The sequence below is a fragment of the Cibotium barometz genome, chromosome 52, assembly GCF_041138505.1.
Source record: "Cibotium barometz isolate CiBa-2024 chromosome 52, ASM4113850v1, whole genome shotgun sequence".
Lineage (NCBI taxonomy): Eukaryota > Viridiplantae > Streptophyta > Polypodiopsida > Cyatheales > Cibotiaceae > Cibotium > Cibotium barometz.
Window position 1 is genome coordinate 8006489 of NC_141097.1, and position 72089 is coordinate 8078577.

The following is a 72089-nucleotide window of genomic DNA, read 5'->3' on the forward strand; positions in this document are numbered from 1 at the left end:
AGGTTCAGATTGACCTGATGGGAAAGGGTTACTAGGACTACATAGAAGGTGAGCATGAAGAGGCACTGGAGATACCGGAGATAAATCCGACTGCTGCAGATGTGAAAGAGTTCAAGGATTGGAACCAAGGAGCTAGAAAAGTTATGTATTGGCTCTCTATCAGTATACAGGACACCATGATTGGGCACATACAGGATGCCAAGTCCCCCAAGGAGGTGTGGGATACCTTGGTAAAACTCTATGAAACGAATACCAAGGCACAAAAGATATAGTTGAAGAATGAACTTCATACTGTGGAGAAAAAGAGTATGTCTATGAATGACTATGCACACATTGAAGATCAAGGGTATTGTGAAATCCCTTATATCTATTGGCATTTCAGTAGATGATGATGATAAGGTGGAAGTCTGTCTACGTGGTCTCGGGCGCCACAATACAAGGCATTCAAGACGTCTATTTAGACTCAGGAAAACATTCCCAATTTCACAGATTTGGTGTCTATATTGATTATAGAAGAGAAGAGCTTGGGTGAAGACCAACAGTTTTCTCACAAAACAAAAACAATTCAGAGCAATAGGCCTTCTACACAAGTTCAAGAAGAGGACGAGGTAGAGGAGGCCGTGGACGCGGCCAAGGAGGTGGCCGAGCAGGTAATCAGAATTATGGCCAGTAGCACAGCAACAACAACAGTCCCAGAATTCATAACAACAACAACACGCAGGTGGAAGAGGCCAATTCAGAGGCAGGGGGAGTCAAAGAGGTCGTGGAAATTGGCAAAGGTAGTATAATGATACACGTGGATGCTTTTATTGTGGTAAGCCTGGACATGTGCAGGCAGATTGTTATAAGAAGCAGGCTGACATGCAAAATGGGAAATTGCAGCAAAACAACTATGTATCCTCGAGCAAAAACAATGAGGATAATGAAAGGTTGTTTGTTATGCAACATGTTGTTAATGCCATGTCTGAAAATGTTGAAGCAGCACGTAAAGATGATGTATGGTATGTTGATTCAGGTGCTTCGAACCACATGACAAGTCATGGGGAGTTGTTCAAGGAGATTAAAAACCTTGAAAGACCAGGTTTGTGGAAATAGGGGATGACACTGCTCATCCAATTGCCCATGTTGGAGATGTGCCAATGTCTATGCAGGAGGATGGCAAAGTGAAGTACCTTTTGTAGATGTACTTCATGTTCCGAACATAACAAAGAATCTCTTTTAAGTTGGCCAGATGATTGAGCAGGGTTTGCAGGTTTGGTTTAACCCTGACGGTTGTTATGCTGAAGACTTTAAAGACAAGTGCAGGTTGGTTACAAAAGGCAACAGAGTGGGCAAAATGTTTACATTGAGTGAATGTAAACATCCATGAAGTGAGTGCCGCAATGTTTGCAAATGGTTCACGAATTGTTGCAGACACAGACATTTGGTATAAAAGAATTGGACATGTGAATGTGCAGAGAATGAAGTCTATGCAGATTAAAGGAATTGTGATAGGGCTACCAAAGTTTAAAGTTGAAGGTATGCACAAAATATGTGAAGCATGCCAATTTGGAAAGCAAACAAAACATATATTTCCACGTGATAGAAATGTGAGCAAAAATGAACTAGATGTTGTGCATTCAGATGCATGGGGTCCTATGAAGACCATGTCTATGGGAGGCTGCAGGTGCTTGCCCATAAAATCAACACACACCTAATCACACACATGCATGTGCATGCACACACACACACATGTGTACATGATGCACATACACACACATTCGCACGCTTACACATACACAACACACACACACATACATACACGTGCATGCACACACTTAAACGTGCACACATACACACACGTGCACACGTACACATGCACGTATATATACACACACAAAGCACATGTGCACGTGCACACATGTACACATGCACACCCACATGCTCGTATATACACGCGTGCATCCACACACATATGCACATAAATGCATAGACACTCTCTTGCATATACACACATAGAGACACATACACGTGCATACACATAAGCTCACATACACACAAGCACACACATGGTGTTGTGTGCGCACATGCAATTTTGTCAGCACAAACAATCACATGTATGCACACACAGAGTTAATACACATAGTCTCATTGTGAGGGTAATGTGAGAGCCACCTTCATTAAGGTTTTAATACATAAAGGTACAACAACACAGACATGTGCATGCATACACTATCGACATACACATAGACTTGGCACACGCACACTGAACACACACATACACACATATAAACACACACTTTCACGTGTGTGCACATACATGAACACGCATAATTGACACATGCATAATCACACACACTACGTGCACATAGAATCGACACATACATGTATATGCATGCACACACCCACACCCATGCACATGGTGTGCATACACATAAATGCATACACATGTATACACACACTCACATGCTTGCACGTACACACACACACACACCTTGCACACACATGCACATGTATGTGCATGCACACACTCGTGCTTGCAAACATAGACACAGAGTATGCATGCACACACAAGCGTTTGTGCATGCATACACGTTGTGTGGTAGCTGGGTGATGGCTTGTATACACCCCTAGCAAGCATAGAAGAAGAAATTGTATAAGGATCAGAACTAGGGGACACTAGGATCGCAGCTCAAAAGGCACCAATCGGCTAGAAACCTATCCTTTGACCTCTAAGTTGACGCAAATGGACACCTTAACTCCCTTCAATCCAGCTAAGTTGACACCTTTAACCGTCCTCCCATGCTCGATCTAACTCCCAAAACCTCTAATCTTTAGCCTAAAAGCCTTGACAAGTAGCTGACCTGAATCCTCCCAGAGCTGACACCCAAAATGTCTTCCAACGTCAACAAACTTCAAAAACTTGCCCCAGAACTTCACAGAACCTGTCAACTTTCCTTTGCTACTGCTGCTGCCGACACTAGTCTAACCTAATTGACTGTAAACTAACCTAGAAGACTGACACTGACTCCGATCTGAAATAAGTCCTCCTAGCTCTCTTATTGTCCTCCAGGTCCAACAAACCTCAATTTCTCAACCCTGTAACCATGCTGAACACCTTCCTTATGCTCCATAGACCTTCTGTTGACACTAATTCGACTGATCTTGATAGATACTGATTCATCTGACTAAGATAGGCCCAGCTGACTTAGCTGCCTTGATTGAATCAAAAACTTTCTCTTACTTGCCTATTGACTCTCTCTAACCCTTAGGTTGCTCCAATTTCATAGAGATATGATGCCAAAGACTCTTTGCTATTCGCAAAAACGGACTCACAGGCTGACTGGTCTGATTGAACTGATCTCTGACACAATTGCTGACTTCTGTCAGTGTCAGACTTAACTCAAAACTACAACCCTTATACCTCACCAGATAATCCCCCTAGATGCTCAGCTGACTATAGCTAACTCCTATTTGACTCTATCTGACTCCGAATCCTCTCAACTAATGATAATTCAGCTATAAGTCAACTTTGACTCCCATAACATTAGACATACATTCATAGTTGTTCTATCTCTACAAAATCAATCAAAATAACTCAAACCAAGCTCCATATCACAAATTCTCATCAATCACAACACAGATTCAAGCTTTAAACTCTCAGCTCTCTTCACAAAAACAAATACAAACTTTGTCTCAACACCCTTGAGACATGGGTTCAAACATATCAGAAGAACACACTAAAAACTTAAGGATCCTTCACAGGTAGACCCCAGCAAAACTACCCTCCCAAAGCATCAACTCCACCCACAAATTCACACTGCAATGAATTAACAACTACAAACTGTAAGTCTTTCCAAACATACGCAAATTAGCACTCGGCTGACTACCTGATATAGCAGCTATAATTGAACAAAAATTGGACCAAGTCATGTCTCTAACAGAGTCTCCACACAAAAATCATAGGGAAACCACCTCCTATTTGATTCTCTAGACCAAAGTGCATTCTCTTCGATCGCTTATCCGATTTCACCTTTGATACACTAAATTTCACTTCTTCAACCTTCAAAAATTGTAAGACCTTCGTCTGTTAGGGTAGTCTCTTCACTGTAGTCAATTCATACACTCTCTTGCTTTTCTCTTCTATGCTCTTTCTGCTATCCCCTTTGAAATCTTCTCAATGCCCCTTCATGGGCCCGTCGTCGCCTTGCCACCTTCTGGAATGTTATGTCGCTCGGTTCCCTTGTTCTCCCATACACCTTCTATTTTAATTTTTTTGCACGTGCTCTTATCCACTTGGCCATCATGCCATCTTTGCCACCTAGGATTCATTTCACACCACTCTACATACATTACATGTTCCCATACACCATGTTTGATTTTAGTTCTAGACTTCTCTCACATATTTTTCCAACCTCTTAATGAAACACTTTCAAGTGTTTCACTGTATGTTTCCTGCTTCACATGATTCGGATATGATATGACTGCAACCTCAGGCCATTAACTCTGCTCGCATGCATCTAACCTCCTAGGTCTTGCATCTAACCTCCTAGGTCTTGCAGAGGCAGATAAGTTCCATTAGGAAAAACTTCATGTACAATAAAAGAACCTTCCCATCTGATTTTGAATTTGGTCTGAAAGGTAGTATAAAGAGCATTATTGTACCTCAGGATCCAACATCCCCTTCTTGAGATCCTTACGTCCAAACTTATCACATTAGGTGTCTAAATCCTCTTTTGACTAATCTTTTCATACCATCTGATGGCTTCCTCTTTGTCCAGTAAAGAGTATAAACTGGTCAATCTCTTTCTTTCTTGTTCCTCTTGGGTCATATTAAAAAATCAAGTGAGGGAAGCATTACATTCAATGGCAATGTACATTCTTCTCCATACACAAATGATATGGGGTAAACCCTGTTGCATTCTTCTCAGACACTCTGAAAACCCATACAGCTCTATCCAAGTACATGTCCCCATCATTGGGGTGGTCCTCTACTAGTTTGAGCAATAGTTTCTGCAAAACCCCATTAAAGCTTTCAACCATCCCCATTGCATTAGGGATGGCATGGTGTGGTGAACCTATGTTTAATACCCATTTTTTATGGTCAGATTCTTCACTATATCAGCTCTGAACTCCCTTCCTTGGTCACTAATCATCTCCAAAGGAACACCAAATCTACAACAAATCATCTCATAAACAAACTTGCAAACATGCTGGGCTATGGCACTGCTGGTTGCTCTAGCTTTTGGCCACCTTGTCACGTAGTCCACTACAATGTGATGATATAATATTTTCTACTTTTAGTTCCTAGAAGAGGACCTATAACATCTATTCCCCACTTTCCAAAGGCCCCATAGCTTATAATGTGATGCATGGGTTTAGGAACTAGCACCTTCTTCTAAAATGCTTCACTCATGACAACTTCTGCACTAATGATGGATGTTTTTGTTCATACGTGGCCACATAAGCTTTCATCTTTCTTTTTGTAATGTCAACCCCAAAGTGGTCTCCACATCCTTCTTCATGGCAAGCTTTCAAACAATCTTGAATTTCATCCTGACATAATACCCTTCTCAAAACACCATATGTTCCTTTATGATACAATATGTCACCAATCAAAACATAGCTCATAGCTCTTTTGACAATTGTCCTCCTTTTTGAAGCATCCAATCCTCTTCTTGCAAAACTTGTCATAAAAGGACCTACTCTTCCTCATCACATAAAGGGATTCTCTTTCTTGATACAATGGTCTTTGGATTATCACAACATGTAAATCCTTGGAGAAAACCTGCTATGCTAACTCATATGCTCTCATGTTGTCCTCCTTGGAGCTTCCTCACTCTAAGGAACCAGGTTTTCATCTCATCTTATTAACATTCCAAGTAACTTGTACCTGCCTTATAACAAGAAAAGAATCACCCTTATTAACATTCCAAGTACCTTGTACCTGCCTTATAACAAGCAAAGAATTACCCTTATTAACATTCCAAGTACCCTGTACCTGCCTTATAACAAGCAAAGAATCACCCTTTATAACTAGTCTTTTCACCTTCCTTTGTCTACACTCTTTAAAACCCAAATTGAGGCTACAATACTCATCCTCATTGTTGCTTTTAACATGTATTTCCTAGCTGCTAGACTATAGCTCTTGACCTTGTTTTCTTACAAAAAAAAACCCAGCACCCCCTTTACCAAGACTCCTTTTAAAATCCCCATCAAATGATAGAGTCCCATCCAGCAATTCTTCATGCATCCTATGATCAAGAACCACTTGCTTTTCAATATCCTTAATGGATTTGGGTTTAACATGTACCTATTTATAGGTTAGCATGTCTGCCATATGGGCCCTCACACTATCTTCCTTTTGGATGAAACTCATATCAAACACATGTAATGCCATAATCCATTTATGTACCTTTGGGTTGTCACTAGGATACTTTAGCACATGAGGTATAAGATTACAGGAGGTGAGAACAACAAAAGGTCTATAAATCAAATTAAGGCTTCAACCTTCTTGTAGCATACAAGTGTCCAAAAACCAATCGCTTAACCTCATGCCAAGCCTTTTGAATCTCACCTTTTGCCTTGCTGATATAAAAAACAAGTCTCATATACGATTGCTTTGCTCCTTTCTGCATCAGCATTGCTCCCATTGCATGTTTCCTAACACTGAGGCTCAGATAGAAGGGTTGGCTTCAATCTGGAGGTATCGTTGTTGGCAGGGTAGACAACTTATCTTTGAGACTCTCAAAAGAATCTTCTACTACTTGACTCCACTTAAATGGATCTTGGTGACTAGCTTTTTGCAAAGGGTAAACATACTCAGCCAGCATACAGAAAGATCTAGATAGATACCTAAACTTTTGAAAAAAGCTCATTAACTCCTTGGTTGACTTAGGGCTTTCCATTTATAGTAAGCTCTCTACCTTTTAAGGCTCTGGGGCTATGCCATTCTCACTCACCTCATGTCCCAAGAGCACTACCCTAGCCCTGCTATCTTGCACTTTGCTGGGTTGAGTTGGTCTCCATCATCATCCATCAAGATGTTTAAAGACAATGCCAAACTCTCTACATGTATTAGCTTGCCAATAGAAACACAGAAATCATCCATGAATATTCTAACAAAAGTTCCCAGGTATGGGGCAAGGATCTTATCCACCTAACTCTAGAAACTGGCATAGGCATTAAGCAATCCAAAAGGCATCACTCTATAGCAAAACACTCCCCATGGAGTAATAAAATTAGTCTTTTTTTGATCCTCAGAATCCACTAAAACCATCACAGACTAAATATATCTCATGCCTTTCCACCACCTACTGATCCAAAATTCCATCTTTGAAAGTGAAGAGGTGATGTGCCATTGTCTATGCAGGAGGATGGCAAAGTGAAGTACCTTGCAGATGTACTTCATGTTCCGAACATAACAAAGAATCTGGTTTCAGTTGGCCAGATGATTGAGCAGGATTATGTTGAAGACTTTAAAGACAAGTGCAGGTTGGTTGCAAAAGGCAACAGAGTGGGCAAAATGTTTACATTAAATGTAAACATGCATGAAGTGAGTGCTGCGATGTTTGCAAATGGTTGAGGAATTGTTACAGACACATACATTTGGCATAAAAGAATTGGACATTTGAATGTGTGCAGAGAATAAAGTCTATGCAGATTAAAGGAATTATGACAAGGCTGCCAAAGTTTAAAGTTGAAGGTATGCAGAAAATATGTGAAGCATGCCAATTTGGAAAGCAAACAAAACATGTATTTCCACGTGACAAAAAATGTGAGCAGAAATGCACTAGATGTTGTGCATTCATATGTATGGGGTCCTACGAAGACCATATCTATGGGAGGCTGCAAGTATTATGTGACATTTATTGATGACCACACAAGGAAAGTGTGGGTATACTTCATGAAGGAGAAGAGTGAGGTGTTCACTCATTTTCAGAATTTCAGTTATGGTTGAAAATCAAACAGGGAAATATGCAAAGTGCCTGAGGTCAGATGGAGGGGGAGAGTACTTCCCCAATAAGTTCTCTGAATTTTTGAAGAAGAATGGTATTGGGAGACAGTTTACATGCAGATACACTCTGTAGCAAAATGGAGTTGCTGAGCGAAAAAACAGGCACATTGCTGAGATTGCGCGAGCATGGATGGGAGAGAAGAATATGCCGCATAGCTATTGGGTTGAGGCTATTTCTACAACAGTTTACATCATGAACAGGACTCCAATTGTAGCCATACATGATGTAACTCCAGAGGAGAGGTTTACTGGTGGCAAAAAAACCTGATTTGTCTCATCTGAAAGTCTTTAGATGCATTGCATATGTGCATGTGCAAGATGAGCTGAGAACTAAGCTGGATCCAAAAGCTGAAAAATGTGTGTTTATTGGGTATTCCCTTGAGCAAAAGGGATACAGGTGTTATAACCCTGCTACACATGAGTTGAGGGTAAGCAGGGATGTTTTTGATGAGATGAGCAGCTGGTATGCTACTAAAAAAGAAGCTGTTGGGGCTGATGTGAGTGGAAATGAATTGCTATCAGAGCAAAGGCTTGCTCGAGCCCTGCGCCAACAAACCCTAGGCAATCGTTGGCCTTGCCAGCACCTCCACTTCATAACACACCTCAACCAAGCTAGGAAGTGGCCCAAAGAGGAATCCTTAGGGTACCAGAGATGCCCTTGCTACCCCCTGTACTTTCACCTCAACCCCCATTACACAAGTCACTCATGTTCATTAGCTAACCCTGACGAAAATTCTCAAAGAAGGGGATGAGGGGGAAGTCATGAAGGACCCACTTATGAGCCTCTTGAACCAAACCATCCACCCTTCTAGATTTTAATCCACTATGTCATGGAGGGTGACCAATTGTACCTTGTATACTTAGCCACCCCAACTCCACGGGGATGGGAGATGAATACTGTAGCTAAATGACCACCCATGCAATGTTACCATTACGTAGGACCTCAATGGGTAGCTGAGTGTCCAATAAAAAAAGGGATGGCAAGGACCTCCATAGGTGCTTCCACACTTTATGTGTTGGGTGTGGAATTGACCACATGTATAAGGACTATCCGCGCTGAGAGCAGGCACATTAGGAAAAGCTCGTGAAGCTAATCCCAACACTAGCATTAACAAGAGACGACTTCATCCATATGGTCCCTCTCACACAATGACGAGAATAGACAAAGGGCACCTCACATTGGCTGAGGCATCGACCTCACAGAACCAGAGACATGCAGAAGTTTTATCTCAAAAGAATGTCCTAGAACAAGCGCGTGCGACTAGACACTTGCAAAAAAAAGACCATGAAAATTGACAAAGGGGAAAGCCATGTAGTCATTAAAAGCGGTTCAGAAGCTCGCACAACCACCCATGCATCAACCTCTTTATCAAAAGAGGAACAATTGCTACCTTCATCCACCTATGCCAGAAAGCCAATTAACCCTAACCAGCTTCCCAAAAAGCTAGCGGAATACCCATGCATCAACCTCTTTATCAAAAGAGGAACAATTGCTACCTTCATCCACCTATGCCAGAAAGCCAATTAACCCTAACCAGCTTCCCAAAAAGCTAGCGGAATACCCTAATCCCATTGAGGAAAAAGGAAAGGCTAATGACGGCCCCAAGATTGGGCTGAGACTGCCAAGCTCAGCTAGAGGATGAGCCTCCAACGGCTTACCTAGAGCCATGCCCCTCGGTCTCCAACATGTGACCTACTGAGGAAGCTCAGGTGTGTAACAAAGAGTTCCAAGAACAAGCATTCCCTAATACACCAACACAAGGAGCAACACCCGCTATGACAGCTACCCCCCCACCAAGGAAACCGGGTAGCTGAATATCTAAAAAACCTAGGAGATGACCACCTCAAAAGGACAGACATAGAAGTCCAAATCCCAATACCCTATACGAATAAGAGCTTAAGGACAAGCCAAGGTGACCTTCCTCAAGGAACCACATCTTCTTCCTCCAGAGGCATTGCAGGTCTCTCTTCCTTCCTCTCTTCTCAAATCTAGATCCCCATTGGCACCTTGTTTCAAGGAAACCTAAGCTTATGGAAGGATCTAAAGAATTGGAGGGAGGGATGCCTCGGAGCAAGGATGCATGAATCCACGGAGCTTGATATCTCTAATGAAACTAAGGAGGACGAACTCATTAAACCCCATGGGATCACGGGCACCCCCACGGTTCAAGTCAACAAACTTGGACAATATTTCGAAGGTGATGAACTTAATGCAATGTTACCTATAACCTTTAATGGCCTCCAGGTCACTGCCACCTTGGATGAGGGGGCAAGAGTAAGCATTGTCACCAAACAATGCTGGGAGAAATGGGGGACACCAACCATGGAACTAAGGAGGACGAACTCATTGAACCCCATGGGATCACGGGCACCCCCATAGTCCTGAGTCAACAAACTCGGACAATATTTCAAAGGTGATGAACTTAATGCAATGTTACCAATAACCTTTAATGGCCTCCAGGTCACTACCACCCTGGATGAGGGGGCAGGAGTAACCATTGTCACCAAACAATGCTAGGAGAACTGGGGGGCACCAACCATGGTGGATGACATGACCTTGTTAGTAAAACTCCACTGCTCTGCTGATGGAGCCACCGCTAGGCCCATTGGTCTGTTAAAGGATTTAAAAATCAAGATCCTTAGAACCACCTTCCGCCACACCTTCGTGGTGATGAACTGCATCCTTGGACGACCCTTTATGAGGGAGACAAAAATTATCCATGACTGGGATACCAACCACATCTACATTTGGAGAAAAGACCAAGCAGTCAAGATCAACGTATGCACTTGGAAGGTCCATCTCATGATGAGAAGCAGTCGACCCTTCGCAGAGGACTCAATAACAACCACCCAATCCGCTCTGCAGTCCTTCTGTGGTGCGAAACCAGCTACTACAATCAGTTGAGGGTCAGAAGGAACCGGTAGAGGATATTCAAAGGTTGATTTAATTTCTTCTCGATTGGAGAGAAGAGATTTAGAGTCAGGCCTAACAGTTAGCTATCACTCATAGCAGTTAGGTAGAATTGAGGGAAAAGGTATTCCAAAGTCAGAAGGGTGTCACTGCTATCAGCTGTGAGTGTAGGGAGGTGAGTTTTGGTGGGGTTTGAGTGTTTTGAGGGTTTAAGAGGGTTAGTGGACACATAGGAGAGGAATTATGATCCAATTGGTTTGGCTGGGTCAATTTGGTCTCAGAACAGTCAAAATACAGTTAGTTGGAGTCAGTAGAGAGTCTTTGGTGTGGTATCTCTTTAAGATTGGAGCAGCCTAAGAGTTAGGGGAGGTCAGAGGACACATGAGTGAAGTTTTCTACTCTAGTTAAGTCAACTAGGTCTTGATCAGTCAGGTTCAGTCAGACAAGTGTCAACGAAAGGTTAGTAGAGGGTGAGCAAAGTGTCCAATAATCTAGTGGGGTTGTGAGCTTTAGATTAGCTAATGTTGGAGAAACTCAGAGGAAGCCTAAAGGACTCATTTTTTACTACAGTCATCAGTCTCAGTGTCTGGTTTGAAAGATAGTCAACACCTATGTGAGAGTGTTTCTGATTAGTAATCAACCAAGGTCGGCTGAAAGGTTATAAGGGAAATCCAGGGTCATTGGAGATCGGAGCTAACCTGGGAGGATCATTGGAGTAGTCAGCCGTACAATTGGAAAAGTTTGGAGTGTGCTCACGCATTCGCCTATGTTAGCTGGGTGGATTGGTATTATGCTTTGGTGTTTTTTTCTAGGTTGTGGTGCTAGGTGGTCGTTCCCTCCTCATGATCATGTGTTTCAGATGGGCTATAGAGGCAGGTCTTCCCTCCTCATGATGCTAATCTTGTGGGAAACCATATGCGAGGTATCGAGATATTTTGTCACTCCAATTAGGCATCATGTCTATCTTAAACAAGCACACATACGGGATATCACCCTTGATTCCTGTGGTGGGGGTGAGCTTACCATTAGGAATCCGTGACATATGATCAACAAAAATATGTTGCGTCCCGTTTTTTTATAGTGCCTACGAAGTCAAACTCCAAGTGTAGAAGCAACCATAGTGTAATTCAACCCATGGTGTAAGGCTTAATAACAAGATATAACCATGCTTGGTGACCACAAAGAATATAAATTTGTTGGCCAAAGAATAATGTCTGTATTTCTTCACCACATACATCATGGCTGACCCTTCTCATTCTGTGTTTGTGTAGTTCATCTCACCTAAGTTTATCAATTTATTCTTACACAATGGCCGAATATTTGGGATTCATCTAATACTTCTTTGCCTGGTTGGCCTTGATCCCTCTATCATAGGTATTATGTATCTTCTCATCAAAGGAGAAAAGAGAAGATAGAAAGAAAAGCGAGCTTCATCCAAGGAGCCTGCAATTTTTACAAACCATGTTTAATCTCTCTCTCTCTCTCTCTCTCATGAAATAATTAAACCATGTAAGGAAAACAATAAGAGAACTAATACTCCCTGTAGACGTTTGCCTGTCTTAGCCTGTCTTGGCTCCCTGTATACAAGTACATGCCTGCAAATTGTAGCTGCTGTAGCTCTTTGGTTTTTTGTCAGAATATAGTCGAGTTGGTACTTGAAGTCTACAACTTATTGTGGGCCGTTTCGCTAAATTCAACCATATGTAAAAATTGACCTACTTTTTGGGGATCTTTATCAAAAAAATGCTATTTTTATCATAAATTGATTTTATTTATATTTGTCTAATTGTTTAGAGATATTCATATACTCTCATCTCTAACTATAATTTTTATTGAATAAATATAATTAAATTCTCAAGAAAGTGCACTCACATAATAGAAATAACACCTTTTTGGCTCACTTATGGGATGGATGCCATCACACCATTGGATTGATTCATTCCAACCCTATGGGCCACAAAAGAGCATGGCCTTGATAGCAGTCATGACCTTTTTGAACGGTTAGAGGAATTGGAGAAACTGGATGAGGTTCGCCTCTATGCTGTAGTTGGTATATGGGCCGAAAAGTGCCGATGTAAGCAATGGTTCAATGCAAATCTTCGAATCAAGAAGTTTCGAATAGGTGACTTGGTCTTGATGTACCATGTAAAAAAAAAACCAAAAAGAAGCTAAAGGTTCTAGGACTCGAGCCCTATCTTATTGTGGATTTTTCCAAGAGTGGAGCAGTATGTATTGAGAGCTTGGATGGTTAACAACTGCATGCATTTGTTAATGGGAGTAAACTATGCAAGTGTTAATGGCCTCGAATGGAAGAGTAACTTTGGAGATTGCACGAAACCAAAGCCAAGCATGTAGTCTTGGCTATCAAGGAATGGACAGAGCGTGAGGCCAAATTTAAGAAGCATAGGAGTGCAATCGATTGTAAAACAACTAGAATAATTCATGCACATGAGGAGGAATAAGTCTCTTCTCTCATTTGTGTGTATAACTCTCGTCTCTTGTTGGTGTGTTAGTGGATCAAAGGTAAGAGATGGAATGGGTTGCTAACTTGTGTGGGTGCCTTCATGCTCTTCTCCTCTCTTCTGTGCTCTTCTCAATGCTTTTCTCTTAAGTCTTCTCTCATGTGTGGGTACAACTCTTGCTATGGTAGTGTATCGAGGGCAAGTGTGTACTCTTACTCTCTTGCTAGTGTGGTAGTGTATCGAGAGTAAGAGATGGAATGGGTTGCTAACTTGTGTGGGTGTCAGAAAAACTCAAATTGTCCCTCCTTGCCCAATTTGCATCCATGCGCTAGCAAGAGGTGAAAAGGAGAGGTAGAGAGATAGAAAGGAGTACATAAAGAAAGAACTTTGATTCCTTAGTGTGTGGGTGAGAGAGAGAGAGAGAGAGAGAGAGAGAGTTAAAAGACATAAGGAAATGCCCTTTAGGAAAACTTTGCTTGCACTAAATTTTCACATTCTTATGATTTAAGGGCAAGGAAAAGCTCATTGAGGGAACATATTTTTTTGATGGTGTATTAATTAATGCCCACTATACTTGGGCATTAATTAATACACCTTTGATTCTTACCCTTCACCCTCCTACACTGCTTGCTCTCACCCACCTCCCTTAGTGGTGGCTGAGAGCCTCCTTCGTCAAATTCCCTCTTCTTTCCCACCTGCCCCCCTTGAATTTATAAGCACCAAGAGCTAGGTAATTATAGTATGTTTTTAATTTAGTATGTTAGGTAATTATAGTATGTTTTTAATTTAGTATGTTTTTAAGTTTGGTATCTTTTCTTTTCTAAAAATATACTATAATTAAAACATACTATTTAAATTTTTAAACATACTATTTTTGAGCGTTTTTTTAGTGGATATAGTTTTTATATTCTAATCTATTATTATTATTTAGGGAGTTTAGGGAGGAAGAAGGGTTAGGAGTGCCGCTAGAGCCGTGCCCAAGGGGTTTCGAACCCGCGCACCCACATAGACACACACACACCGGAACCACCCGGCTGTGGCTCTTTTGGCCATACTATTTTTGAACCTTATAATTTACAAGCTTAAAATAATTATTCTAAGGATTCAAAAGTTTATTTAATTAATAACCATTCCAAAAAACGTTTTGGGTGCTTATTGGATAGCAATCTTCTCATCTACCCCACAATACCCACAAAAAATGGTGAAGAGTTAAGATTAATAAACTAGCCAAAAGAGCCGTAGCCGGGTGGTTCCGGTGTGTGTGTGTGTTTGTGTGGGTGCGTGGGTTCGAAACCCCCTGGACACGGCTCTGGCGGCACTCCTAACCCTTCTTCCCTAAACTCCCAAAATAATAATAATAGATTAGAATATAAAAACTATATCCACTAAAAAAAGAAAAAGATTAATAAACTATGCAGGGTGGCAAGCTGGTGTAGCCCAATAGAAGGAAAAGGAAGATAGGGTATTATCACTTGGAAGTTGGCCACGGGGACCCCACCCAGCTTGAATGTGGGCCATTGCTAAAACGACACGTGTTTCTGAGAAGATGGTCTGACGTGAAAAATGGTGACAAGGAGTATAAAGTTGCATGTTACGCACGCACCCTTTTTTAGGGTTAGGGCTTTTGTCTGCGAAGCTTGTTGCTGTGCAACCTGCGAAAAGCTGGGTATGGTTTGTCGAACTGCAATTTGATGTGCTGCAGAGTTTCTCAGATCGGCTACAGTCCGCCATAGCCACGACAACGTGGGTTTTGGCTTTCTCTGAGCTGGCCATATCTATAGTACGCCATAGCCACAGCATGAGGTTTTCTCCCCTAGCCTTAGCCGTAACCTCCGCATCGGGCGTTTTGCCTTGGTATAGCCGTTGGTCATAGCCACAGCGTCGGGCGATTTTGCCGTGCCATGGCTAATCTTCATCTCTAATTGTTGTAGCTCAGGGCCGCCACACCCACAGCATCGATGCGGCTTTCTTTTGTACGTAACATTGTTGCGGCCCGATGTCTCACCTCAGCTGAAGCTTCTCTGCATGGGTGAGCGATGCCGCAGGATCCAGTCCCTCCTCAGAAGCCCGACGTTCACCATGTCAATGGAGCAATAGCAGCGCAGAGGCCGCCTGATGGCTCTCCTGAACACAGCGATGGCAGCAGGCAGGTTCAAGCTGTCCCCAGGCTCTTGAAAACACCCAACTTGGAGCACCTTCCAGACAACTATGACGACTTTAAGGACTTGGAGTACCCGGCCGCCATGTACAGCGCCATGGAGAGATACCTGCCCCCTGAGCTTCTCAGTGCACCTCGCAACAGCAAGCTCGTGGTTTTGCAGCAGATTTTGGCCAAATATAGACCTAATGGAGAGCGTGCGCGGGTAAGGGGAGGGAGAGAGAGAGAGAGAGAGAGCTTTGTTATAGTTTGTTGGAGTTCAAAATGATCTATGACACCATCAATCCAAGAAGTTAAGTTTTCAATAGATGCAGTAATATTCACCGTACATATTTCAGCATTGTGATTTACATTAGGTTAAGTTGAGAGAATAAAGTCTTCTGCTATCATTCTCTTTCCTCGTTTCCTATCGTGCTTCAAAGTAGTTCAAAGAATCACAGTTTTGTTAGCGTTTGTAAAGGTATGAAGGGAGTTGTATCCAAATTTCAGCAACATTTTTATTTCTATTTGGGAAAAATTTAGATTGCTATTCAACCCGAAATACAAAAGTTGAAGACATGGATCTTTCACAGGCTCACGATTCAATGTATAAAGCATAAAGCAATGAAGGCAATGGATGGGGGAGCATGAGTAGTCCGGGGGAAGGAAGCTCATGTCACATCCATCAGCCGTAAGATGCTTTCACCATGGCTTCATAAAGGCATGTACAAGGTAGACATGGGTTTAGGGTTTTGTGAAGGAGCAAATTATGTTGAGCTGAATGCTCAGCACAAAACGCAGGCTAATGCAAGAAGTCAATTGTGCTGAAAGGGGGGGCACCTCTCTTGGTTGTGCCAAACTTTCAAAAACACCTCCCCCAAGGACGTAAATACACAAGTAGTAATCCTCAAGGGGCAATCTCCAAGAGCCAATCTCAGACACTGCTTCCCACTATGAGAAAAGGTGCCTACTGTAGTTCTCCGATGCTCTTCTTTGTGGTGACCTTGTACATGATAGACTCCACCGACCCTCCAAACATAGTTACTAATCCCCAAGGGCCTTCAACCCACTAGTTGTCGCACACTATTGGGGATTGGCTGGGTTGAGTAAATGTCACCAATGCATTCGTGATAGGCAGGATTCGACAAGACACCTCCATGGGTGGAGCCTGATAAGGTCACCTCCTTGGGCGAAGCCCGACAAGATCACCTTCATGGGCAAACCTGTTAGGGGTTTGTTCCAACAAAACTCTCTCCAAGATCCCTTTAACATAAGACACATGCAACGTTAATTCAAATTTGGTTTGATAGGCTTGATCTCAGCACCCAATTGTAGCTCCAGTTTATTCGATCTTCTTCTTGGGTGCCTTGGACGCACACTCTAGCCTTAGTGGACTTTTTACCACTAGAATTGGAGGTTGAAATTTTTCTGTTGCCTTTGCCTTTAGCCACAAAAGCTTGTTCTGAACCACCAGGAGAGGCCAACAGATTTGTCCTTGTTTGCTCCACTTGAAGTAAGAGTCCCACCAACTCATCAAAGGTGATAGGAGTTGCATCTCCTCTCAAAGAGAGAGTTTAGATCGAGTGAGGCTCAAGGCTCACCTCTCAGCCATAGAGTCCTCTGGACTCACCCTGAGCTGGAGGCCATAGCTACATCCTTGGAGTAGCTCCCCGCAAGAAGACCTGGTGTCATACCACTAGGCCACACCCTATAGGTGTTGTCGGGCGGTGAACATCCTTGATGGGTCATGCTCAACGATGTCAGACTAGACGATGTTGAGTTGCTAGACTTTTCAAATATATTGTCCAAATGAAAACAAATACTATGATATCAATGATAAAAAACCTCACAAGAGGCAAGCTGGCAGGCTGATCTACAGATCTTCTCCAAGAGTCAAATTACGTCGTGTTTTCCAAGTCTTCTTTCCTTGTAATCCGGTACACAAGGAGACTACCAGTTGCACTCTGTATTGACCTAATCCCTGAAATATTTGTCTTCTATTGGATGCTGTATAGAGAGGCAGCCAAGCAAACAACATTGCTGCTTGTCAAGGGTCTTTACTTTGCTGTTGCTCATGATGTGCGTGGTGAAACAAAACCTGCCCAACCAGTTGATTAAGGTGTAGCAACCAAATTTTTTACCCCCTATGCGGAGGTGGAACAGGCTGACGTGGACGGCAGCCAGCGGGAGGTGGTGTTGATAGTGGTGGAACTGTGGCCAATAGGGGCAGAACTATGTTAAGAGGGGATGCTCTTCTTCCTTGGCATAGGCTGTGGTTATTGAAGCCCTTAAGTTGGGTGGGGCATCCATGCAACCACCCTCCACCCTGTAGGTGGAAGGATGCCAAGCCATACACAACTATTGAACTGATATAAAGTGTGTGCAGGAGATCTGACAGTCAACTAAGGGTGGAGATAGACTCTGCTCGATAGTGCACGAGGCAAAACAGGGCGGTGGTTATAGCTCTGCAGGTCAACGCATAGGGTGGATCTTGGTGGCAGGTCCACATTATATCTTAAAGTTGAGGGGACTTTACAATTTTCAAGAACTGCAAAAATTTAGATCATGTGCTCACAACAAAAAGAAAAGTCAGAAATGTGCACCTTTCTGAGAGCATCATGGGTGAGCTCAGATGTTTGGATTGGGATCAGCTTGCTTGACTTGTCAAGCAGATCAGTCCTGAAAGAGATTATCTTTTGAAAAAAGTTATGGCATGTGTATGCTGGCTGCATGAAGCTTTGGGAAAGGGGGTCTGATAAGCTTCATTTTTTTCTGTTTCTCCAGCTGCAGAAGCATCGGGAGTATAGAGAAAGAATCCGTAGCAGCTACAAGGTATACATTATATAAGTAAAGAACAGTGTATGTCATAGGAACATCTCATTTGTATGTTGGCTGCCTGATGTAGAAAACGTTTTTCTGCAATAGTTTGCATGCTTGTGTGTGACAACCTTTGAAATTTTGAAGTCTTATTATTATCTATTTTAGAGCACGAAGGTGGTGCTTAATGATGCCTCTCTCTACGTAAGGGATCAGTTTCCCTTGTGTGTGAGCTCGTGCCCTTACAACATGCTAGCAGGTGTTATGCTACTAGCATCATCTTCTGTTGTGACAATGTTTGCCCTCTGCAGCCTCTCCACGAAGAACTTTATTGCTTGGATCCAGAAAAATACTTCATTCAGACTTTCACAGACGCAATAAAAGATGGAACTTTAGAAGGTATCAGAAGTATTATGACGGAGCTGTCTCCAGGAATTTTTACATTCAACATGCTTCAGCCCTCAATTTGCTCCAAGTTGTTGGATGAGGTAAGTGCGTGATTCTGAGAGGTAATGCAAAAAGACTACAAATGGATGAATAGCCTTAGCGTCTTTACAGACAGATTCTCTGTCCTTCAAATGGTCGGGGAGGTGACCATGGGTGAGATCTCCCCTTTTTACTAGTGGGGGTAGGATGGGAGAGATCCCCTGCCCATGAAGGATGGGCGGGTTTGATCTCCTGCTTTTCAAGTGCCGGGGATCTGTCTGTGAAGCCCCTTAGTTAAAATCTGCTTTCTGTTAAATGTACTAGCTTTGGCAATTGAGTTGCAGGTGTTTTTGTCTGTCCCTTGCAGGTAGAGCATTTTGAAAGATGGGCTGCAGAAGCCAGAATTAAAATTATGAGACCAAACACCATGAACAAGTATGGGGCTGTGCTGGATGATATTGGCATGGAGAACATGCTGGCTCATTTAATGTCCAACTTTATTAGTCCAGTGGCTTCATGTATGTTGCAACAGTAATAGATAACCTTGTCTCCCTATTTCAGCAATTTACTTGAGGATTTTCTTCTTGGGAGTACAACAGGGCTGATAATTAGATGTATCTGGTTTGTAGTGTTGTTTATGGAAGTGGGTGGTTCGTCTCTTGATAGTCACCATGGATTTGTTGTGGAGTACAGTATGGACGGAGATCTTGAACTAGGTTAGTTTTCATTGCTATGAGTGGTTATGCAATGCTGATTTGCTTTTCAATCACCATCTTCTCTCTCTCACATAGTACATGGGTCATGTTCTTTGAGTAGCTAGTTTTTTTTTTCCTTTCATGTTTTGCTGGCATACAGTTATCCAGAGATTACATGTATTGCTTTTGGTCTCATAGACCCTTTGGGTGTTTTGCAGACATAGCAGAATCTCTCTCTCTCTCTCTCTCACACACACACACACAAACACACACACACATCCAGCTGTCACCTCATCTTCATAGGAGATCCTGGTCATATCCTATGTATGCCTGGGATTTACATTCCCTGGCCTGATTTTTACCATGCGTCTAGCAGCTTGGGCCAGGTTGATGAGGGGCTATGTAGTTCTTGTCCTCCTGTAGAGAATGTCCTTCCAGGCACACTTTCAGGAACCCAGTACTAAGAAATAGCTTTTGACACCTTAGGACTGTAATGGCGTTATATGGAGTTGCTTTTTGGGGGATATGGCCTCGGGGAGGTGGATTGGAGGAGAATGGAGAGGGTGTTCTCCGGCATTATCCGGAGTAAACCATCGGCACCACCCCATCTCAATCTTTACAGAGTTTGTAGCAGCCCCATTGATGGTAGATGTACTTTTCCAAATGGTGACGTACATATATTACCACACTTTGGACAGAGAGACTACCGAGGCTTGCTTGGGAGTCATCAAAGCCGGGCCATGATAGGGTATGGTATGCTAGAGTCACGTGTTTGTTTGTTGTGTGCACAAATTTTCAAACAGTGCCCTGCCCTCTTCAAAAGGCTAGTGGTCTTGAGATCTATATTCTCCACTTTGGACTTCGACATGCCATGATGTTTGAACACCTTTGACATAGAAGACGAATTGTGTGTTCGGATTTGTTGGTCCTCTTGACTGACAAGAAATCTCCCAAGGTTGATTTGATATAGGTAATAGGCTGAAGCAAATTTGGGGCCTTTTGCTTATCAAATTTCAACTTTTGGCATATCATGCTTTGGCGTACATACGCATCAATATCCCATTGCATGCTTGACCAATAGAAGTATCTTTCATCATTTGACTAGACAAAAAAATTGCCCTTCATAAGATAACCATCTTTGATAGCAAAAGATAACCATGTGCTGTTTTGGATTACAAATCAGTCATGTGAGGCTTTGGAGACAAAGCATCCGTAACTAGAGTCTTCTTTCACGGTGTGTACCATCTGAAAATGAAATCTGGAAAGAAGTGAGAGATGTGACAAATTGAAATGAGAGAGGAACGATGATTGCACAACTCAAAGATCCTTTGATTAAAGTACTATGCTTTTATAGGCTTTTAGAGCCTTATCTTTTGACACCCCACACATTGGGGCAATGACACATGGCAAGTGCTCATGACATCATTGCTTATCACATACACAAATGGCTGCAAGAGGTGGTTCACATGCACTTACATACATACTCACATAAGTGAATGTTTACACCTTAGAGACTTCGAATATCCAACAACCACCCCTTCGGAGTGAAGGTGGTGAGACCCTTACGCAAGAAAAGATGCTACCACCTACCTCATCCATGCTGCCGCAGAGCAAGATTCGCCATGCGTCACCTCCCATGCCATGGTCATAGAGTCTCTGGTCAGGGTTTTGGATCGAGATAGGGAGGTCGACACTTAAAGAAGTGCTACCTTCTAACTCCATCATATGTTGCAAGGGAGTGATCTAGCCATGCACATCTCCCGTGCCATGCTACTCCTCCAATCAACAAGTGACCGAAGTAGCAAGGCCAGCTCTTCGTCACCCCCCCTCAACTCCTAACAAGGATAAGAGAAAACACAAAGCCTTTTATAAGTGAAGGCGATACAAACATATAAAGGAGAGAGCACACACATGGAGTATTTTACTTGGATTTTAGAGGACTTCCTAGGGAGAGAACCCATGGCTCACACATAAATGCAAAATTAAATTCTTTTGGAAGTTTTAACGACTTCCCGAGTGTTTGTTGATGAAGACTGGTCTCTTCCGGAGACGTTTCCATGCTATTGCTCCTTGGGTCCCAAGCTTGATGAAGACAAAGAAGGAAACAACCGAGACTTCGAAAGTGCTAGCAATGTCTGGGATCTCCTTTGCATAATCCATCAGCAAGTCATGTGTAGGTATAGGAGCAATTAGGTAGAAGCAATCAGGCCTTACACATGTGCGAGTATGCTAAGTGCTACCACACGGCCGCCAACACAATGTAAGAGGTGCCATGGATGAGGCTGAGAAGTTGTAGGCATAGCCTTGACAGTCGGGCAGATGGGGAGAACCGGGGCTGGGCAGCATAAGAGGCACAGGTTGAACAAGCTCCCCGAGGAAACATTGGCAAGCAACACTGGCTGCGGGCGACGGAGTTCATAGACCCAAGTGAATGGCTGAGAGGCTAGGCGGTGTTGCCGCTACGATGGTGTATACGATTGATGAGGAGCGATGTGCACTAACGTCACCACATGGGCTAGGCGGAGCAAGCCTGACTGGAGATGATCTTAGAGGTTGGGCGGCGATGAAACGATAGAATGACGGTAGAGCAGCTAGGTGTGCAGGAAGTGGAAGCGGTGGCAAGGTGGGCTAATCAGACGGGCGAAGCAAACCAGGTGGTGAAGGGTAGAGCATCTGGGCTGAGTCGGCTGAACAATCAGTGGGCGGTGGAGCGCTCGGCACTAGTGCCGCAAGGAAAATGGGCAGCGCTGTTGACCACCGCCCAGCACTAGTGCTCTTGATTTTTGCGGTGGAAATAGTGGCGGGCAGCGCTGGAGCCATGGCAGTGCTCAGGTGGCAGACGGCTCTGAGGTGGCATTCAACAACCCGGTGGATAGTGTGGCTCAGATACCAACTGTGGGTTGTTAGGGTTACCAGACCAGCAGCTGTGGAGGCTTAAACAAGTACATGGTGATGAGTGTAGTAAAGAGAGAGTGAGAGATTTGACAAATTGAAATGAGAGGAACAATGATTGCACATTTGAAAAGCTCCAAAGAGTACAATGATTTTAATGGCTTCTAGAGCCTTATCTTTTGACACAACAGACACTGGGGCAATGACACATGGCAAATGCCTGTGACATCACTGCATATCCTATACACACATAAATGGCTACAAGAGGTTGTTCACATGTAGTATGTACTTACACACATACTCATATAAGGGCTTTTCACACAGACACAAGGTGTCATGTGCAAGACATGTGCAGGGTTGATCTCAGAGCTAGTCCTGAAGGGCAATACCAGATAAGAACCTGAATTTGGAGCATGTGGTGCTTGAGTGGGTAGGGGAAGGACTTGTTGTGGACACCAGAGGACTGTTGGCCCCAGCGTTGGAAAGAGACACCTGTCGGCCCCAGTATATTTGGGGAATTTGTGTCCAGGACCTGGCCGACCAGCAATAGGCCAATCCACTAGGACTTCCCAAAGCCTATAAAAGGCTCTAGTTGCTCATCGTTTAGACTATTCAGTCCAGCATTGGGCTGGATCATTAGACTAGGTTTTAGATTAGGTTACACACCTTTTCATGAAGGCAGCCATGGGCAAGATTTGTATGTACCTTTTTGTACTATGGAATATACTGAATAAGCTCTCTCTCTCTCTCTCTCTCTCTCTCTCTCTCTCTCTCTCTCTCTTTTGCACGCGTTTTGCATCAACATGTTCTAGGTTGGTGTTTAGGGCTGAAAGAATGCTCCCAGAGCTTCCGCATGCAACATTGATATTAGAGCATCAGGCTTAGCAAGGCTAAACACTGATTCAGTCCCAGATGAAGGTGCACATGACCAAGGCACAGGAAATTGCACAGGTACGAGGCCAAGGCAAGGAACACAAGACATGGAAGAATTCCCAGGAGGTTGGTTGGTGGTGTTCCACAAAACCCAAGGGAATGGCAGTCCTGTGAGTCGGGTGCCACTTGGGGCACACCAAGAAAGGCTTTCGGGCAACGGTTCTAGGGGAGGTTGATCCTCCAAGGGGTGGAGTGAGAGTGCCAGACTCAATACTTAGGAAAGACGACTAGAGACAGTGTTCAGGGATAGGGCAGGAATGGAAAGGGGACAGGATGGAATAGATGCATAATCTTCATCACAGTTGGATTTGGAGACCGGGCCGGGTTTTCAGTGAAAAGGTTGCCAGAGAGGGAAGAATGACAGGGGACTCCGTGAATAGACAATGGGATGATGATAGTCATCCAAGAACAGAAGTTGGAATCCCGTTATCAAGTTTAGCAAAGGGGGATGTCATGTGCAAGACATGTGCAGGGTCGATCTTAGAGCTAGTCCTAAAGGGCAAAAGATAAAAGAACCAGATAAGAACCTGATTTTGGAGCATGTGGTGCTTGAGTGGGCAGGGGAAGGACTTGTGGAGGACACCAGAGGACCGTTGGCCAGTGCTAGAAAGAGACACCTGTCGGCTGTAGTATATTTGGGGAATTTGTGTCCAAGACCTTGGTTGACCAGCTGTTGGCCAATCCACTAGGACTTCGCAAAGCCTATAAAAGGCACTAGTTGCTATTTAGTCCAGCATTGGGCTGGATCATTAGACTAGGTTTTAGATTAGGTTACACACCTTTCATGAAGGCAGTCTATGGCTGCAAGATTTGTATGTACCTTTTTGTACTATGGAATATACTGAATACTCAGCTCTCTCTCTCTCTCTGTCTCTCTCTTCTCCCTCTTCTGCATGCGTTTTGCATCAACATGTTCCAGGTCAGTGTTTAGGGCTGAAAGAATACACCCAGAGCTTCCACATGTAACAAGCAGGTACACAAACAGGGGTACATGTATATAATCTATACACACAGAGAGACTCTGATAACTTAACACGACTTGTGTCCAGATTTGTGTCTCGTTCACTTGAGGCCAGGCCGGTGTCTCATGTGAAGAGGCCAATATTTTTTGCTTGACATGGACGGGAGCCAGACTGGTGCCACCCGTGTGTTAGCAGGATGGTGTCATATGGACAGGAGCCAGACTGGTGCCACCCGTGTATGACCTGGACTGTGTTCTATCCATGGGATTGTCACGCCATGGAAGAGCCAGTATTCGTGCCGTGTCTTGCCTATGGGACTGTCACTCCATAGTAAGGCTCGTGCCTGGAACTGTGTTTTACCTATGGGACTGTCACTCCATAGGAAGACCAGGATCTATGTTTTATGTCGTGCCATTTTTGTGCGCGACAGATATTTTGTACTTGTTCCATGAACGGGAGATATGTCCATGATACTATTTGCACATGCACTTATGTTTTTGCATGTTTGAAACTGTTTTCGCATGACTTGTATTTTTGTGTTTGCCTGTTTGACGTCACTTACTGAGCGGGGACGCCTGCCAGTGAGTCGTGAAGTTTGCTCTGTCTTCTGACGAGTTTTGTTGCGTGTGAATAGGTGGTAAGTGTATTGTACTTGTTGGTTTAATAGTTTATTTCTAACCTTTCATTTTATAAGGTTCTAAGTTCACATTCACTTAAAAGTGGGCACCCATTATGGGCACCCACTTATGGGCCAAGGTGGGGAGCCACACTTAGCCCCTCAAGTGTGTGTGTGGGGTGGGTGCATGGTCACCTACCCACACCACACTTTGAAGTTGGCCACCCCCATGCAAACGTGGGGAGCCGGCCAGCTGTGGTGGTTTAACTCCTCTCCAACCTCTACAAAAGGAAGCACCACGACCACCCCAAGAAGACACATGATCGTGCGCCTGTTCTCCAGCCAGCTGTGCTTCTGCTCCTCTCAAGCGATTGCACCACCAGGCGGCTGGCTGCCACCTCCAGCATACAGGCTGCGCTGCTTTCTCCACAGGCGACTGTGTATCCAACACTAGGAGGCTGCGCTGCCTCTTGCAGGCGGCTGTGTGCCCACCTCCAGTAGACGACTGCACCTGCTCCACCTTCATAACAAGGCTACGCTGCCTCCCCTTTGCAGGCGGCTGTGTGACCAACTCCAGCGGCTGCTTCTGTCCTGCAGACGGCTGAGCCACCCTAGAGGCGGCTGCAGCCAGGCGACTACCTCTAATCCCTCGGCGGCTGTGCTCTGCATACAGGCGGCTCCTTCTCCATCTCCAACAGCTGCGTTTCACCTCCTGCAGGCTCTTGCAGGCTGCGCTCCATCTTCAGCAGGCAGTGCCTCCCACAGCAGGCTGCCTCCTCTGTATAGTGGCTGCTCCTCCACGACTCTTTAGGCTGCGCCACTTTCTCCTCTTCAGACTGGTGGCTGTGCTCTGCAGCCAGGCGGCTCCACCTCCAGTGGACGGCTGCGCCTACTCAGGCGGCTGTGCTCCTCTGCAGGCGGTTACACCTTCCATCCATAGGCGGTTACGGCTTTGCACCTCCTAGGTGGCTACACCTTCAACACAGGCAGCTCCTCCTCCTCTTCGACAGGCTGCTGTGTCTTGGTGTCCACCACTAGTAGCTGCACACAGACACCTCGGGTATTGGTCTTCCATCTGCAAGCTACAAGTAAGTGAATTCAGATTTAAGTAAAGAACTTTGTTGTAAATCTGATAAAGGATTCTCTCTACGGCTAAACACCCGTTCAGTGCCGGGTAGTCCAAGCTTTTGGAGAACCACGGTCCAAAGGTGCCGAGATCGGGAGAGCCAGGCGTTAGTACGGGAGCGCTTGTTTGTGCGTGGTCCTGGAACACCAGTGGGGCGCTCTCCGCGGAGTCCAGTGAAGGCACAGGACCGTAGAGACTGGACCACTCAAGTGGTCGCTCTCCTTCGAACATCTACTTCGAGCCTTTTGTTTGGTACTGTATTCATTTGTACATGGACATCATCTGGTTCATTGAACCTATGGAGCATTGTATTTGTTAAATACTCCCAATAATATATCATATATTGAGGGGGGGGGGTCGTTCCGGCCCCAGTGCTGGTGTCCATCTATTTCATTTCAAATTTCAGTTGTTGTTAAGTTGTCCATTTCAAATTGTGATATTAAGTTGTGCTATTACGTGTGTGGGTGTCCAACGGAGTCTATTCCCACTTGACGGGATCGGTTTCAATTTCCTCTTGTTGACTAGCACTAAACCTTGTATGCTACCTTGCTAGGAGGTGAAGTGCCAAGCACAAGATTATTGTGGTGATCCTTGGGTCTCTTTTGACTCCGGAGGAAACTCACTTGGCTCGTCCTTTCAAGTCCTTTTTCCAAGAGTAAGTTCACTTGCATGATTATTTGTTCTTGTTGACTAGCACTAGCTTGGTATGCTAGTGCCACGCACAAGATTATTGTGGGGTCTCTTTTGACTCCAAAGGATACTCACCTGATAAAGCCTTGGCAAAGTAATTTTTAAGCGTTTGTGAGAGCCATTTCTGGCCTGTTGTGCTCCGCACTCTAGGGGGTCAGCCTGTTCCACATGTTCAAGGCTTTAGTTCTAGCCTGCTCCACATGTTCAAGGCTTCATGATGGTGGACTCTTCAAGGCTACCAATGGGTAGTTACAAAAGCCTATACAAAGACATGTCTAGACTCTATGTTCGTTGTTAAATGACAAAACCTCCTACTTCCTCCCCTCTTCCTTTTTCCCTTGCTAACGTTTCCGTTTCCGTTTCCGTTTCCGTTTCCATTTCCTAGTTTCCCACAGCTATTGTCCCCATGCCTTGCACACCATACATGACCCGGGTTCCCTTGCATATCGGAATTACATAAACTCGAATCTTCTTGTCATGTGCATCACAGATGCCATGGACATTCTCAGGGCTAGAACCAGAAGAGGCAGCCAGATAAAGAGTAGAATCAGGATGATAGAGCACAGATCACCTTGGGCAGTGAAGACTGGAGACAGGCATGGAGAGCAAACTGAAGACCAGATGGTTGTCGGCTGCAGGAAAGGGTGTTGCTGGCTGCACACAGGGCTGTCGGCTGCACATTGGAGTGGTCGGCTGTACCAGAAGACAAGGTTGATTTAGGACAGCCCGAATGCCTACTTCTAGATGCATCACACTCCACACAAAAAGGTTTCTGCAAGTCTAGAAAACACAGGCCCACTTATAATAGCATCCTTGAGGCGAAAGAAAGCCTCTTTCTCATCAAATGTCCATTTGAAGACCGCCTTCTTCTTAGTGAACTCATGCAATGGCGAAGCAATCCATGCAAAGTGCCTAATAAAATGTTTGTGATATGAGCATAAACCCAAAAAGCTTCGTACTTCAGTACAAAAGATAGCTTAGGCCAATTTCGAATGGCTTCTATCTTTGCAGAATCTATCCTGACACCATCGTTTCTCCCATATAATGAATCTTTGAGAGGAAAAATTCACTCCGCATCGATATAGGAGCTAGCTCGTGCTTACGAAGCTCTTCAAACACAATAGCCTCGTGTTGGCGGTGTTTTTTCTCATTCTTGGAGAATACCAAGATGTCATCAAAAAATACACCTCTGAATTTTCGATGCCCATGGAAAATGTGACCCATTATTCCGTTAAACGTAGTTGGGGCATTCGTGAATCCAAACAGCATAACCAACAACTCATACAAACCAAATGATGTCTCGAATGCTGTTTTGTGTACATCTTGTGGTGCCACACATACTTAGTGATGCTCACTCTTAAGGTCAATGCGGTTGATTGAAACATGCAGACCCATCAAGTTTATTGAGGATGTCATCTATCCGTGGGATTGGAGACCGGTTCTTAATAGTAAGCTTGTTTAGAGCACGGAAGGAACCATCCTTCTTCTGCATTAGTAAGACAGGTGAACAATTGGTGGTATAGTCCACAGGCTAGGGAGGCTCATAGACTACAGCCATGGCTATGGTGTTGAAGCAATTGTCAGGGATATAGAGAAAGAGAGTGAAAGCTAGAGAGGGAGTGAAAGTACACACCTTAAATTATGTAAGTTGCTTGATAAAAACCATGAAGTACAAGTATCTTTTATAAGTACAAAGGTTGCCTCAGTGACATCACTATTGTCAAATCCCCATAGGATCACCTTGTAGAATGCTCCTGGTACAAGACTCGAAACCTGCAAAACAAACCAAGCAACGTGTAGGGGATGTAGGCCTGACTCACCTCCCAATCTTGACAACCGTGGGCAAGCCCACAAGTCTTGGCTATCCCCACCGAGCCACGAGCTGAGCTAACGAGTTGGACGTGCCGACCGATCTCTACCTCGTGATGTCCCATACCACCACGAAGCTACCCTTGCGGGCCTCGAGACTGCTGCCAGCCTTGGCTGCATAAAGCAGTCGAAACTTGCAAAACAAACCAAGGAACGTGTAGGGGGTGCAAGCCTGACTCACCTCCCAACCTTGATAGCGGTGGGCAAGCCCATAAGTCTTGGCTGTCCCCACCGAGCCACGAGCTGAGCTAACTAGTTGTTGGGGTAAAGGCACTATGCCCACCCTTATAGTGTGTACAAGCCCATAAGTTATAGTACATAGTACACTTAGTACATTAAAAGTACTAAGTGCACTATGTGTACTAGTGCAATATACATGTGTGATAGGGGAGTCACACACTCATGCCTCATGAGTTGACTTATCCCCACAACTCTCTCTCTCTCTCTCTCTCCCTTGTTTCTCTGTGTATGTCTCCCACATGACCTAACCCTAATTTCTTCTCCCACACAACTGGTATCAGAGCCTCTGGTTTTAGGGTTTTGTTCTCAAGTGCTGCATCGCTGGAATTCAACTGGAATTCATTTGCTGCGTGTGTTGAACTATTCGCAGGCAGGTGGGCGGAAAGAGATGGAGTCGTGGGCGTGGAGCTGGTGAACCGGGAGACTAGGCAGTCGGTAGAGTCAAGCGTTGAGCAAAGGCCTAGCGCTGGGCGTCGGCTGGCGCTAGGCGAAACATAAGCGGAGGCGTCGAGCGTGAGCAGCGAGCCGAAACGCTGGGCGTGTCAGGCGCCACCCGAGTCGTCGACTGCAAGTGTAGGCGCTAGGCGAATACGTCAACAAGCAGGCGGGCGTGAAGCGAAGGCTACCACGTCATCTGAAGTTCAGCACCACTAGGCGAAGGCAGGCGTTGGCGAACAGCGTGGAGCGAACCAGGCGAAGCAGGTCCATCCGACTCGCCGCCCCCTCTCTGCCGCCTTCCTTCTCCCATTCCCAGCAGTCACGCTGGTCTTCTGTCGTTGTGCGTGCTGCCTCCGACAAGCCTGTGAAAGCCGACAGGCAGCTATGGGTCAGGGAGCTTCATAGCAGCCAGCCATCTGAGCATCACCAACAGCTTGTGTCTCCATCAAATCTGCAGCAAGAATTGCCCCCCTCTCCTGCAACAGCCTCTGCAATCAAAATTCAGCCTGCAAATTGAAGAAAAATCAGAAATTACAAGGTATTTTCCTCAAATTTTTTTTTTGGGATTTGCAATTGAGCAAGTACAATCAACAATTGAGCAGGTACAGGTGCCCAATTGCTCAATTTTTTAGCAAAATTGGCAAAATTGGGTGACATTGGTCACAATCAGGATCAATTTGCAGGAAATTGGATGTCGAAATTTGGGGCTTTTGATGTAACTGTGCAATTAAGCACTCATACATGCTGTATGATGTGAGAAATCGCACATTTGGGCAAAAATTGCAGCAAAATTGCAGCAAATTGCAGTGCAAATCAAGGGGCTTTTGTGCCAATTTGGTTGATTTGCATGCAGGCACTCGCAGTTGATGCTGTGGATAATGTGTTGATGCCTTACAAGCACTCAATGTGCCTGTAAATCAAGGGGCTTTCATGTATTTGATGTATATGTGGCCAGGGGGAAGCATCGTGAACACTCTGGATGCCTTCATGTGCGTCAATGTACCATGTATGATCAAAAATTGATCTTAAATCAAGGGGCTTTTCAAGTTTGTATGCTTGTTAAGCTTGGCAAAGCAGCAGGCAAGACATTTATGCCTTGAATCCTCAAAAATCAGCTTGCAGTCAAGGGGCTTTTGCCCAATTTCTGTTTGGGACTGTTGTATGCAGTGTACAGGACTGTAAAAGTCTGATTTTCACTCATTTGGACAGCCAGGGGAGCATTTGTTGCTATTGTACCTGCTGGTACAGATTTGGCATAGCTTTGTGCATGTTTTGGCATGGCTGTACACTGTTTTGAGTGACCAAAAGGTTCAATTTCAGCTGCTGAACTTGCCGGTACAGGTTTGGTACATCATTGGTGAGCACTTAGTACTGCTGTACAGTACTTTGGAAGGGCAACAGAGCACATTTAAGGTGCTGTCCAAAATTTGCAGCAACCAGATTTTGTTGATTTCATCACATAAAGTGGGAGAAAAGTTGCATTCTTGCTTCCGCAGTGGGAGATAAAGCTTGGGAGAAAAAACTGTGAGCACTTTGTGTGCTTTTGGTGCAGTGTTTGCACATTTTGCAGGGAGTCAGGCATTGACAGGTTGCATTTTGCTATGGCAACCACAGGTGAGAGCTCTTCATTGCTTCACATCAAGAAGCTTGAAGGCTCGCATAATTATGATATTTGGCAAACCCAGTGCTACAATGTGTTGCTCCAGAAAAAGCAGCACAAGCCTATCAAAGAAAGGGGTGTAATGCCCGCTTCTCTTACTGCTGAAGAGTGGGAAGATATGGATGAGCTGGCAAGATCTACTATCATGTTGTCTGTGTCAGACTCATTAAGCATTCGTGAAGAGAAGACAGCTTGGGGAATGTGGCAAAGATTGCAGGACTTGTATGCCCAACAAAGTGCCTCAAGCAAAGTGTATTGGTTGAAGAAACTCATAGGTCTTCAGATGAAGGAAGGGGCGTCTATGACAGCCCATCTAAATGAGTTTAATGGTATTGTCAGCCAGGTCATTAATCAAAAGTTGGCGATGGACGATGAGTTCAAAGCCACTTTTCTGTTATGCACTTTGCCAGAGAGTTGGGACACGTTCAGGACAGCCACTAGCAATTCGCATGCTATGCTGTCATATGCAGATGTTGAGGGTGCTCTTCTTCAAGAAGAGATGAACAGGAAAAACAACTCTGTTGGAAAGTCCAATGCAATGAATGCACGTGGGAGATCCCAGCAAAGGGGGAAAAGCCAAGAAAGGGGAAGGAGCAAGTCTCGCTCCAAAAAGGATTTGGAATGCCATTATTGTGGCAAGAAGGGACACATTAAAAAGCAATGCTACAAATGGAAAAATGATCAAAAGGAAAAGGGAAAAGGCAAAGACAAAGAGAAAGATGAAGCCAAAGATGTAAAGCCAAAGGGCAAAAGTGGAGTCAAGATTGAAGAAATCAATGTGTCACATGCAGGTGGCAGTGAGGATGAGGTCCTATTTACTTCTTCACTTGATGTCCATTCACTTCTTACAAGTGGTCATGGTATGCACTCATGGATCATTGATTCAGGTGCCTCCTTTCATGTCACAGGTTGCAGAGACTTGTTTGTCAGGTACATTGCTGGTAATGAAGGAGTGGTTTATTTGGGTGATAACCATGCATGCAAGATTCTTGGCAGAGGTGATGTGAGGCTTGTATTTTCAGATGGCTCACAGCTTATGCTCCATGATGTCAGGCATGTACCTGAGATCAAGAAGAATTTGCTTTCTACTGGACAGCTTGATGATGCTGATTATGTTACCACATTTGGTAGTGGAAAGTGGAAAATTAGTAAGGGCTCACTGGTTGTTGCCAGAGGCTCTAAGGTGGACACTCTTTATTTCATGCATGCAGGTGTTTGTCACCATGCTAATGTAAATGCAACCGAGCTGCCAGAAATCTCTATGTGGCATAGTCGGTTGGGACACATGAGTGTCAAAGGAATGGAGCAATTGTCTCGTTTGGGTTACTTGCCTTCTCTAAAGTTTTCAAGTTTTCAGTTTTGTGAGCATTGTATATATGGTAGGCAACTACAGTGCCCCCACAAGAAAGCTCTTGGACAGAAAGATGCTCAGTTAGAGCTTGTGCATACAGATGTATGTGAGATGCCTCAGCTTTCTTTGGGAGGGGCAAAATATTTTGTGTCTTTTATAGATGATGCCACACGCAAGGTGTGGGTTTATCCTCTTCGTTTGAAGAGTGATACATTCTCAGTGTTTCAAAAGTTTGTTGCTCTTGTTGAGAATCAAACTGGCAAAACACTGAAGGCTTTGCGTTCCGACAATGGTGGAGAGTACATGTCCAAACAGTTTCAGGACTTTTGTGATGCTAAAGGCATCAAGAGGGAGCTCTCTACTCCTTATGATCCTCCACAAAACGGGACAGCAGAGAGGATGAACAGGACCATTCAGGAGAAGGTCCGTTCTATGTTGTCACATGCTGCATTACCTCATGGTTTTTGGGCTGAAGCTGTTATGACAGCCGTTCACCTTATAAACAGGTCACCTAACACGAGGCTTGGTGGGAAAGTGCCAGAAGAAGTATGGACAGGGAAGCCTCCGTCATACAAGCACTTGAGAGTGTTTGGTTGCGTTGCGTACGTGCACATACGCAGGGAAATGCGCACCAAACTTGATCCTAAGTCTCACAAATGCATATTCCTAGGATATGGTGACAGAGGTGAAATGGGGTATAGACTTTGGGATCCCATGAATAGAAAGATCATACGCAGCAATGATGTCATTTTTGATGAAACATGTATGTATAAGGAGCCTGCAAGGCAACAGGAGCCTAGCAGAGTCATCTTTGATGATGATGGACATCATGGACAACAACAAAGGGCTGTAAATCAGCCATTACAGCAGGAAAACCAGCCCTTAAATGGTGCTGAAAATGGTCCAAATGGACAGCCAGAGATTGCAGAAGATATCCCTATGGATATACCACAGTTAGAGGATATACCGGGCATGATTTTTCAGCCTTATGGCATGGAATAGGAGCCACCAATGGGTGATATGCAGGCTGGACAGCAACCTGCAAATGATGGTCATTGGGTACGGAGGTCCACTAGACCCTCCAGAGCCCCTGACAGGTTTGTTCCAGGGGTTGACTACTTGATGCTCACTGACTGTGGGGAGCCCTCATGTTATAAGGAGGCTTTACAGAGGGCAGACAAAGCTCTATGGGAGCGTGCCATGAAGTCAGAGATGGATTCTCTGCACAAAAATGGAACATGGAAGTTGGTGCATTTGCCTGCAGGCAAGAAGGTTTTGCCATGCAAGTGGGTTTATAGGCTCAAAGTTGCATCTGATGCAAAGCCAAGATACAAAGCCAGGTTAGTGGCTAAGGGCTTCAAGCAGGAATATGGTGTGGACTTTGATGAGATCTTCTCTCCAGTGGTCAAAATGACCACACTTAGAGCTGTGTTAGCCTTGGTTGCACATGATGATCTGGACTTGATTCAGATGGATGTGAAGACAGCTTTTCTTCACGGTGATCTCCATGAGGAGATATATATGCAGCAGCCAGAGGGTTATGCAGTGAGTGGAAAGGAGAAGCTTGTATGCAAGCTGAAAAAGAGTCTTTATGGGCTCAAACAGGCACCAAGAGAATGGTATCATAAATTTGATACATTCATGAAATCTCAGAAATTCAGGAGAAGTGACATAGATCACTGCTTGTACACCAAGAAAGCTTTGGATGGCAGTCTATTGATCCTCATCTTGTATGTTGATGATATGTTGATTGCCGGGAAATCTCGTAAGGAGATGGATACCTTGAAGCAGAGGCTGCATCAAACCTTTGATATGAAGGATTTGGGTGATGCAAATCACATCTTGGGTATGCGGATACTTCGGGACAGAAATCAGCATGTGTTGTATTTGTCTCAGAAGGAATACATTGGCAAAGTCTTGCAGAGGTTCAATATGGACGGGGGGAAGAAGACTAGTACTCCTTTGCCTCCATATGTGAAACTCAGTGCTATGGACAGCCCACAGTCAGATAGAGACAGGGCTGATATGGCCAAGATTCCGTATGCTTCAGCTTGTGGCAGTCTCATGTATGCCATGGTTGCTACTAGGCCGGACATTGCATTTGCAATGGGAGTGGTTTCTAGATACATGGCCAACCCTGGCAAGAAGCATTGGGAAGCAGTGAAAGGTGTCATGAGATACTTGAAGGGCACACAGGATATGTGCATTTGCTTTGGCAAACAGGATGCATTAGTGCATGGTTACACGGACTCGGATTATGCCGGTCATCCAGATAACCGGAAGTCTACTACCGGTTATGTGTTTACATTCACAGGAGGTGCTGTGTCATGGATATCCAGGATGCAGAAGTGTACTGCCTTATCTACTACAGAGGCCGAGTATATTGCAGCCACAGAGGCTTGCAAGGAGGCATTATGGCTATCTCGGTTAGTGGTTGATTTGGGGATATTCCATTGTTGCATTGTGATAGTCAGAGTGCCATCCAGTTGGCAAAGAACCCTGAAAGGTGTCACTTCATCAGAGAGGTGATAGAGAACAAGCAAATTCAGCTTGTTAAGATTTATACGGATGACAACCCGGCTGATCTGTTGACGAAGAGTTTGCCTTCGGAGCGATTTGCTCATTGCAGACACTTGATGGGCATTGGATGAGGCCAGTTTCAGCCTTGATTTGGCCTTGTATATTATCATGTACATGCTGATTTTTCTTTTCCTTTACTTAAGGGCACTTTGCCTTTAAGTGGGAGGTTGTTGGGGTAAAGGCACTATGCCCACCCTTATAGTGTGTACAAGCCCATAAGTTATAGTACATAGTACACTTAGTACATTAAAAGTACTAAGTGCACTATGTGTACTAGTGCAATATACATGTGTGATAGGGGAGTCACACACTCATGCCTCATGAGTTGACTTATCCCCACAACTCTCTCTCTCTCTCTCCCTTGTTTCTCTGTGTATGTCTCCCACATGACCTAACCCTAATTTCTTCTCCCACACACTAGTTGGACGTGCCGACCAATCTCAACCTTGTGACGTCCCATACTGCCACGAAGCTACCCTTGCGGGCCTCGAGACTGCTGCAGGCCTTGGCTGCAAAAAGCAGGTGTACGTCTACACTAGATCCAGGCTCCTGACCATAGAGCACTCACAAAGACACGCGAGACTCTATCCCTATTGACTAACCTTGGCCACCCTTTTATAGGCTCTTGGCCGGTCATCGGGCGTCCACACTTGGGCACCCGCCCGTCCATACTTGGGTGCCCGCTCGTTAGTCTATCCCTAGCCTGGCTCGCCAATCAGCCCGCCTAGCTCCAAGCTTCCCCAAGCCTCGAAGCTAGTCTTGTGTGCGTGTAGCACACGGTAGATACACACTATGCACATGACAACTGCTTAGGTCAACTACTCACAAATATCTAGATATTATTCACCCCCCCCCCCCCCCCCCCAAGAGGTGGTTCACACTCACACACAGTTTCTCACTCTAAGAGTGGATTCACACACAAACTCACTGGTAAGACCTTGATTCCCAACAATCCCCCCCTCAAGGGATTACCTCATATTGTGTCAAGGATAAATCTAGGCACATGGTTTCTTCTGCTAGTCTTCTTGGTCAAGGATACATCACATGACTCTAGTATCACAGGCCAGTTATGGGATCCGTACGGTAGAGTATACATAGGATCAGGTTACAAACTCAAAAAACAAAACACAACACAATACATAACTCAACTATAAACAAACAGACATGCACTGGGACTTTAGAATATTGCTTCCTCTATGGAAAGCTCTTTCTCCTCAATAATGTTTGCATTGGTATTCGAAAAAGCCATGCAAACATTGTGGTAAAAATAACCAGAGTGAGAATACTGCCCCCACACGACACAAAGGGAAGTTTTGAATGAATTATCAATGAAGGGATTGAAGGATTCCACATTAGATTAAGTTTGGGCACATGGGCAGGGACAGCATACAATTCTGTTCCAAGACTACAAGTCAGTTACCCGGATGTCCTCTATTTCTTGATTTTACAAGGCATCATGCTTTAATCTTATTATGGAACTCTTCTCTGTTTTGGTTTCTGCTAATACTTGTGTGGTGTTTGGGTAATTTTTACTAACTTTTCATACATTGCAGGATTTCATGTTGATGACTCTGAAGTCACACTAAATGTATGCTTGGGAAAGGAGTTCAATGGTGGGGATCTGTTCTTTCGCGGTGTTCGTTGTGATAAGCATGTCAATGGAGAAGTGCATCCAGAAGTGAGTACCTGCTCTGCAGAGGACAGAACAAAAGCTTTTGAGTGTGCCGTCTGCACGATCAATGTAGTCTTGACCTTATTTACTTTTGGTCTGATGCAGGAAGCGCTTGAATATTCCCATGTCCCAGGGAAAGCAATTTTACATGCAGGACGCCATCGCCATGGAGCCAAGGCCATCACTTCTGGACAAAGAACTAACTTAATCCTTTGGTGTAGAAGGTATGATTTTTTTGAAATAAACATCTTATAACTTTAGGTTGCATTCTTAAATTTTCCTCCTCGCTAATGCTCATCTATCATTGTGCTCCTTTGTAGTTCCGAGTTCCGAGAGTTGAAGAAGTACCAGAGTGATTTTTCCAGCTGGTGCGGCGAATGCCATTGCCGCAAAAAGGATCGCAGGCGGCGCCTCCCAGATCAAAAATGGCAGGTGGCATTGTAGCTTTGCCAACAAACTTGTCATGGCAGCAGGCTTTCTATGAGGTCATCTTCTATCATGTCACATGCTCTGGTGTACAGTATTGTAATTCTATGGCTTCTGTACTCTTGCCTTTAGGTTGGCACAAGGTCAGTGTCAAACAATGCTAGTGATCAGGTGGTGTTAATCATAGGCAGGAATTCCTGTTAAGTTAGAACTTTCTAGTTGGGATAGGCCACTAAAGCTGAACTGAGTCATTGCGAATAATTTTCACGTGTAAGAACTTTCTAGTTGGGATAGGCCACTAAAGCTGAACTGAGTCATTGCGAATAATTTCCACGTGTAAGAAAGCGGGATTATGCTTTATTCACGCCTTGGCTACCCTGTTAAGATATGCATTTTGGTCATGTCACAGTTCTTGAACTCATTGCGCTTAAGGCAGTTGAGATTGGTTGTACTTCAAAGTTATTAAGATGGGATAGTTATGGTAATTAACCGTGAAGGAAGGCATACAGGGCATTTTTTCCCGCAGGCGTAATCAAGTCAGCTGTTTTGGTGGCAAATGACCATGTGGTAATTTTGTATTCAAGTCAGCTGTTAATTGTGCCATGTTGCAGCGTACGTTTGCATCGTTGATGAATCTGCTGCTCTTGCTTGTTGGATAGACAACATGCAGGTATGCATCATGTCCCTTGTGGCAGCTGATGTCAACATGTGGAGTGGTAGTTCTAGGTTGGTAAAAGCGCTTGTGGTTGGTTTGGGGCATCGTACCTGCTCAAACGGGTACATAACTTCTTTAAGATGACGTTGGAACATGTAAAGTAGCCTTACCATGCGCTTAATGTTAAATAGGAAAAGTCTATGGACTCCGTGTACTTAGTTGCTTAAGACTAGTACTAGAGGCTAGACCATCTTTAAGTTTGGTAGACCTCCTGTGAAAACTAGTCATTTATATGTAAAGTCATTTTTGACAATAAGCAATACACATTGATTTCTTTGTAATAGTTTTCTTGTGAGCTCTCTTCCCTCTTCTTGCTTGCTAGCGTGCCGTTGCTTGGTGGATGCATATGCTATAAATAGGTTTGATTGTAGGTTTTCTTCTTGCATTAGCTTCTTTCTTGCCTCTCCTTTTGTGAGAGAGTACCACCGCAAAATCGGATCTCTTGTTGCCTTCATGGAGGCATAGAGAGCTCTCTCTTTATCTCTTTGATAAGGAGCAGCCCAAGTGTGACAATAGAGTGAGGATGCGACGGACGAGCTTGCACAATGGGAAGTTGTATTTGCGGCTCGAAGGCAAGATGCAACGATACATGCTTCGGCAAGGCTAAGGCTAGCTCTTGACTTGAACATAATTGGTGCCGCTATTGGAGATTAGCCTAGGGCTTAGCTCCATTCTTTCATCCATTCCAAGCTATAATATTCCTTGTGTTTGATTAGAAGATCACACTCCGAAAAACTTACGATTTTGGAGCTATTGGATGTGTTTATTTAAATGTTGGCTAACACATCCAAATGTTGGTTGAGGTCCGCTCGAGGAGGGGCTTACGTTTGATTAGCTAGTTGGTGGGGTAGTGGCTTATCAAAGCGACGTGAGTTTGATTTGAAGTTTATTGTGCATGAGTATTTTATTTTTTATCTATTGCTAGGATAAAACTTTGGTTTTTTGGTGATTTGTTCGAAATTAATGTCCAAGAGGCTTAGATTTCATTGGTTTAAGCTAAGGATTAGCTTAGCAATTGTGATTAAGAGTGAAATCCACTCTAAAAACATGAACATTGAGCTCCATTAGGTTGAAGTAGAGTAGGATTGTCAATTTTTGTTCATGTATTTCATATTTTTTAAATAATTTAATCATGCATTGTTGGAATTGATAGATTAGAAGTATGCTAAACCATCAAAAAATAATAAAAACAGTTAATTAGTTGTATCATAATTATTAATTAAGATGAGGATCATTAATCACACTTTAACAAGATTAAAATCTCTTAAAATTCACCAAAGCCAAGTCAAACCAGTTCTAAGGTAGGAGACGTGAGCCCATAGTCCCATGCTAAAAGGGGAGTCTGGACATGTGAACTTACAGACATGAGTTTAGAGGTAGGGGAACCTAATATAGTACGAATTAATTGTTAATCACTTTGTTGGTTAACATGGTTTTTGCCACTTGACCTACCGTAAGGCGCAGTCTTGCCATGTGCTTAATGTCAAATAGGAAACGTTTACGGACTTAGTGTACATACTTGCTTAAGACTAGTAACAGAGGTTCGATCATTTTTAAGTTTGGTTGGCCTAGTGTGAAAATTAATCACTTGTATATGAGACATTTTTGACAATAAGCAATGGGTAATCATTTTCGTACAATAGTTTTCTTGTGAGCTCTTCTTCTTTCCTCTTCTTGCTTGCTTGTATGCATTTGAATTCATGCTTGCTAGATTGATGTATGCTTGAATAGGTTTGCTTAGCTTCTTCTTCCCTTGCTTTTTGTGAGAGAAAACCACCATGAAGGACCATCTCTTCTTGCCTCCATCTAGGCATTGAGAGCTCTCTCTTCATCCCTTTAGCAAGGAGAATTTCGGGGTGACAACGGAGTGAGGATGTGATGGACAAGCTAGCACACACGCAATTAGAAGTTACATTTGCAACTTGAAGATGAGACTTGACGATGGATGCTTTGGAAAGGCTAAGGTAAGATTTTGACTTAACATATTTGATGCCACTGTTGGGACCTAGTCTAGGACTTAGCTTCATTTTCCTTTCCATTCCAAGCTATTGGGACTACCCGATATTGTCCAGTGTTGATTAGGAGGTCACACTCCGAAAAACATCTGATTTTGGAACCATTGGATATGTTTGTTTGTATTGTTGATTTTGATTTGAAGTCTATTTTACATTAGGACATTCTATTTCTATCTATTGTTAGGGCAAAACCTTGGTTTTTTGGCAAATTGCATGAAATTGGAGCCCAAGAGGCTTATATTTCATTGCTTTGATCTAAGGATTGGCTTAGTAATTATATAAGTAAGAGTGAAATCCACTTCAAAAATATGAGCATTGCAATTCATTAGATTGACTTAGAGTAGGATTGTCAATTTGTGTTATTATTAAAAACGATAGACTAGAAGCATGCTAAACCATAAAAAAAATAATTAAATAAATACTTAATTAGTTACATTACAATTGTTAATTAAGATAAGGACAACTAATCACATTTCATCAAGTCCAAAAATCTCAAAAACCATTATAAATTAGGTTAAACTAGCTCAATCTCAAAAACCATCATAAATCAGGCCAAATTAGCTCTCGGGTAGGAGACATACGTTCACAACCCCGCATTAAAAGACGTGAGAAGCTTGGACATGTGAGTGTAGACGTGAGCCTATAGATGCAAGTTTGGAGACGTGAGCCATGAGTTTGAACACTTGAGCCATGACCTTGGATACGTAAACTTGAAGATGTGAGCTTGGAGGTAGGTATACCTAATATAGTACGGATCAATTATTACTACCATAAAGACTCGTATAAACATAGCTATCCCTATGTCCTTGGAAGATTTTCTTGTCATATAATATGTAGCAACTACACATTATATTGTACGGATTAATTATCACTACCATAAAGATTCGTGTACAGACACATCTACCCCCATGTCCTTGGAAGATTTTCTTGTCATATAATCTGTATTAGCTATAAATTTCAAGGAAAATTCTTATCCTTCGTCATTATTAGGGAATTAAGTACACTTATTATCCAATAGATCTAGTTCCTAGAATTTCATGCTCCCAAATAGGCTCCTAGAATTTAATTAAGTACACTTATTACCCCTTGTGATGATAGATCTAGTTCCTAGAATTTCATGCTCCCAAATAGGCTCATTTCATACAAGGGAAGCACGTGAGTCAAGTTCATAAAAAAAAGGCGTGAGCTTGCAGATATGAGTCTACAGGTGTGAACTTGTGTACGTTAACCTGGGCGCATGAACGTGCATACGTGAGCCTAGAGACGTGAACCCAAACACGTGAACCTAGAGATGTGACCCTGGACAAGTGAAGCTCAAGACGTGAACCTTGACATGTGAGCTTAGCAGCAATAACGAAAAAAAATTGTCTGAAACCATTCTCACATCTAATTGAGAAGCACTAGGGACCTTTAATGCGAACTCGATCTGGACAAATTGTTGGAAACGATAGTACAATCACTTGCAATGCATCAAACCACACTTCCTAAAACTGTTTGAAACCATTCTCACATCTAATTGAGAAGCACTAGGGAACTTTAATGCCTGGACAAATTGTTGGAAACGATAGTACAATCACTTGCAATGCATCAAACCACACTTCCTAAAACCCACCAACCCTTAAATCCAACCACAACAGAGTGCTCCCTGTTAAGAAGGTTAGACTTCTTCAAATCCAACTTCATCAGTGAGGATCTTTCAGAAGAAATGAGACAACGAAACATAGATGTGAGTGAAGGAACAACAAAACCCTTGGAAACAGGAGCCGCCACATAGGCCTTCAAGCTTCGGATTCCATAATACAAACTATGTGCAAGCCCTAAAAACATGAAAAACCACAATAACAACAAAAATAACAAATTACGCTAAAAATTAAGCAAAAAACATTCTTTACAAAAACAAAAAAGAGAGCTATTCTACACCAAATCTCACACAAATCACCATCAAATCCACATCTTTTTCAGGGGAAACCATTAATCAAGATAATGGACAATGGGTTATACATAGATTAGAGAAAAAAAGATGGAAAAAGCCAAGGGATGGCTCCACAGTTAGTCTAGTAGAGGATCAAGCCAAGAAACAAAAGATTTGACCAAACATTGAATGCTTAATCTCTGTTTACCACGCCAAAAATGTTATCGCTCACCCTAACTCTTCTTGAAACACATCCAATAAGAGATTACCTAGTGAACCGCAATTGTCGTGATGAGGATCTTTCCAATGACCGATCTCGTAACCCTTGAGGTCTCCAAGCTCTACAACTCCTTGAGAAGAAATTCCACCACACCTCCCGCGAGCGTTGTCACACCGTTGCGTTACACTACGGGTACTCGTCCCTCCTTTCACCTCACTTCACTCTCACTAGCATGCATTAAAGGAGAGAGATTAGCAAGAGCAAGACTCATTTGCATAATGGGAGAGTATATTGTATTATGAGAGATATTCACTTATATACATGGCCATAAGTGTTCACACTCACTTAAACTCCTTGAGGTCTCCAAGCTCTACAACTCCTTGTTTGAGAAGCAATTCCACCACGCCTCCTGTGAGCGTTCACACTGTCGCGTTACACTACGGGTACTCGTCCCTCCTTTCACCTCACTTTACTCACACACACTCATTAGCATGCATTAGGGAGAGATTAACAAGAAGATTAGGAAGAGCAAGACTCAATTGCATAATGGGAGAGTATGTTGTATTATGAGAGATATTCACTTATATACATGGGCATAAGTATTCACACTCACTTAAACTGTGGCCGGCCGGGCACTTTAGGCTCATAAGAGGCCTAATACTATTACAATGACTACTCACATAATATATCCATGAAGTACATCACTTAGGACTTCATTCTAACTTGCTACCACACGCTCTTGAAACGGGAATCGCCATAAATACTCCGTCACACCATTATGGGCGCCCATCCAAGTTGTAGCTTTGGACACTACTGCTTCATATCTTGAATGTATGACCCTTTGGTGTATCTATCGTGACTCCTTGATGTAAGATAATGGCGGTAGTTCTTGTTAACCCTAGAATTGGGTTAACAAGAATGTATATTACAAAACAATGACAAACTATATGTTCCATTCAGTAAACCAGACCATATATAACATACTGTCCCATACACAAGCAAAGTGGTCTGTCCCATATATAACATAACATTTTGGTGGTCTGTCCCATACACAAGCAAAGTCACATGAACATTTTTTTAAAGCTTCCTAACCTTTACACCTATGGGAAAAACAAACATTCTAGAGTTCAATATTTAAAACTTAACAAAGAGTGAGAAATACCTAAGCGTTGTAACGTCAGAAAAGAAAATATCATCCAAGTCAGAAGCCTCTGCCAAGTGTGGCATTCCATCACTTTCTAAATCGCGTTTACATGCTTTCTGTGCATGCCCTGTCTGACTTTTAGAATTACCCATGAAGTAGCGGGATAATATTTTCATGTTTGTAACATCTTCAATAAAGTTAAATCAAGATTTGCACCGAACTTTTGACAATGTAGTTGTCCATATACACATCATCTATCAAAAAGATCCAGCATTGTCAAGCACACCTTGTTTTTCAAATCTGCTTGTCCATATAAAGCAGTGAGCTCCTCAACTGTAATATTATGCGTGAAAAACCTAAAATGTAGCTTATGCAGATCTTTCATACAGTACCCCAACATACCTTTGAAAGTGTGCATATGAACTTGTTTCAAACCATGACACAACCAAACCACCAGGCGGTTTCTCCACATGCCAACCCATGTATCTCTTAATCATTTTGCGACCGATATAAGAGAGAGAGCCATAAGCCTCACCACCATTTGGAAATGAAAATGATTCAATGTGCCGTCTTTTTCAAGAGAAAATAAACCTTTCATGCATTCAACACGCACAAATTCTTTGAGTGGCTCCCAAAAAGACAAGTCTATATCACCACTGCCAAACTGCGACAATCACAGAAACTTCTAGCATCTTTGCTCTTTTCTCAGTAGACAATCTTGGACATGTAGGCATCAAAACAGTATAATCTTGTACTATTTACTCTAAAAATCTACGACCATTCCTTGACGAGCCTACAAAAATATGAACACATGAGCCTTTGTAGAAGCGCATAGGCAAGTGCACCAACTGGAAATGTCGAAATAAAATACATATCGGACGAGCGGGCTAACTTCTTCACAGCACCTAGATTGTGATCCCTGAGGTGTCACAATACAAGGTTTTGCATTTTGGCAAGCTAGACCGGCATCATCTCTTGAACTCCTATCACCAAGAGGGGAATTGGAAATGTCAACAAGCACGTTTCTCCTACAGGTTGACGCAACTACGAGTCTCCTCTTTGAAGCCACTGGAATTCAGACACAAGAAAATAGCACAAACAACACAGGTTGGCAAGACTCGATTAAATAGACACAAATGCATGCCTAGATTTCAGACCTGTACAGCCGCCAACCAAAAAGAAAGAGGAAGCCGAACAATGCATGGAGAGCCACCACATGTTGCATCAAGAAATCGAAAAAAAAATAATCTAAATAAATTGATCCCAAAACCTTTGCAAAAAAACAAACATTAAAACTCTTTAAATAAATGCAGCCCCAAACTCGATTTTGGTGGCCTATCCGATAAGGAATTTGTGCTCTATTAGAAATTGTGTGCTTATTGATTCGACGAGAAATCACATGTGATTCGAGTAATTTTGTGTCTTTTGTCTTTCAATGATTTTTTTAAAATGTGTTTTTTAAGGATGGAAATACGTTTTGAGTGATGACCTATCGTGTCTCCATGAGGAATACATGTGTGTAAGTCATTCAGTTTGGTGAGCTCAGGGAAAGTGCGTGCAAAACGGTTTAGACATTGCATGCAAAATAGCTCAGACATTGAGTTGCTAATCATGCCATAATTTTACAACTATGATAAATCAAGTGTATCCCATCATTGTACATCATTTAACATGCAAATGACTATATCGTAGATCACATACATGGGTTAATTGATAGCCATGCATAAAGATGGAGTTGTTGATACTTAGCATCATGGCGTTAGTCACCTGCTAATCATGCCATAGTTTTACACCTATGACAAATTAAGTGTATCCCATCATTGTACATGGGTTAATTGGTAGCCATGCGCAAATCAAGGCTGCAGGCTGGCTAAATTGATGTACCTAAAAGTCCCAAATGACCATGAAAATCACAAGAAATTGTATGCTATAGAAGACTTTCTAAGGATGCTTTGTTTTGCATCCTGGTAAAATTGACACTAAGCCAAGTATAATCGTAAGATAAATTAGGAGTAAGAACTAGCCTCAAGATACAAGAGCTAAGAATAACACAAGAGGTTAGTCCAAAAAACTAGAGCTCCCTTGAGGGACAAAGAAAAAAACAGACATTGGCTTAAATAGCCCCAAGACAGACTATTCAAATTTCACGTACTAAAAATCAATTACAAAGTTGATCCATCGTCTCATGCTCTGTCCTTCGCTGGAGAGAATGTTCTTTCCTGCTTGTAAAACAAGGTATTCCTAAAGTGGAGCTGTGGTTGCACAATGTGCATCCTGAGACTTCTGAAGAGGCCCCTAGCTGACTTGCACATTACAAATGATTTATGTGACCCACCTACATCGTGCGGTCAGACTGGGCACCAACAGCCAGTCCAGAAAGACAGCCGGGCAAGCCAGATAGGCTGTACAGACAGGTTGGCGGGCAGGGCGAATTCAGGTTGAGCAGTAGTGGTGGGCCGTATCGGGCAGGCACACTCTAGAAGGGCCCTAAAAATAGCTCCTCATTCAATCATCAACCAATCAAGTCTCCTCCTTTGGCAGTCAAGGAGCCAAAGAGGGCCTACACACCATAGTCACATGGATCGGGAGACTGTTCTGGAACGGGAACGGGAACGGGAACCAGAAAGAAAATGGGAATGATACGTCATCACCATATGGATACCATTTGCAAGCTAAGGAGATGCAAGGGCATATATTGCCAAGCCTTTTAGATGCAAAGGTCATACACCACTCTCATATGATATGATATGATCATACAAAAATACAAAAATTCTCATTTACTCAAAAATTAGACTCAGAATGCCTTTAGCCAAGGATGCACGTTTGCGGAACGACAACGGGAACAACACAGGTTATGGAACACATTCCCTCATTCCCAAGGCTCTGGAGCGGTGTTCCACATTACTATGCTACACACGGGAATAGCAGCATTTTCTGCCAACTGGGACATCTTCAATATGAGCATGGATCATTTTGTAACTTCTAGAGAGCCATTGTACTTCTTCCTGTTGCATAATTGAGCTTGGATTCTTGGAATTAATACAAAATTAAAGTACAATGCTACTGTACTATAGCGTTTGTGCAAGTTTTCTTCTGTTCATCTTTCTGTGTTAAGACTCTCATCGCAACAATTTAGAAGTATGTGTCAATCACGGATCCACAACAAGTTCCCAAGTCTCATGGGACGTGGGCTGGGTGAAGAATGTTAGTCACCTTTCAGTCTAGCACCCATTCTGCCTAGTTTTCTCAATCTTACCTTGTATGTGACTCTGAACCCCTTGAGACTGTTGCCTCCTGTTACTTCAAGCTTAAGTCATGCCCTAGTCCTTTGGTGAGAAAACCTCGTGTACTCACAATCCAAGATTCCTAAACTCATAAGTTCAGGCAAATCAGTTGAAAATCACAAGCACCTATAAATGACACCCAAGGTTATTTAAAGAGAGATTCCCCAACCATCAGATGGGCGGGGGTTGGACAGGCGAGATCTCCCACCCATGAGAGACAAGGGGATGTGATCTCCCCTTTCCGTGGGTGAAAAACCCTTAAATACAAAAGAAGCTAGCTCTACACATGAAGAGTGAAATACAGATAATCATATATACGAGAACTAATGAGCTTGTAGCAATCCCATTAAAAAATGATATACATGGCCTTCATTGTTGAAGCAAAAGGACCTTCAGTACACAAACACAGCTTCATAGCTTTATACCTGGAAACCTCCGGGTGAATACCTCGTCCTTGGGAGAAAACATATATGACAATGAGTGTTGCTTCTGTATGTTATTCTCTGACCTCCACCGGACAAGAGCTTCATGCCGCGGCTGTATCCTCCTTTTCAAACTGATGAGTAGGAATACAGGGCACTTCAAGACATCACTTGGTGACCTGCCCATCTCCTCTACCAGGTACTTGATCTTATTGCAGATATCTGTTGGACTTTTGGAAATCAGCAGAGGTGTCTCCTGAACCAGGATGGCCACTTGCTCCTGTGAGAACCCTGAGTCGAGGAGATTTTGAACGGCAGACCTAATTGATTGGTGATTTCTAGTGGCAATGCTGACAAAAGCTCTGGAGAAGGGCAGGGTTCCACTTTGAAACCCTAATTCTTGCAAAAAAGCCACTGTAGCTTGGAGCTTATCGAGGGGCCTGGCAAACACTCTGGGGAATGTCAAGACAAGTCTGGTCACATCTTTGTGTGTAATTCCTAAGCTCCTGAAAAAATCAACTTTTGGTTGAAGGTATCGCTTGGCGCCCAACCGAAACACCATCGGGCATTGTCTGATGACCTTCTGGAGATCTTCTTCGGCAAGGGGGAGATCCTTGAGGAATTGTATCTGAGCCTGGATGTCTTCCATGGCAGGGTAAAGGGAGTAAGGGTATTTGAGAACAAGGACATGCATTTCTTTTCTATGGACACCAAGGGTTTCAAGGTACTGAATTTTGGGCTCAAGGTGTCGAACCGGGTTTCGGTGGTACATGAAAGGGGCTTTTCTAACAAGGGCTGGGACCTTATCTGTGTTGACATCCATGGTTTGAAGGAAACGGACGAGAGAGAGGATATGCTGAGAGCTTACCTGGGTGGTATCGGCACGCTTGGGAGGTGGGAGGGCCTGCATGATGGACATGGCATGGGCCAAGGGAAGGCCATGGTCCAGCAGACGGGCAGCGAGATCCTTGTCATCGAAGGTCTCCAAACTGATGATGTTGCTGGAGGCTGATGCTGATGATGCTTCTGCTGATGAAGATGATGGTGCTGTTGCTGAAGATGGTGATGATGATGATGTCGGTGGTGGTGATGGAAATGATGAAGATGATGATGGGGCTACTGATGATGATTGCAGTGGTGAAGATGATGATGATGACAACGGCGGCGGCGGCCCATGATGGCAGGAACGCACAAGCCCTACCTGCAGCCGGGCGCTGCTGGTGTTGCTACCACAGGTACCCCTGTAGCCTTGTTTGATGTGCTGTGTTACACTGATACAGATAAAGAGCTTGTTCGTAAGTATCTGCATTTGGACGCTCGCTCGCACACCCCCCTCGAAGAGATAAGGCCAAGCCCTTGCCATGGACTTCTTCATGATGATGTTTTTACGAATGGAAAGTGTTTGCTAATGTTGCCCTTTGCTACTCTGACATCTGATGTTAAAACTCATAGATGCAACAAGCAACAACTACTTGGATGCTTCTATCATATTGTTGTTGAACTTTTGAAGTCGTAGATCTATGGACCTCATGAGGCTGGTGTGAAGGACTCTGGATGATGCTCCTTCTACATCTACACTTTGGTGTTATACTGTTGCTTACTTGAAGTACCATAGGTTTTGCTGCTAAAGTCACTGGGCCTTAGGATGTTGACTTTATGGTTCTCTAAAGAGCCATAGATGTAGATGTATTGATTTATGAGAATGTGGTTCCTGTCTTTTTACATGTCTAATGATGCCATGAGTGGAATTAGTTTTTGATATTAGATATGTTCGGGGCTTTAGTTACATCCTTTGTGTTAGCCTTTTGCCTCCAAGAAGTTCAAATGTGAACTGAGCTAATCACGGGCACTTTTTACCCTGTGCTGGTGGCAGGGTTTTTTCCCCTAAGAACACACCTTTAGTGTGTTAGTAGCCACATCAGCCCTAGTGCTAGGGCTACTAGAGTTGTACTCCACTCACTCATTACCTCATTCGAGTACATTCCAGCTATCGCCATCATCTCTATCGCTCTCTGAGCTCGTGTGCATGTTTTTTCTGTGAGTCTATGCAAAACATCTTCTTTCACATCCAACATTGGTATCAGAGCATTGTTGTTCTATTGCCGCTCTTGCTGATCTTCATCTCATTGGCGTTGCTGCTTGTTCTAGGTAAGATCTTGCTCTACGCACTTTCAATCTGATCTAGGGTTTTGTCTTCTTTTGTACATTGGCGTTATTTTTGTTAATGCAGTCATACATTCAAGGCTAACCCCCACACTAGCTAGCTCTTCACTTAGCTTTCAATAGAGGTTTTCAGGTACTACTTTTGTCATTCAACTTTCTTTTGACATTGGACTTCTACGTCTGTTAGCTTTCAATTGTCAGCCTCATAGCATTCCTCTTGAGCATTTTGCATTAGTTGATTTTGCTTGGTCAGCTCATTTAACAACGTCAATCAGTATTGCCTTATTTGTAGCTCAGTCCTTCAATTTCTACATTCAGTGTCTAGCTTTCAGTCTTCAGCATTCACAACGCTTTTCTCTAAGCTTTCAGCGCGTGGCTCTCAACTTTTACCATTCCGCACTTTGCTCTACATTCAAAAGTCTATTTTTCTATGTATGATTTCCTATCTTCAGTAGTCAATGCTTCGCATTCCGAATTCAACAATTGGTTGAGTTTACTTTTATGAGGACCAGGTTTACTTTCAGTAGAGTCAGATTACACGTCTATCGACTCTGATCTACTGTCAACAAGTCAACACATCAAACCTGGTGATGACACATCAGCTTTGGATCTGCTGATGATATGTCCACTTCAGAATTGTTGACTCCACATCAGCACATCAGACCTGCTGAACGACACGTTAGCTTTGAAATATTGACTCCACGGCAATATCTAAATTGCTAATGCCACATCAACATCAGAATTGCTAACACCATGTTAGCATCAGATCTGTTGACTCCATGTCACCTTTGGAACTGCTAAGTGCATGTCAGCATCAAACCTATTGACTCCATGTTAACTTCAGATCTACTGATGTCACGTCACCTTCGAAGAACTACTGACTCAACATTAGCATCAGACCTACTGACTCCACGTCAACTTCGAATCTTCTAATGCCATGTCACCTTTGGACTTGTTGACTCCACATTAGCATCAAACCTATTGATTCTACATTAGCTTCCGTCTTGCTGATTCCTCGTGAACTGATTCTGTCTCTACGTCAGCATCGGGCTTGCTGTCTCCACGTCAGCATCATCAAACCTATTGATTCCACCTTTACTTTTGTCTTGCTAATTCCATTCAACTTTCGATCAGCTGATTCTGACTTGGTGCTTCCCCATCTGACTCTGCACTGTCGATTCCACAACCTGCTTTTGGTAAGTTTGCACATCCCTCTACAAACATTTAAAGCACTTTGACTCCCTTTTGTAGGTAATCCCTGTGTCAAATACACTTCAGTTTGTATATTCCTTTACTGTGCAACATGTCCGAAAACACCAATGAATTGTTCAGCATGTCACTCGTTGAGGACAAGTTGAAATGGAGCCAACCATCCCATGCGGGTATATATGTTGTGTCATATTCTCGTGGCAAAGAACCTATGGGTATAAGTATCTAGTGCTGACACCCGGCCTACTGGGCCCGTATCTACTGTGAGCACGTCCTCTAGATCCACTGTTGGAACCACTGAATCCGGTTCTAGTGTGTCAATGTATAGCTTACACATGTTCCTCCTACACCGAAACAACTCAGATGGGATGCCAAAGATGCACAGGCACATACACTTATTGCTCTCTCTTGTTAAACGACAAGTTATTCCTCACATCCGATCATGTTCATCTGCTAAGCGTGCATGGGATGTCCTTGCCTCTCGATATCAGATCCATAATGCCCAAGTTGCCTATCTTTGGAAAAATATTGACTTGGAGCATATGACGAAGGGTGAATCTATGGATGCATTTCTGACCCGTGTGTTAAGGATCTGCAGGAACATCTGATCAATATTGATGAGGTTATTCCGGATAGTTCTCTTGTCTCTACCATTCTCAAAGGCTTGCCTGAATCATATCAAGGATTTGCTCCCACAGTCCGTCTCCTAAACAAAGAGAAATTCAAAGTCATAAACCTTTGATGAGTTGGTGGCTCTCCTGCTTTAGGAAGAGCAGTCTCGTTTCCAATAAGAGCAATATGCTGACTTCCGATCATGCATTCGCTCTACCTCTCATCATGGAAAAGGCACATCTGGGGCTCCTGTTAAAATTACACCAATGTGATGAGCTATGGTGGATCAAATGCTCGAATCAACATCATTAACAAAGAGATTATATGATAATTAAGACGTGATTAGTGAGCAAATAACTGATAGCTTAATGTAGGCATGGATAATTAAGACGTGATTAGTGAGCAATTAACTGATAGCTTAATGTAGGCATGGATAATAAAAAAACCAGCAATTTTCCCTCTCACCTTTGGGCATTCATCTCTTCCCTCAACTAGCCCCCACATATTTTTCCTCATGAGCAGATACATGGTTTTTGTCTGCCACGTGTAAAACTGTTCCCCATTAAATTTGGCTATTTCTTGTGCCGTACTCATGATAATGTGAAGGGGTTCTTACCTCTTGATCCAATTTCAAGATTCAAGGGCAGTGTCTACCCTTTTACAACTCAATCTGGTGTTTAGGAATCAGCATAAAATCACCAAAAATTACATTAAATCAAGGGTAACCAATTTGTACGGAATGGTTGGTTGGAGTATCAAACCATCTCCGAATTGCAATATGAGGTTATAGGGATCTGTATCAAATACCTAATGGTTAATTTGAACCCTCAATTGCACCAAAAATAGTGATTAGTACTGATTAATCACTCATTAGCAAATTAATCCTCTATTTTGTGTGCAAAAAATAGAGTATGCGGGGAGCCCAGATCTGAGCCCTTAGAGTTCAAATGAGCTCAAATGCTTTCAAAGCCATCAATAGCAATTAGTCTAGTAGAGGATTAAGCCAAGAAACATAAGATTTGACCAAACATTGAATGCTTAATCTCTGTTTTACCAAAGTCACATGCAGATTTGATGAGATGAAGAGCTTAGATCTCACTGTAGACTTGATCAAATCAAATTCTGACTTCACCAGCTTGTAGAGCACCCTTGAAAACCCTAGGGCCAAGAGGAATTAGACCCATTGCAATTGGAGAAGAAGAGATATCATTTTTCCTCAAAAAAATGGCACCTGCAAATTAGCAAAAATCGTGAGCTTTCATAGGCGGTTTGCTACGCTGATTCGCTTGGCTAGAGCAGAGGTGAGATAGCTATGTATGGCTACAAGGGCTTGAGCTAATGTTGCTCCTAGAGGGAGATCAAGCCTCTCCACTGGCTGGGGGTACAAAAGGCTACTTGAAAATAACTAAAAAAGTGATTATTTCTTAATCATCTACTAATCCTAATTAGTCAAATAATGGGCTCATAAACTTGATGGATTCTAGGCTAGGCTCTGATACCATGTTAAAATTACAGCAATGTGATGAGCTATGGTGGATCAAATGCTAGAATCAACATCATTAACAAAGAGATTAGATGATAATTAAGATGTGATTAGTGAGCAATTAAGATGAGCAATTAGATGATAATTAAGATGTGATTAGTGAGCAATTAAGATGAGCAATTAGATGATAATTAAGATGTGATTAGTGAGCAATTAATTGATAGCTTAATGTAGGCATGGATAATAAAAAACCAGCAAATTCTCATTAGGCCAATGCCTCAATTTATAGAGTTTACATCCAAGCATCCAATCCCACTGATTTCTCCTTGATTCACTCCACCTCTTTTGCTTGATTCTCTCCACCTCTCCTAGAATATCTCCACACCTCCTAAATCTCCTCACGCTACCCTTTATTCTCTCCCAGTAGATTCTTCTCACCTTTTCACAGGTTCTCTCACATTTACAGATTCTCTTTTACAGCCTCTAGCCAAGGGCTTATTCCTGCACACACCCTATCAACTTGTATATTTCAACAGCTCCCTCTCGTGCTAAGCCTAAGGAAAAAGCACCAGCCCAGGCAGATAACCCTAAGCCCAAAGAGGAGCCATCTGAGAAGAAGAAGAGATGCAATTACTATCGAAAACCTCGCCATGTTTTAGAGGACTGTCGGAAGAGGAAGGAGAGTGAGAAGAAGAAGAAGCAGCAAGAACTTGCTACCACTACAAGTGACAATGCGGAGGAAGCAAATTTTGCACATGATGGCTATGCACTGACAGTAACATGTAGTGATCTGACTTTGCCTCTTGTATGTCCTTGTTGTCAGAATGCTGACTGGTACTTTGATTCCAGTGCCACTAAGCACATTGCTTAATGCAAGTAGTTGTTTTCTACCTTAAGAGATGTTCCGTCATGTGGAACAGTTTTGTGTGCTATCCTATGCCATCAAAGACATTTGCAAAGTGGAATTGACTTCATGCTATGGGGATCCGTATACTCTTGTAGACACCTTGTATGTGCTCAGAATCTATAAGAATCTCATTTCTATCTCAGCACTTGCCAAAGCTGGCTTAAAAATTCAGTTTTCTAATCATTGATGTTCCATTATTGATAAAATTGATTCTAATGTGCTTCTCTTATCTAGTACATTGTGCAATGGCCTATACAAGCTTGAGATGTATGACAGGAGTGCTGATCCTCATGTAGATGCCTTGACTATTTCCTCGCCCACATATTCAGCATGACACTGAGCTTTGGCATGCTCGATTTGGTCACTTGAATTATCCATCTCTTCTGCGACGAGCGATTACAACATCAAGCTATGGTTCATGAGTTGTCGCCTATGCAGCTCTCCCACAAGCATGTGTGTGAGGGATGTATACTCGGAAATATGCATCATTAATCCTTTCCGAAAGATGGCATTGTCCAGGCTACTCACCCATTGCAACTAGTACACAATGATCTCTATGGTCCTATGTGGGCTCCCTCTTTTGGTGGGGACATCTGAACTTCATGACTTTTATTGATGACTACACACGCTTCTGTTGGGTGTATGGTTTGAAAGTCAAGTTGGATGCCTTCTCAGCTTTCCATCAATTTCTTCCTCTTGCTAAAAATGCTTGTAATCATAAATTGTTGACATAGCATGCCGACAGAGGGGGGGGATATTTGTGAAATGAGTTTGCTATTTTCATGTTGTCCCATGGCATTTCTCATCAGTGTACTACCTTATACACCACAACAAAATGGTGTGCTTGAACGTCGGAATCAGACACTCATGGAAATGGCCAGGTGTATGCTCAAAAGCAAGGATCTACCTTCTAAATTTTAGCTTGAAGCGCTCATGTGTGCCAATTATGTACTGAACTGCTGTCCAATTAAAGCCTTGAAATCTATGATAGCTTATGAAGCTTGTAGTCATATGCATGTATTCGGCTTATGTGCATGTACCAGCACAATATAGACATAAGCTTGAAGCAAAGGCTTCGAAATGTATCTTTATGCGATATAACAGTGAAAGTAAAGGATGTCAGGTGTATGTTTCATCCAATCAAAAGCTGATTATATCTAGAGATGTCATCTTTAATGAATATGCATCTCAACCCATGCTTTCCTATCGCGGCTACAACCATCCATTGATGCTCTGGATGTATTTGATACATTGTTGCCTCTGTTTGGCAGTGGTGGTGACTCCTCTAAGTCTACCTTGGCTCTAACTCATCCACTTGCTGGCCCATCAGTAGATTCAACAGTTCAACAATATCCCTATTGCTCTGGATCAACAACCCTTTAATCTGGATGCCTTGGGTGATGTATTAATTGAAGAGGATGCAGATATTCACAATTCTCAACAGATTCCACGCCAGCTGTGGGCTACTTTGCGTGACAGCAAGTTGCATGAACCTTTGGCACGCAGGAAGGACACAAGCCACCTCTAGACATGCATCTTATTTTGTAGACACAACCCTTGTCGCTAGTACTGCACTCAATGAGGAACCGCTTTCTCACTTTAATGCCTTGGAGGATGACAATTGTGGGTTTCAGCCATGTGTTTGAAGTTGGGCTCCATTGCTAGAAATGATACATGGGAGTTATGTGATCTGCTTGCCACAACAAGCGTGCTATAGGCACCAAGTGGGTGTTGAAGCTAAAACAAAAGCCTGATGACTCTGTTGATCGATATAAGGCTCGTTTAGTCGCCAAGGGCTATGCCCAGAGGGAAGGCATTGACTATGATGAGACTTTTGCACCTACATCACATATGACGCCACTCAGACTCTAGTTGCATTGGCTGCACATAAAGGATGGAACATGCATCAGTTGGATGTCAAAACTACATTTCTAAATGGTGATCTACATGAAGAGGTTTATGTCACACAATCTCCTGGCTTTGTTCAATAGGGTGCAGAGCATCAGGTATGTGAATTGCGCAAAGCACTATATGGCCTCAAACAAGCTCCTCGTCCTAAGTATTAAAAGATACATGCCTACCTGCTCTCTTGCCTGTTTCAAAATAGCCCCACTGGAAAGCACTCTTTATGTATGCAAAGATAGGGATCATCTCCTTATCCTCAATCTTTATGTGGACAATCTGCTCGTGTGACAGGCCCTGATGAGGGGCACATTGTAGCTTTCATTGGGTGACCTATAGAATACATTTGATGTTTCTGACATGGGTCTTCTCCATTATTATCTGGGTATCCAATTTGTTCCAACTAAGGGGGGCATCATGTTATCTCAAACGAAGATACATTCAACAACTCTTGGAACGCTTTCAAATGACAGACTCCTGTGGAACCCGGTCTCCGACTGTCAATTGAGGATTCTTATGAGCCCTTTGATGTAGCCACCTACTATCAGTATGTTGTGGATGCCTCATATATTTGTGCAATACCCATCTAGATATTCAGTATACATTTTCACAATTAAGCAGGTTATGCATTGTCTCGACATTCAACATTGGCAAGCAGTGAAGCGTGTCTTCTGCTACCTTCAAGGAACTTAGCACTATGCATCACTTTACAATAGTGCATCTTCTTTATGCTTGTCTGCCTACATTGACAATGACTAGGTAGGATGGTTTGACACAAGAGTGTCAACTAGTGGATAATGTTTCCTTCTTGACAGCTCATGCATCTCATGGCTCACAACAAGAATTCACCGCCCGATAGTAGCCACATCCAGTTGTGAAGCTAAATATAGGGCAGCATTCACAACTACTATGGAGTGTGTCTGGCTCCGCTGTCTTTTGGTTGATCTTGGTATCGGACATCAATATTCTAGCACCCTTTATATTGATAGTTAGAATGCATTAGCAGTAGCGTGGAATCTAGTTTTCCATTCACGAACAAAGCACATTGAGGTGCATTATCCACTATCTCAGGAAGCGGCTCCATGCTGGAGAGATAGCCTTGACCTATGTGCTGACTTAGGCCAATGTGGTAGATGGGTTTACCAATCCCCTTTCCAAGGAGAAGTTTGAATCTTTCCGACAAGATCTAAACTTATTACCTCTACCAAGATAGTCTACTACACCACCCTGTATCCATTCATGCCATTCACTTTAGGGGGGTTCATTAGCCTTCTGCATCCAAGAAGTTCGGGTGTGAACTGAGCTGATCACTTACCCTATGCTGGTAGGGTACTTTTTACCCTTCTGCTTCTTCCAAGAAGTTTAGGTGTGAATTGAGCTGATCACGAGTACTTTTTACCCTATGCTAGGAGGGTTTTTTTCCTGTGAGAACACACCCTTAGTGTGTTAGCGTCAGCCCTAGTGCTAGGGCTACTAGAGTTGTACTCCACTCACTCATTAACTCATTCAAGTACATAAACTCACTCATTAACTCATTCGAGTACATTCCAGCTATTGCCATCGTCTCTATCTCTCTCTAAGCTCATGTGTGTGTTTTGTCTGTGAGTCTATGCAGAGCATCTTCTTTCACATCAAACACTTTTTACTACTATTCTTATCATGGACCTTTGTGTAACCAGGATTCTAGCAAATATATAAATCTCCAGAAAAGAAATTCTAATGTGTTGTGTATAGACTAATGTCTTTAAAAAAAATATTCATTTAAGCAAAATTAGTTTAAAGGTTAAAAAACATCTTAAACTGCCCATGTAGGAAGTCCATAAGTATCCTCTAAATTTGGGAAAAGGGACAAGTGTCCAACTACACACACAACTACACGTAATCATGCCCCCATCTCACATCCCTCTCTCTATAGATCATAGAAATGGTGGCATAGAAGCCTTTTACACAAACCTTAATTGGCTGGATTGCTATAGACAACAAGCATACGTAGGGGATAGAGTTGTGGGGGGGGGGGGAAGGGGGAGTGGTCTCGCAAGGGGTGTGTCTTAAAAAGTTATAGAGATCCCTCTCTCTTTCTCTCTGTGTGTGTGTGTGCACACACATGAATGCACACATGCACATGCACATGTACATGTGTGTGCACACATGTATGTGTGTGTGTCACGTTGCATGTGCACACACACACACACACACACACACACACATGGCTCATATAAATGATCGCACAAAATCCCACCTTTACACTCCTCTAGATTGCAAATGGAAGTAGTCCAACTTATGGGCAAGTTGAATGGATGCCTTCTTAGTCTCCTACGGCACATGATGGCTCAAAACTCAGACGGCATCGACATTGTTTCTTTTCCACTGGTCACACTAGTGCAAATGGCAATATTTATTCTTTGATAATGTAAAAGCCTTAAGTGATGATGACACTTAGATCAAGAAATGGCATAGAGTTTTGGAAGTTTTGTAATTGTTTTTTGCCTACTTATAATCATGTTAGGGCAAGGGAAAAACCTTTAGCTTTTTCTTTACAAGTTTCTCAAAGAGCTTTGTAAAAAACTTGGCAGTATGTAAACATAGTGATATTTTGGCCCTAAAAGCTGCATATATTTATGGCTTGGTGGAGATGACAAATAGTCTAGCTTCTAGGGGTTCTAAGTTGCCACATTACCTTGTTTTAGAAATTTAGGCATGGCTTATTGCCATGCTTAATTTTAGGTGTTCTAAGTTAGGTGGTGGCCACATTAGCTATTTAGAAAACTAAGCATGGCATTTGCCATGCTTAATTTTAGGTGTTCTAAGTTAGGTGGCCACATTAGGTGGTAATTTTAACTTGTTTAGAAAATTCAACATGGCCTATTGCCATTGCCAACTTGATGATAAGGTGTACATGGTTTTACACATCATAAATATATGGCTAAAACCCATCATCTAAGGACACAAGAGATTGCTCAAAAGTGGGAGTTTTAAGATCAAATTTTACTTTTCATCCTACTTGGCATTTTTGGTAAGTACCCATGCCTTATATTAATTAAATATATATATAACAAGTCACTCCTTTGAACATAAATTGTCCCTTTATTTATTTTAGAAATTCAAGACTTGTTGTGTCTTCTAACATAAAGAAAATAATCTTTTACCTCTCGTTTATGAATAATAGTTTCTTAAGTAAACAATTTATACATGTCTTAGATAATTTAAGATGTATAATGTCCTTGACTTGTTGTGTCTTTTAACATAAAGAAAATAGTCTTTTGCCTCTCATTTATGAATAATAGTTTCTTAAGTAACCAATTTATACATGTCTTAGATAATATAAGATGTATAATGCACTTGAATTAGACATGTTCTTCTATACATGTCTTAGATAATATAAGATGTATAATGCACTTGAATTAGACATGTTCTTCTATACATGTCTAATTCACTTGAATTAGACATGTTCTTCTATACATGTCTTAGATAATATAAGATGTATAATGCACTAGAATGAGACATGTGCTTTTATATATTCTCCTACTCTTTCTAGAAAGATTTTAGCTCAGTGTGACTAGAATACCTCATGGTACTAGATTTGTTCTAGATTTGAGCATATTTTTTTTATCCAGGAAATCTTCTTGAAATATCTTAATTGAATGCCTTTCCTCCAAGTATGTGATTAATTTAGAGCATGATAAAGGATTAAGGTAAGTAAAAGCAAGAAAAGAGGAAGATGCCTCAAGTAGAGGGCCCATGACTGATTGATCCAGCAATACCTAGGTTTTAGGAAGGTGGCAACTTAGAGGCAGGGAAAAGGATTTAATCGCTATGTGGAAGATGGAAATTATTGTGCCAAAAATTCCCTATGGACTCAAAATTAAAAATAATTAGAAGAAGAAACAGAGAAAGGTAGAGAAGAATGAATAAGATGCAGAGGCCTTAAAGAGGCTAAGAGCAATTGTGAACATTTAGCCAATGTATGAAGCATAGTCAGATAAGGACATTAGATGGCTAGGTTAGCTAATTGTGAACATTTAGATAGGCCGAATTACCCGATGTATGAAGGGTAGTTACATGAAGACATTAGATGGCTAGGTAGCCACAAGGATTCAGACTAGATAAGCCTCAGTCTGATGGGGGGAATGTGCATTACTAGCTAGAAGGTGAGATCACAGGTGACACAAAGGGTGAACATTGAGCCAATGTATGAAGGGTAGTTAGATAAGGACATTAGATGGCTAGGTGAGCTAATTGTGAACATTTAGATAGGCCAAATCAGCCAATGTATGAAGGGTAGTTAGATAAGGACATTAGATGGCTAGGTTAGCCCACAAAGAGTTAGACTAGATAAACCTCATAGTCAACTGGTGAATGTGCATTTCTAGAAGGTGAGATTGCAGGTGACAAAGAGTAAGTCATAAAGTTTAGATTCAGAGGGGATAAGATAGATCCGATAAAGAGTCCATAAATGAGGGGAAAAACTTTTTGGTGAGCGGTTTAAGGCAAGCATTTTGTAACCAAGGTAATATTTTTTTTCAAATAAAATTTATTGAGTTGTAGGGTTGTTTTAAATAATCGTTAGTGATATTTTTTTCCCATCTTCTTAAAGCCTTCCTTTTTAGGGAAACATCTTGATTCTTGGTAATTTTAACAAATAAAAAGAATCAAACTTTTTAGATACTTGAGTTGCTTATAGATTTGCACACAAAAGCATAGAATACTTAAAACCATTAAATCTATCAAACTTGCTAATAATGTTTATAAAGATAATTTATAATATTATATTATCTTCCCTTATCCTGATACAACTGAGATATTAATTTGTGGGTGCATATTTCTAGTGAGAGAATGTGAAATTCTAATAAGATGGGCACTTTAATAAGAAACTTGAAAGATACTTAAGTTGCTTATAGATTTGCACACAAAAGCATAGAATACTTAGTTAAAGCTATCAAAGTTGCCAATATAAAGATAATTTATAATATTATATTATGTATGTAAGATCCATCTTCCCTTATCCTGATACAACTAAGATATTAATTTGTGGGTGTATATTTATGGTGAGAGAATGTGAAATTCTAATAAGATGAGCATTTTAATAAGTGTGATTAGAGTTAAGAGAAACTTGAGGGAAAAGTCTAATGATATGAGGAAAAGAAAATTTTTAAACTAGCTAGGTTTTGATGCGTGAGAATCTTAGAGATTCTTACCTCAAAGATTTTGTGATGATGAGATTTTCTCGTTCTAACATTTCCCATTTAGTTTTGAGCTTTAGGTCATGAAAATCATGGGGTCTCCCTTCAGTTCCATTTTTTCATACACGTGAGAATCGGGGTTCTATCATGGGGCTAAGGGATTTTCATGTACATGAGAATCTCTCACGGACAATGGATTTTCATGTACATGAGAATCATGTGGCTAAGGGGTTTTTAGATACATGAGAATTATAATTCTCATGATTTAGGGTTTTGGAGTTTTCCACTTTTTGGAGTTTTCAATGTTTTTGGTGATCCTCGGTTAATTTGGCTCTTTTTTTATTGTCACAATATGAGAATCATAGATTCTTTTTCTCACAATGGAGCTTCATAAATCTGTAGGGCATCATAATTACTGGATTATGTATCCTTTTCCATGCTTTTATTCATGGCAGGAGATGTTATTGTTGTCATAGTTCTCCACTACTTTCTTTTTGGTCAAGGAGTACCACAATCAGCTTCATAAATCTACAAGACACCATAAGTACTAGATCGAGTGCTCTTCTATTCTTTTATCCATAGTAGGAGATGTAACCATTACTTCTCTATGTTATAAAATCTAGCTTGCTCAAATAGTGAGAAATTGTAGTAGATATGTGAATCCTTCTTTTTCTCTGTTGTAAATTTTGATGGAGTGTACCTTCTTTTCATGGAGTGTACCTTCTTTTCATGGACATGTAGAGTGGGTCCACCCTAAGTGTCGATGACACCCATTCATGGAGTGTACCTTCTTTTCATGGAGTGTACCTTCTTTTCATGGACATGTAGAGTGGGTCCACCCTAAGTGTCGATGACACCCATTTATATAGTGGAAAATTGTAGCAAACATGTGAATCCTTGTTTTTCTCAACACTATTGTGCTGGAAATTCTATTGGGGTGTATATTCTTTTCATGGGCATGTAGAGTGGGTCCACCCTATATATCGACGACGACACCCATTTATAAGTTTGGATATACTCTTAGATCATACAAAATTCCTTTCTTCATTTTGGTTGGATTCCAAAATCTTCTATTCTAGGGTTGTCATTTGGTTGCTTTTTTTTAATGTATCCTCCTTGTGTATAGATTGGGTAGTACTTCTTCCATCTGTCACTAGCTCTGTAAGCTATTATCAATGTGACCATGCTAATTTTTAGCAAGTCATGCAGTTGTGGATTGGCCAGCTTTGTGCTTACTACTACATTTCTCCATAATTAGCCCTCTCTTACCATTATCATGAGTTCTTCCCATTCTGGCATTTGGGCCCCGATTGGATATGGCATATACGGTACCTTTTGAGGTGTTTCACTGTAAGCCATTGGAAAGATCCTTGTTGTAGGGTTGAATGGCATTATTCACATCAAGAATTTAAAGAACAATTTGGCCTGCTTTAGTGGATTACCTACTCTGATCATATCTTCGTAATCTATAATAAGAATATCTTCTAGACATCTTTGTCAAAGTAATACATTGGTAATGAAACATTTGAGGGTGTTGTTACCTCCGTTGGATATGCTCATTGATGTCCTTACTTTCGATAGTATACCATAGGGATGATATGGGGTACTTTCATGTAAAATGAGATACTTATGATTATTATACCATAGGGATGATATAGGGTACTTTCATGTAAAATGAGATACTTATTGGAGGGGAGGTTAGGTAGTGTGACACAAAGTTGGGGTTTTGACTTTGGTCACTTCTTAGAATCAAAACACACTTGTATGAAACCTCACAGCCTCCTCACCTCCCTTTCTCTCCCTAAGATAAGATAAAGATAAACACATCAAAGGTGAGATCATAATTCATGGAAGGAAAGATGAAAGGCTCAGGAGAAGCAAGAATTTCTGCCAGTCTTGCAGCTCCAAACAAGAGGGAAATTCTTTGTTGGAAGAAAATCTTCCGACTCAGGATTATGTGAACGAAAACATACGGGGAATGTTGGTAAGGTTCATCCGTTCAAATTGGACGATTTGGATGGAATATCTTAAAGTAAAAGAATATAGCAATCACTTACAAAAGGATAAGATAGATGTGATTTGCTTTTTGATAAGATATTAAGAGGAATTAATCATTATTAAGAAGAAATAATGGCCAAAAGTCTATAAAAACAGAGATACACAGAGAATTGTAGTTTTAAATCCATATAGACTCTACAAAAGAGGATTATATAGGTAAGTAGAGCTTGAAGAGAGCTTCGTGTCTATATAAAAACTTTCAAAAACGGGCAACCGAGCGAAAAGTTACGAGCATTTTACTACAAGACTATAAAACTGCCAAAATTTGCCTAAAAGTTAGCAACTTTGGGAGAAATTCTGATCATCAATGAAGTAAAGGATTAAGAAATTAGTTACATGAGTGGAAAGAGCATATAAAGAGCTTCCTAGCCATATGATCAATTTTAGAAACCAATACCCGAGTGATGAGTAATTACTGATTGAAATTTAGGTATTAGACCACAAAAACTGGACTTCCCTCTCTTTGCACGAAACCCCAATTTTCACATAGCCTCTTGCCTTTCATCTCCTTCATGATTCAAGCTAGAGGGTAAGGGTTAACATTGCTCAGTGGACAATCGTAAAGATTTACCTATGGTCCCCCAAAATCTTTCTACATGCTCATTACCGCTAAAACCATTGGTACCTCCAAAGGAGGGCGCAATAAGGCAAGGGCTACCTTGAGAAGTCACAGGCCCACCAAGATAATAACTCCTTATCCCACTTATCATGAATCACCAAAGAGGTCCAAAATTGGATTAAGCATGAGGAGCTAATGCTAAATGAGACATTCACATGTAAAGAGAGTGTTTGAATAAGAGTTTGGAGATAAGAGGATGGCAATGACACAAAATGCTCAATTGAGGGGGCTTCATTCCTTTATTTGAAAGGGAGAGGAGGGCTCCTTTTATAGGTGGAGAATCACCCTATCTTCCATTGTTACAAATTTTAACATAAAAATCTTCAACACTTTAGTGACATAAGGGTAGATGTCACCATCAATTGTCCTCTTAGGCTAAGTCTTCTATTGATTATTAAATTGAAGATTTTTTCGACTTTAAAAGTGTGATGAGATAATAGCCAAGTCTAAGTGGCATGTAGGTGGAGATCCCACTTACACATGGTAGAATTCTCCTCTTCCATGTAGGCATTCTAGAAGAATCTTTCCCAATTATGCACTTACACACACTCCTCCACATGCCTTCCACACTCCCCAACTTGTAGCCTTACGGCGGTGAATACTATATTAATAATACAACTAAAATCCATGTGAACATGAAGGCTCACTTTTATTTTCCACATCACTAGCCTATCTACCATACCAAAGTATTTATCAAGAATACTTGTGGCATTTACAATGTGTGCACCCTAATCAAGTAAAACCATTATATTTGAAGATAGAATGCTGTTATCAGGGTAGCCGCCAAGCCGCGCATCACCACGCCGTTATTCCATTGTGGGGGCGCCGCAATCTTCTTGGTGGACAAGCTTCCACCTTATTACCATTGAGAAACCATCAAAATATGTACAAAATTGAAAATGAAAGATATCAATTTTTCATGTCACATCTTTCCCCCCCAGCAGATCCTCCATGTTTGTCTTGGGGATTTGCTGGCCATGGTGCTCGAAGGTAAAATATCTTTAGCCGATAGTACTGATTGGCACGTCCGGGAACCTCCTAGCCACTTGCATCCTCTAGAAGATAGGTGTTATTTTTGAACTTTTGCTTTATCCTGAAGGGGCCTTCCCAGCGGCGTCGAAGAAGCTTCTTATGTAGCCGTTTCTCCACACGGCCATCATACCTCATGACTAAGCTTCCTTGCTTGAGTTCTGGCTTCTTCTTCTTCTTCTTCATGAGAGTGTTGCGCCGTTGTTGTACAGCCTCCAAATTTTGAAGTGCCTATAGTCGCCTCTCATCCAAGGTTTCCAGTTGTACTAGTAGGCATTGGGCACATGTGTTTCTTCTTCATTATTCAAGTGTGCAAAAGATGTGCGAAGGCTTGTGATTTCTAATTCTATTGGCAAAATAGCCTCCATTCCATAAACTAACTGAAATGGTGTGAAACCAAGAGAGAGTTTGTGAGTTGTCCTATAGGCCCATATGACGTCTGGCAAATGCACATCCCACTTTCTCATCATAGTATCCACTAGCTTAAACAAAGATCCACAAAGTAGTCCATTAGTTTTTTTTACTAAACCATTACATTGGGGATAATAGGGAGTTGACATAGCATGCTTTATTTTTAATTTCTGCACCAAAGCTTCAATCAAGTAATTACTGAAAGACCTCCCCCCATCCGTAAGGATTTCTAATGGGCACCCAAATCGGGCACATATGTATTCCCTGAGAAAGGATACCACCCTCATTTATCACCCCTTGGGGAGTGTATGCCTATAGGGTGATGCCATTTGGCTTGACCAATGCACCAGCAACTTTTCAACGCTTCATGAGTCAGGTATTTGCACCTTACTTGGAAAAGTTTATAAGGATGATTTTTGCATTTATTCAAGCCGCATGGATCACTTGGAAAAGTTGAGGATGGCCTTGCAAAGTATTGATGATGCAAAAGGGTGTCTTAATCCTGGAAAATACCGCTTTTGGCACGAATGAAGGTGGTTCTCTTGGGACATGTTATCTCAGGAGAAGTCATAGAGATTGATCCTGAGAAGGTGCAGGCAATTGTGGCCCTCCCACCACCTACCAATGTAAGGGAGGTAAGGAGGATTTTGGGTAAAACAAAGTATTACCAACGCTTTGTTGACATGTTCTCTGAGAAGATGTATTCTATAAATCCGTTGACAAAGAAGAATGTTTCTTTCCAATGGGGGCTCGATCAAATTCAATCTTTTTGTTTGCTCAAGGAATGCATGAGTCAAAGTCCAATTGTGCAGCCTCCTAGTTGGGGGGAGGATTTTTATGTGAACCCAAGTGTCTTATCACATTCAGTGAGTGCTATACCCTTGCAAAAGGGAGAGCAAGGGCATATGCAACCAGTGTATTATGCAAGTCGACAACTCACTGATGCCGGGGAGAGGTATGGTGAAATGGAGAAAGGTGGTTTGTCTTTTGTTTTTTGCAGTAAAGAAGTTCAGGTCATACTTGTTACCTCGCCCTTTTTTCTTCCTCACATCTCAACCTTCTTTACAATTCTTGGTCCGTAAATCCAATCCTACAGGAGGGAAGTTTGCAAAGTGGATTTGTGAGCTTCAAGAATTCTCTTTCACTTTTATTACAAAAAACACCACTAGGGCCGACACCACCAACTGCTTTCACTATGCATTTTGATGGAGCCTTTAGCCCTTCTAGGCAATGTGGGGCGGCTGGGGGGATAGTTTTATTTGATCCAGAAGGAAAAGAGGTATGGGCCAAAGGTAGGGAATTTCCAAAGGCTATATCAAATAATGTGGCTGAGTACAATGCATTAATTTGGGGATTAGAAGATTGCATAAAAGATGGAATTAAAGAGGTAGAGGTCAATTGGTCATCCAATAAATGAAAGGAAAATGTAAGGCAAGGAGTCCTAATCTCCAAGAATTGTATAAAAGGGCAATGGAGTTAAAAGAAGCTTTTGAGTTTTGTAAATTTGTGCATGTAACAGGAAGGATAATCAAAAGGCTGATGAATTGGCTACTAAAACTTTGGCTTCTTTCAAAGTAGCTATTCTTGCATTAATGGATACAGGTTTTGGCCTGAGCTCCAAGATGTTCAACACTATTTAGATACAGGATACTTCCCTCCTGGATTGAATCCTCAACAGAAGCAAAGGCTTACAAGGAAAGCTCATCCTTACATAATTCTAGGGGATGTTCTTTACAAGCAAGGTAAGGATAAGATTCTTATGAGGGTAGTGAGTCTGGAAGAATCTAAAAGAATTATGGAATTATGTCATGAATGTTCAGGTCACTTTGCCTCAACCAGCACAACTCGAAGGATCCTTAACACAGGTTATTATTGGCCTCGACTCAGCAAGGATGTCTATGAGTGGTGCAGAAGCTGTGAAGTATGCCAGGCATATGGGCATAAGCAATTGGTTCCCGGACCCTTAAACCCTATCCCAGCATATGGTCCATTTGAAAGGTGGGGATTAGATTTTGTGGGCCCACTTCCTCATTCCTCACATGGGAAGTATTACATATTGGTGGCCACAAATTATGCAACAAGGTGGGCAGAAGCAAAGGCCATGGTCAATAATAAATGTTTCTTCTTCTTCTGAGCATGTTTCCTCTAAAAGTGCTAAACTTTTATCCTCTCTTTTCCTCAATTTTGGACACTCAGTGCGATAGTGCCCCTTCTCTTGACATTTATAGCATGTGACACTACTTCTATCCCTAGGTTTATCCTTAACTCGTGGAACCCTAGGTGGCCTTGCGTTGATGACTTAGTGTAACTTCAAATCAGCAAATTATGCCATAAGTTGTGCAATGTTATGATCCAAGGATGGAGCTTGTACCTGAGATGTTGAGGCTATCTCTACTCGTGGTGGGGTCGGCACACTCGGAGAAGATTGGAATGTAGACTCAATATGAAGAGTGGCCTCCTTCTTCAAAGAAATACAAAGAGCATCTTTAAAGTTAGTGGGATCTTTGCTAAGAACTTTTCCATGCAAGCGGGGATCCAAAGCCATGATAAACTTGCTCATCTTAAGGTGCTCCATTGCTAAAGAACTCTTTGAATCTCCCATAGAAGGTGAAAAAGAAGAAACAACAACATGTAAAGCAGCTTGTTGATATTTGATGAACAAGGCTTCATACCTCACTGAAAAGGCAGAAACTGACTCTCCTTCCTTTTGGAAAATCTAATCCAATTGCAATAGTAAAGCATTTAGTGACTCTCCACTGTCCCAAATCTCTCCTTCATTGCTTTGGTCAACCTTTCCCAATCATTCTTGGACTCCTCTAGCAAAGCCTCATGCCAAGTTAAGGCCACACCCTCCAAGAAATCAGGAAGTATTTTTGCCCTCTCTTTCATAGAACAACCCGTCAAGTGGCATGCTCGGTTAAACTCTCGGAGATAACTCCCCGGGTCTTCTCTTCCGATCCTTGGAACACCGGAATGTTGAACATCTTGCATCAAAAGATGAGTAGCAAAAAGAAAAATTTACTTATTTCAAAATAACTTTTCTTTAATCATGCAGGACGGTCAAAATAGAATAATTCTAAGTAAAACCTGCCCCCGTCGTCTCCCCACCAAAAGATGTGACACAAAGTTGGGGTTTTGACTTCGGTCACTTCTTAGAATCAAAACACACTTATATGAAACCTCACAGCCTCCTCACCTCCCTTTCTCTCCCTAGGTTAAGATAAAGATAAACACATCAAAGGTGAGATCATAATTCATGGAAGGAAAGATGAAAGGCTCAGGAGAAGCAAGAATTTCTGCCAGTCTTGCAGCTCCAAACAAGAGGGCAATTCTTTGTTGGAAGAAAATCTTCCGACTCAGGATTATGTGAACGAAAACATACGAGGAATTGGTAAGGTTCATCCATTCGAATTGGGCGATTTAGACAGAACATCTTAAAGTAAAAGAATATAGAAATCACTTACAAGAGGATAAGATACATGGGATTTGCTTTTTGATAAGAGATTAAGAGGAATTAATCATTAATTAAGAAGAAATAATGGCCAAAAGTCTATAAAAACAGAGATACACAGAGAATTACAGTTTTAAATCCATATAGACTGTACAAAAGAGGATTACATAGGTACGTAGAGCTTGAAGAGAGCTTGGCGTCTATATAAAAACTTTTGAAAACGGGAAACCGAGCGAAAAGTTATGAGCATTTTACAAGACTATAAAACTACCCTAAAAGTTAGCAACTTTGGGAGAAATTCTGATCACCAATGAAGTAAAGGATTAAGAAATTAGTTACATGAGTGGACAGAGCATATAAAGAGCTTCCTAGCCATATAATCAATTTTAGAAACCAATATCTGAGTGATGAGTAATTATCGGTTGAAATTTGGGTATTAGACCATAAAAACTGCACTTCCCTCTCTTTGCATGAAACCCCAATTTCCACATAGCCTCTTGCCTTTCATCTCCTTCATGATTCAAGCTAGAGGGTAAGGGTTAACATTGCTCAGCAAACAATCGTAAAGATTTACCTATGGTCCCCCAAAGTCTTTCCACATGCTCATTACCGCTAAAACCATTGGTACCTCTCCAAAGGAGGGCGGCAATAAGGCAAGGGCTACCTTGAGAAGTCACAGGCCCACCAAGATAATAACTCCTTATCCCACTTATCATGAATCATCAAAGAGGTCCAAAATTGGATTAAGCATGAGGAGCTAATGCTAAATGAGACATTCACATGTAAAGAGAGTGTTTGAACAAGGGTTTGAAGATAAGAGGATGGCAATGACACAAAATGCTCAATTGAGGAGGCTTCATTCCTTTATTTGAAAGGGAGAGCAGGGCTCCTTTTATAGGTAGAGAATCACCCTCTCTTCCATTGTTACAAATTACAACATAAAAATCTTCAACCCTTTAGTGACATAAGGGTAGATGTCACCATCAATTGTCCTCTTAGGCTAAGTCTTCTATTGATTATTAAATTGAAGACTTTCTTGACTTTGAAAGTGTGATGAGATAATAGCCAAGTCTAAGTGGCATGTAGGTGGAGATCCCACTTACACATGGCAAAATTCTCCTCTTTCATGTAGGCATTCTAGAAGAACCTTTCCCAATTATGCACCTACACACACTCCTCCACATGCCTTCCACACTCCCTAACTTGTAGCCTTATGGTGAATACTATATTAATAATACAATTAAAATCCATGTGAGCATGAAGGTCCACTTTTATTTTCCACATCACTAGCCTATCTACCATACCAAAGTATTTATCAAGCATACTTGTGGCATTTACAACGTGTGCACCCTAATCAAGTAAAACCATTATATTTGAAGATAGAATACTGTTATCAGGGTAGCCGCCAAGCCGCCGCATCACCACGCTATTATTCCATTATGGGCGCGCAATCTTCTTGGACAAGCTTCCACCTTATTACCATTGAGAAACTATCAAAATATGTATAAAATTTAAAATGAAAGATATTAATTTTTCATGTCACAGTAGCATAAGGAGTTCTAACATTTCCTTTCTATCATTAAAAGTATGGTGGAGTTCATGAGAACTCTACACCAGGATTTAAAGTTTAGGACCCTTGGATGCATAGCATACATGGTTGTATAATCAGTAAGATAAATATCATTTATGAAACACGGCTATGATTATAGTTGGGTTTACATCCCTATAAAATTTTTGTTGTACCCTAGTGTTATAACCCCCCTTGTTATATCTTCACTAATATCTATATCCCCCCTTGTTATATCGTTACTAATATCTATATCATATTATGAGAGAGAGAGAGAGAGAGAGAGAGAGAGAGAGAGAGAGAGAGTAGTGATGAAAAGAACAAGGTGAGGTTATAAGGATGGACCCTTGGAATCACTTGCAAGAAGGGTAGCTATACGACATGCTCTACAAGTTATTTCATTTTCTCATTGGGCTCTGTAGCTTGTGGCTCCAACTTTTATGATATTTGTTGCTCTTAATCTATAGTTATTGCATCTTTTTTTTGTAAGGAGTGTTGTGATGGCTACCTTATGAGCTTTTCTTACTTGAATTAGCATAGTTTTCATTGGAGACTTGGGCTCTTCCTATTACCTCCTCGAGTTATAGTTATTCTTTCTAAAGGAGTACCTTTTTCTTTTTAGCTTCTACCTTTGTGTCATTTAGACTATTGGTTAGATAGGATACCACTTTTTCTTCTTTGTTAGATATCAATGCTCCACCCTCATAGTGTATTGTTTGTATGGCCAAAGAAGCCATGGTTGAGCAGCTCAAGGTCCCTTGCATTCTTGTATTCATACGAGAAGGTGGCCTATGAGGCCAAATGATTTTGAGATGGGTTGGATTAGATTTGGCATACAGCCAATAGGCTACATGTTACATTGGTCCATTATCTCATAACAGTCCATACATGAAGTATGTTAGCCCATCTTAATAACGGTCCACACATGGAGTATGTTAGCTTACAATGGAGGAACTTAGAGTTTAATTTACACACACACAATGCTCAATGACAAACACAAGCGTGTAGATTGTGAGAGAGAATAGCTAGCTCAAAGGGGAGAGAGATGAAGATCTCTACATAAGTACAAAGGAGATAGTACAAATGAGCAGCAACCCTAAACAATGGATGAAGTTACTTATATACTAGCTAACCCTAAGGTGCCCATTCACACCTAGATGGCCATGGGAAAAAACTCAGTGGGATAAAAGTGCCCATGACATCAGTAAATGGCCTCATTGTAGTACTACCATAAATGTATAACAAATCCCCCTATAGTACAAATGTGAGGTTTACATAGATTGCAGAGTATAGGGACCTGCAACAAGCGCTCGTGAAAGCTCACCTCAATCGAAGAACGTGAGTCGGAGGGTGCTAGCGGCGGCGTAGCCCTGGGAGCCGATGCCTGCTTTGAAACCAATTGTTGGAATTAGGGTTGTAGAAAAGCACACAAAGCTTGGAGAAGAAAAAGCAAGAATGCACACAACACACAGTGTATTAGATTGTGTCAATGTACAAAGAAAAGTTAGCCCTAGAATAATGGGCGTATATACAAGTCGGGGGAAAAAACCTCCTAAAGGAGAGAAAAAGTGCCCCGACAGTCCTAAGTGTGTTCACACACATCACTGCTGCTGCCTATATATATGGCAACAACAGAAAGCACTTTATATGTCAAAAAGGATAAGCTGGGTTTTCTTGTTGTCATAACATGCTATTGACAAAAAACTAATGAGGATTTAATTACAACTTTTAAGGCTGATCTTACCTCAAATTTTGAGATGTCAAATCTTAGTCTTTTGCACTACTACTTAGATATGTAGTTTATACAACAAGATGATAGTATAGTCATTAAGCAATCCAAGTACATCAAGGCACTAAACAAAAGGTTCAATATGGAAAGTTGTAAACCAATCTCTAGCTTGGTGTAAAGCTTAGTTTGTAAGATCTCAGAGAACCATTCAACCACAACCACTTATGATAAAGCTGTTGAATGACTTATATATTTGTGCAACTCATGGCTAGATATTTAGTTTGGTGTGTCATAACTTTCAAAGTTTATGCATTTCCCAAGCACTAAGCATGGGTAGTTAAATGTATCTTTAGATACAAGGCACTCAAGGCCTTGGATTATTCTATTACAAGGGTGGTGATTTAGAACTATAGGCCTTGTTGATTCTAATCAGGCATGGGACTATGATACTCGATAGTCCACATCTGGAAACTGCTTCTTTCTTGATAACTCATGTATCTCCTGGCTAACCTCATCCTAGGAAGCTTGATGTGTATAGTTGAGAATATTGATAGAGGATCTTTGTGTCTTAACAGTAGACACCCTTACTCCAATTCTCATTGACAGTCAAAGTGCAATGGTAGTAGCAAAAAATCATGTCTTTCATGCTAGGACAAAGCACATTGAAGTGCACTACCACTATGTTAGAGAGAGACTCTATGCAAGTGAGATCAATATGATCTATTGTAGTACACATAAAAATTTGGAAGATCTTTTCACTAAAGCCTTATCATGTGGAAAGTTTGAGGCCTTCTACAAAGCTTCGGGCATCATCCCTTTCCAAAGACTGCCCGTAGGACCTTGCGTTCTTAGAAATTGCATCTGAGGTCGTTTCGGGCTCCGTTTTTGCATTACAAGTTCTGTACAGGTGTTTTCATCATTACAAGTTCTGTACAGGTGTTTTCGTCATTTTGTGCAGAAATTTTGACAGTGCAGTTTTTGCAAAACAGGCATACGGGCATTGGTAAAATTATGCTTACTGTTGCAAATGGCAACGCTTTCACACTTTCAGATGCTTTGTATGTACCAGGGCTAAAGAAGAATCTATTGTCTTTCTCTGCGCTTGCTAGACTTGGAATTGTAGTCAAATTTGTGGATGACAGATGTACTATTCATGAT

At 42.1% G+C, this 72089-nt stretch overlaps 2 protein-coding genes across 2 annotated transcripts; one reads left to right on the top strand and one right to left on the bottom strand.

Moving 5' to 3' along the window:
* Positions 1-14979: 14979 nt before the first annotated feature.
* LOC147608749 (2-oxoglutarate and iron-dependent oxygenase domain-containing protein CP2-like) lies at positions 14980-37390 on the top strand. Its single transcript, XM_086788766.1, has 8 exons — positions 14980-15732; positions 18291-18338; positions 18635-18811; positions 19117-19267; positions 19379-19465; positions 36355-36479; positions 36579-36697; positions 36794-37390. Exons 1-8 carry the CDS (start codon positions 15406-15408, stop codon positions 36915-36917), a joined length of 1158 nt encoding a protein of 385 aa, XP_086644892.1. The 5' UTR covers positions 14980-15405; the 3' UTR covers positions 36918-37390.
* A 9114-nt stretch (positions 37391-46504) lies between these two features.
* Positions 46505-48092, bottom strand: LOC147608750 (transcription termination factor MTERF8, chloroplastic-like). Its single transcript, XM_086788605.1, has one exon. The coding sequence runs from the start codon at positions 47984-47986 to the stop codon at positions 46601-46603; it is 1386 nt and encodes a 461-aa protein (XP_086644731.1). The 5' UTR covers positions 47987-48092; the 3' UTR covers positions 46505-46600.
* Between the last annotated feature and the right edge of the window lie 23997 nt (positions 48093-72089).

Excerpts from the sequence above, each read along its gene's own strand:
- LOC147608749 (XM_086788766.1), top strand. The coding sequence starts at position 15,406 with ATGCCGCAGGATCCAGTCCCTCCTCAGAAGCCCGACGTTCACCATGTC. Across the intron at positions 18,812-19,116 it reads GCTCCAAGTTGTTGGATGAG|GTAGAGCATTTTGAAAGATG; the intron begins GTAAGTGCGTGA and ends TGTCCCTTGCAG. Across the intron at positions 19,268-19,378 it reads TATTAGTCCAGTGGCTTCAT|TGTTGTTTATGGAAGTGGGT; the intron begins GTATGTTGCAAC and ends TCTGGTTTGTAG.
- LOC147608750 (XM_086788605.1), bottom strand. The coding sequence starts at position 47,986 with ATGAAGAAGTCCATGGCAAGGGCTTGGCCTTATCTCTTCGAGGGGGGT.